General features: G+C 43.5%; 1 protein-coding gene across 3 annotated transcripts; it reads right to left on the bottom strand.

Annotated features, from left to right (window-relative positions):
* Window positions 1-7,159: 7,159 nt before the first annotated feature.
* On the bottom strand, window positions 7,160-36,749 carry LOC138758467 (surfeit locus protein 4-like). 3 transcript variants are annotated; one of them, XM_069927420.1, is made up of 7 exons: window positions 36,476-36,749; window positions 33,539-33,727; window positions 27,616-27,802; window positions 21,979-22,055; window positions 20,110-20,153; window positions 11,503-11,689; window positions 7,160-8,846 (listed from the first exon to the last, which is right to left on the bottom strand). In XM_069927420.1, exons 3-7 carry the CDS (start codon window positions 27,719-27,721, stop codon window positions 8,580-8,582), a joined length of 681 nt encoding a protein of 226 aa, XP_069783521.1. In that variant the 5' UTR covers window positions 27,722-27,802; window positions 33,539-33,727; window positions 36,476-36,749; the 3' UTR covers window positions 7,160-8,579. The 3 variants fall into 3 exon arrangements, with proteins under 3 accessions (XP_069783521.1, XP_069783522.1, XP_069783520.1); XM_069927421.1 differs by lacking the exon at window positions 33,539-33,727 and adding an exon at window positions 34,700-34,821 and having other exon boundaries at window positions 36,476-36,491; XM_069927419.1 differs by lacking the exon at window positions 33,539-33,727.
* Between the last annotated feature and the right edge of the window lie 27,032 nt (window positions 36,750-63,781).

Raw genomic sequence — 63,781 nt, 5'->3', positions numbered from 1 at the left:
CTTCAATCTGAGGCGCCTGCAAGCTCACACCAAGTCACAAGAGCAACTCGTCCGTGAATTACTCTTTTCAGACGATGCTGCTTTAGTTGCCCAATCAGAGCCAGCTCTTCAGCGCTTGACGTCCTGTTTTGCGGAAACTGCCAAAATGTTTGGCCTGGAAGTCAGCCTGAAGAAAACTGAGGTCCTCCATCAGCCAGCTCCCCACCATGATTACCAGCCCCTCCACATCTCCATCGGGCACACAAAACTCAAAACGGTCAACCAGTTTACCTATCTCGGCTGCACCATTTCATCAGATGCAAGGATCGACAATGAGATAGACAACAGACTCGCCAAGGCAAATAGCGCCTTTGGAAGACTACACAAAAGAGACTGGAAAAACAACCAACTGAAAAACCTCACAAAGATTAGCGTATACAGAGCCGTTGTCATACCCACACTCCTGTTCGGCTCAGAATCATGGGTCCTCTACTGGCATCACCTACGGCTCCTAGAACGCTTCCATCAGTGCCATCTCCGCTTCATCCTCAACATTCATTGGAATGACTTCATCCCTAACATCGAAGTACTCGAGCTGGCAGAGTCCGCAAGCATCGAATCCATGCTGCTGAAGACCCAACTGCGCTGGGTGGGTCACGTCTCCAGAATGGAGGACCATCGCCTTCCCAAGATCGTGTTCTATGGCGAGCTCTCCACTGGCCACTGAGACAGAGTGCACCAAAGAAGAGGTACAAGGACTACTTAAAGAAATCTCTTGGTGCCTGCCACATTGTCCATCGCCAATGGGCTGATCTTGCCTCCAACCGTGCATCTTGGCGCCTCACAGTTCGGCGGGCAGCAACCTCCTTTGAAGAAGATCGCAGAGCCCACCTCACTGACAAAAGACAAAGGAGGAAAAACCCAACCCCAACCAACCAATTTTCCCTTCCAACCGCTGCAACCGTGTCTGCCTGTCCCGCATCGGACTTGTCAGCCACAAATGAGCCTGCAGCTGACGTGGACATTACCTCTCCATAAATCTTCGTCCGCGAAACCAAGCCAAAGAAGAAGAATATGGTTAATGTCCTGGGCTATGCCCACTAATTCCTTTTGGCAGAATTACCACTATTTGGCAGTGCAAACAATAAACTGTACACAGTATAAACATGTAAACAAAGAACTGTAAACAGATAACAAATTTAAACAAACTGACTGTGCAATACAGAAAGAACAAAAATAAAATCAATAAAGTGCACAAGTCCCTGATTGAGTTTATTGTTGAGGAGTCTGGTGGTGGAGGGGTAGCAGCTGTTCCTGAACCTGATAGTGTGAGTCTTGTGGCACCTGGAGCTCTTTCCTGACAGCAGCAGTGAGAACAGAGTGTGTGCTGGGTGGTGTGGATCCTTGATGATTGCTGTCTGGTTGTGCATCTGCGTGTTTTGCACCGAGGACCAGAGGATGCTGTTACTTACGCTCCTTGTTTGTTGCCTTTGCATTCCCAGTTCTGATCCAGACCCAAAACAATCATTGCTTCTTTTCCCACAGATATTGTCTGCCCTGCTGAGCTTTTTCTGGCATTTTTGGCTTTTAGTTGAATTAAACAATGCCCTCACCCCTCAGTCAACATTAGTAGAATTGATTTTATGGTTATTATTTCAAGAGTATTTGTAATACTCAGCGGGATAAAAATGTGCCTATCCAGTATTGGATAGCGAAGAACATAAATTAACGAGAATTAAAACACAAAGGTCCACGGACACTGTGGTTGGAGTAAAAACATGATGCTGGAGAAACTCAGCTGGTCCAATGGTGTCCTTTATGTACTAAAGATCAAAGATAAAGTGCAAAATGTTGGTTTATCTGTGCTATATAAAGTACATATTATTTATGCTGCATTATGGTTGTAACCCACACCCCACCCACCCAAAAGATCCTGAAAAAAGTGTGTAAGAAGAGAAAAAGGGAGTGGAAAAATAAAAATAAAAGGTTCACTTCTCAACCTTTTTCTTCCCACTCACATCCCACTTTAAGTGTTCCCAATGCCATCGGTGCTCTGTGATTAGTGAGGGGTTGATGAAGATGCTATGTGGTGGGACTCGTTATGTGCACGTTTCAGAACTCCAAGGAAAATGGACCAATGACAATTTTTCTCAAGCAAAATAGTTCAATAACAATTGGGTCTCGAGCAGTGATTCTCAACCTTCCCTTCCCACCCACACACCACCTTAAGCAATCCCTTACTAATCACAGAGCACTCATGGCATAGGGATGACTTAAAGTGGTAAGTGAGTGGAAAGAAAAAGGTTGAGAACCACTGGTCTATAGGTTTCAATTCATTATTTAACTAATCTTCTTCTTTGGAGAAGGTTAATGTGGACTCGAGGACTGGCTAAAAATCCTCTCCTTGAAGCTCTCGGCCTCAAAACCGACATCGTAGTCCTGCAGAAGCACCTTCGTCACAGAGTTGGAGGGCACTTTCGGGGAGGGGGGGTAATAAATTACAACTTTCTCAGTAATCCACATACCAGTTTAAAACAACAATTAACCCAAAGCTTTTGATCATTGTACATGTGACTTAACTTCATTTTATAATTTGATGACATTGCACCACTGATATAAATAAAAATTCTTCAGCCAATGTATCACTTTACATTCACACATTGATTCCAAAGCAGAAAGCTACATGATAATGTAAACCTTTTTTGAAAGTTAAGTGCAAAATCAGTCAGGCAGAAATGCTGCTGGTTTGATTAATGTTCTTTATCAGGAAGTGTCTCGACCATTTCTTTCCCACCACAGGCACTGCCTGCAGTTCCTCCAGCAGTTTGCTTTTCTTTGCACAAGATGGCAGTGTTCTCCACCAATGTAAAATTTCGGCAACATCCACGTTCAACGCTGTGACCTGCTTATTTAGGACAAATTGGGAAACAGTTTGAGATTACCAGGAGGAAGCAGCTATGAATATGTAATTACAGACACAATGATAATAAAAAAGTTTATAACAAACATGAACATTAAATTGCAATGCAAAGAAGTGGACGAAACAAGGTATAAACCTAAGAGAAGCGGGGAAAAAGATTTAAACAAAGATAAAAAAATGAAAGATGGGATGAGCTATGTACAGGAACTATGAGGGATACAATAAATACTAGATTACGCATGATACAATATAATTGGTTACACAGGCTATGTATCACCCCTCAGAAATTAAAAGGGTGGGACCCAACAATATTGGAAAGATGCTCTCACTGTAAACAAGAAATTGGAACAACATTACACACAATTTGGGTATGCACAAAAGTGAAGACTTTCTGGGAAGAACTAAGTCAGATATTAAGCAAAATTACAAAGAACAACATACCAAAAAATTCAGAAACTTTTCTGTTAAATAATATAAGAGACAAAGAACTAGGTCTTAAATTAGATAGAGCCCAAAAAAGATTTATTATGATAGCCCTTGATGTAGCAAAAAAATGTAGAATGACAACCTGGAAAATGGAAGAGAACCTAAAACTACAACATGGAAATGAATAAGTGTATTACATCAGAAAAAAATACGTATAACCTAAAAGACAAACATATATTGTTCGAACAAATTTGGGATCCATTTATGAAATATAACAGAAAATTTCGGATCCATCTCCTAAGGTGACAAGAAAATAAACATGATTAGACTTAAATATGTAAAAGAGGACGACACGATCTTGCTTTGTTTTTTTCCATGTGGATTTTGTTTTCTTGTATTTTCTATGTTTAATATTTATTGGTTTTTGAGGGGAGTGGGAAAGGAGGGAAGGGGGGGGAGAAAAAAGAAAAAAATGTCACTGTGTAGATTTACTGAAGAATATTTGTATATATTGTTGTTGATATGGTTCATAGTGCAATAAAGTGACCTGGGCTTCTAGTGCCCTCTTGCATCCCGGTTCCGATGCCTGGTACCTTTCAGACACTATCGAGCCAGCAGTCTGCAGCCTGGTGTGAGTCCTTTGACTGCAGTCGCCAGCAGCCCTCATCCTAGGTGGGTACCTCGCCTCGATTCACCAACCACCTGTGTGTTCTTCAACCTCAGAGCCCCCTCACTGGTCTGCTGTCAAGGTCACCATCCCGTGCGCCATCTCCCCAGCTTTTTCTGCTTCTCAAACAGTGGGGTGATCTCCCCGTTTTCTCACGCTGTTGTGTTGCGAAAGGGTCAGTTTCGGTGGGTTCACTGAGAGACGAGTCTGGACACAAGGGTTTGCAATCAAACGTAACTTTTATTAACACACAATAAGTAGAAGAGTGTGGGAAAATCGTAGCAGGAATAAAACACACACATGCACAATTGCTAAAAGAGCGTGGGGAATCGTAACGGAAACAAACGGGAGAACGTTGAACAGTCACTAATTCACACAGACGATGCTGACATTCGCACACTATAAACAGGGAGTCCACATATCCTCCCATACCCCTGATCATTGGGAGGGGGCTCCAGGACACACATTTCTCGCAGGAGTAAACCCACGCTCCCAGACCCCTGATCTTTGGGAGGGGGCTCTAGTACACAACGTACCCTCAGGGGTAAACCCACGCTCCCGGACCCCTGATCTTTGGGAGGGGGCTCTAGTACACAACGTACCCTCAGGGGTAAACCCACGCTCCCGGATCCTTGATCTTTGGGAGGGGCTCTAGTACACAACGTACCCTCAGGGGTAAAAATACACACTCCCAGACCCCAGATCATTGGGAGGGGGCTCTAGGACACACATTTCTCGCAGAGGTAAACCCACGCTCCCCAACCCCTGATCTTTGGGAGGGGGCTCTAGTACACAACATGCCCTCAGGGGTAAACCCATGCTCCCGGACCCCTGATCTTTGAGAGGGGGCTCTAGTACACAACGTACCCTCAGGGGTAAAAATACACACTCCCAGACCCCAGATCATTGGGAGGGGGCTCTAGGACACACATTTCTCGCAGAGGTAAACCCACGCTCCCCAACCCCTGATCTTTGGGAGGGGGCTCTAGTACACAACATGCCCTCAGGGGTAAACCCATGCTCCCCGACCCCTGATCTTTGGGAGGGGGCTCTAGTACACAACGTACCCTCAGGTGTAAACCTACGTTCCCGGACCCCTGATCTTTGGGAGGCTCTAGTACACACGATCCCGGACCCCTGATCTTTGGGAGGCTCTAGTACACACGATCCCGGACCCCTGATCTTTGGGAGGGGCGGCTCTACTGCATGTATTGACCTATAGTCATTCTACGGCTCAGCATCAGTGCAGTGCGCACCTTAGCTGCGACCCTTCCAAGTGACATCCACAGTAGTGACCTGGCACGGAGCGGTGTCCGTGGCAGGGCTCTAGCCAATAAGGGCGCTAGGTAATTTGAATTCAGGTGTGCACGAACTAGTGCCAGAGCCCAATCTTAACTGTCACTTCACCTGCAAACCACAACTTTGTCGGCAACCTGTAACTTTGAATGAAACAAGAAGTCCACAACGTGCCGATGTGACTTCCTAATAAGTATCAGAGGTGGAAGCCACGTCTCCTCCACACACAGCAGGTGCCCTGTGCCAGTCCTCTGCTTCTGTAATGTCTTCAAACCCTTGTGGCCATTGACATATATAAGGGCCGCCCAGACCCCGCAGTTGCAGTATTTTAGAATACACCACTGTCGGCTCCTTTAGGGCCAACGACAGTTGGACAAGGCAGTTGGACCCCTCAGGGGGAAGCGCTGAGACTTCACTCCCCGCACCAGCAGCAGCACTGCCATTTTTGTTAATAGCGGGATCTCCCAATACATAGTGAATAATGCTGGGATAAAAATTAAAACAGGGTGGGCGGCTGTGTCTAGTGAGTGCCAGCGACTGGATCCTGGGCTTGAATCTGGCACCATCTGTATGTGCTCCCCTTGTCTGGTGGGTTTCCTCCGGGGGCTCCGGTATCCTCTCGGACTGGTGGGTTTCCTCCGGGGGCTCCGGTATCCTCCCAGTCTGGTGGGTTCCCTCCGGGGGCTCCGGTATCCTCCCGGTCTGGTGGGTTTCCTCCGGGGTATTCTCCCACTGTTCAAAAGGTGCTGGGGGTTGGAGGTTAATTAGGCGGCACGGGGCTTATGGGGTGAAAGGACCCATTACTGGGCTGTACGTCTAAATTAAAATTGACATGTAAATACCATCACAATCACTAGGGAACTGGTAATAGTCAAACTGATGGGGCTACATCGTCTTTCAAATGTCCAGGACCACCTTTTGCAGGATTTTACACTGGCTGAAATTCACTATTATATTAAACTTTTATTTCAAACTTTATCTATTCTTATTTATCTTTAAATTTATTTCTTTATGGCCTCGGTTTTTTTTGCTGATTGTGTCTTTTTTAACGTATGATGCAGTACAATATTCGTTACTCGAAGATCCATTGGAAGTTGCAGAATAAATTTACTGCAAATGGTTCCAGGGATGAGGGCTTTCAACTCCAGAAGTGATAGAGGGTGCAGATTAGATTTGCTAGGATTGGAGAGCATGTCTTACAAGTACAGGCTGAATGAACTTGGCCTTTCTTCTTCCCCCCCCTTTGGAGCAGTGAAGGATGTGGGGTGAATTTAGATCAATGCACGGTAGTACCCTCGGTAACCAATGTCAGGTAAGTATATTTGCCGGTTGTTTGAGACTGCGCGCGCCGCTTGATTGGCAAACTAACTGCTTGGTGGCGCCAATTTACAGTAGAGTTCCAAAAAGTCCAGATGCCAGAAATCTGGACCACCTGAGAATCTGGACTTTTTGGAACTCTCAAATTTTTTAAACTTAATGGGCTTTTGTGTGCATGCGTAAGCGTCACAGCGGCAACACGGCGACTTTATTTTCTTTATAACTGCCCATTTTGAACAATGAAGTGTGCTGTATTTGCTAATGAGCAAACTATTAAAATTCACCTGTTCATCTCTTCTTTACTCCTCATTAAATTTGAATTTTAAAAGCATGCCCAAGAATCTGGAAAATCCGGACCGACCCAATCCCCGAGCAGTCCGGCTTTTCAGAACTCTACCGTATATTCCGTGACTTTTTTTTTCTTTTTGGCCGGTTGCTCGAATTCCGGATAATGCACACTTTGCTGTAGAAAGGAAAATGAACTTGTAGGACCACAGAGAAAGAAGGGTGCGAGAAGTGGCGATGCACATTAAATTCCAGACAGAACAAGCCAGTTTTTCAATTCATTTAATGACATCCAGCAGAAATGGAAAATACAGCCACAGTATCATCATGAGTCAGCCATGTCCACATTTACTGCTGCACGCCTTTGTGCTAAATATTAAAAACTATTTATAAAACGATAATGCATCGGCACGAGAGGGTTTTGGCAAATTGTGTACCAGCAGTACCGCGGAGTTGTGAGGCTTCAAAGAGTGAAACCGCTGAATTTTTGCACGTGCATTTTGTACATGTGTAACCTGCAGCGTTCTCTTCCTCCCTCCAGGATCTTTCTTTCTGCAACTCCAGCCACGAAGCCAACGTCAACTGGGGCCAGTGGTCACCAGATTCTAATCATAACTTTACTGGCAACTCCCCACTGCTTCCCGCAGATTATCTGATTTTTACTTTGTTGTAACAGCAAAGGCCACTTCCGAACCAACGCAGGAGAGAAGAGGAGGAACGTTGCTTCTGCATCAGTTCATTGAGCCAGCCTGTTGCTACTTGCAAAACCACTAGACTTCTAAAGTTTGCCAATAAAAATAATTGGTGCTCCAACAAATTGGAAAGAGAGCTTGGCTACAGCTATAGAACTACTAAAGGACAAGCAAGGACATTGTCGATAATAAGCATTTTAAGTACAGTGTTAAAAGATTGTTTAAGAAGTCACACAGAGTTTGGCTCCAATTAATTACTGGATGAGTCACAGTGTACAGGTACTGATCCCAATCTTTGTTCGGCCATGGGGCGCTGGCTTGCCAAAGACATTTGATTAGAAACAATAAAAACAAAACATTTGGTCTTCCATCTGGTCAGGGAAAAAGACACAGATTATAGTCTCGAAGTTCCCTTCTGCACAAGAACCTAGTTGAAATTCAAAACAGCAACCTTATTGTGCAAGGCACTTCAATTTGTAACAAGGTAGTTGTATCGTGTTTTAAGGTTTGTAGCATCTGACTATTCATTTCAATTAAACTGGGATAAACTGGACCCAAGTATATAGTTATTTTATTTATGATAACAGTTGAAATGAATGGATGTGAGCTACCTGTTTAATACTCTATTTCAGACATGCTGCCTTCCAAGTCTACCTGAACTGTTAAGCCTGAGAAAATATTCCCAGTGACCATGGCGACATCGTCATATGGATTGTCTGAAACATCACAGGGGAAGGAATGCAGCCAATCAGGCCCCAGTGCTGACTGTACCAGGGAGATGAGAACTAACTCCCCGGCAAATTTTGGCACCAATTATAACACTACCTAATAACCAAATACTGGAAGGGAATGAAAAAAAATGGGTGTATGATTTTTAAGTTTCATATGAAAGAAACCTGAAAAAAATCCAACTTCATATAGAGAAATTTCACGGAGGTAAAAAATAAAAAAAAAAAAATCACACAAATATATATATATTTCTCTTTTCAAGATCCCATCACCATTTCTTTTTATGCTCGTCCATCGAGACTCCACCGGGCCCCAGTGCTACGACTAAGAGAAGGCCTCCGATCACAGACATGGTTTGGAAAAAGTCATACTTTAGGAAGTCATGCATGGGTCTGTGAACCGGAACCTGCCAGAATGGATTCTGGATCATGTTCAGCACGAAGAGCCAAACAACTAGTGTGAGAGCTGCCAACTTAGTCTTGAAACCAACGGCCACAAGGATGATCAGGGTAGTGCCAACAATATCTTGAAGAATCTAACAGAAAAAAGAAATGTTAATAGGTTCAGGGAATATTTATTTCACTTTTTTGAAATACTGTCTCAAAGGCCATTCTAACCACACTGATAGGAGCCCGACTTTCCTCTAAAACTGGGGCGATGCAGTTAGCGTAGCGGTGACTGAAACACCGTTAACAGCACTAGCGACTGGGGTTCGAATCTGGTGCTTTAAGGAGTTTGTATGTTCTCCTCTGGGTGCTCCAGTTTCCTCCATTCAAAATATACTGGGATCAAGTGGGCCTCGTGGGCCGGAAGGGCTGTACTTATAAATTTTTTTAAAATTAAGTGGCTTGCAAAGCCACTCGACTCAAGGCACATTAATTCTAAGCTGGCTAGTAAACGTCCACCTGCCACTTGGAGAAAAGCACCATAGACAAACCTTGCATGGTCTTTCAACACAACTGTGATTAATAGGAACAAAGGTGGCCATCAACACTGTTCCAACATTCAATTAGTTTACAGCTGCTAAGTAACTCAACCAATTTGCTCCTGTAACCATTAATACTCTTGCCAATAAAACAATCAATCTTGGTGTTTCCAGAATGTACCTGCTTCAAGAGCACATTTGGGGAGGAAGTTGACTGCGTGAGGAGATGCTTCCTGACCAGTCGAACCATAATTTTCTTATTCTGGATAAACCAAGGAAATACAGTATCCAGCACTTGCGGGGATTAGTAGATGCCGGATAAGTGAATTTGCCAGTTGCCTGAGATTGTGTGTTGCGCGATTGGAGAACTGACTGCTAGGGTTCGCCAATTTTAAACTTTTGTGTTCTTTACCTATTTATTTTGTGTGCTTTTTTTTTGCCAGATGCTTGAATTCTGGATAACGGGGATTTTTCTGTAGTTCTATCTACCATATCAAGCCTTTAAATCATTTTACATGACTTCAAGGATCTTTTCAGTTAAAATGTAACTTGTTAGTTTCAGGCAGCTTGAAAGGTCCTTCAAGAGTGGGCTGCCCTCCCCTCCAAATGCCAGTGTAAAACAAGACCATTTTACTATGGCTCACTGCCAAGTTGTATTCTAGTTTGATGCGAGAAACCACAGAGCCAAGGGGGAGAAAGAGAGAGAGAGGGGGGGTGCTTGGGTCCTCAGGAACTGATGACACGAATGCCAACTGAGTTCACAAAGGTCAAGAAGCCATTAGTGCATCAAAAGAGAAATGCAACAAAGTCATAAACATCAGGACCAGAAGGACACGGCCACCCAGTTGCATGTACTGACGTGGGGAATTAGTGCCCATGGTAGGCACACCTGCAAACAGTCTTCCCTTCCGATTGGGATTCGGCCAAAGACTCCTGAATAAAGCGTCAAAAGGGGTTCCTTGTCATTAAATGTAATGGCGAAAAGCTCCAGAGGGTTGAAGGGTTCAGGAAATTTCAGAACAAAGTAGGGTTGGGCCAATGAAAACCAAGGATAGGATTTTAAAAAGCAAGGCAATTATTTAAATCAGTGTGGCTAAATGAGCCCAATGGTGAATAGGAATTGGTGTAAGGAAATGGACACCAGATTTTCAGACGACCGCCAGCATAGTAAAACTTGAAAAGTGGGCAGGAGTTTGTTGGAACAGCCAAGCTGGGGAGGGAAAAAGGGAACACTCTCTAATTGGGGATCCTCAGGGATCTTTAGAATGTCAATGTTGTATCATTCACACACACATGAATTTAATCCATATGCATCCGAAGCTCTACATCTATTTTTGCGTCAAGAGTCTTGTGAAATATTGGGACGAAGTATTCCAAATATTCTCTGCACTTTTTAAAAGTTCATTTTAAACCAAATTCCTTAACTGCTTTATCTGGTATTGTTGGCGAGAGTGACATGACGTTAACGGCAGCTGAGTTGCATGTATTAGCTTTTATTTCTCTTATGGCGAGGCGGGCGGTGTTGCTCAGATGGAGGGATGTTACCTCACCTACTCACGCTCACTGGCTACGTAATATCATGTGTTTAAATTTAGAGAAGATTAGATGCTCCATTTCCGATTTGAATGTAAATACTAAGCTAAGAAGGATATAATAGACATAAAGGTTAACAGGCAAGGCCCACCAGAACAAAATCAACGTGGATAAACATGGAGATTCAAGCATGCAAACACAATCAAAATGTCTTCTCCATCAACAATAAACTAAAAATTAAATTGATGTGCTGCTGTTCTTAAATAGCAATAGGGATGTCTTAAGTTTGCTATGGTTTTATTTTTAAAATATCACTGTGCACTAATATCATCAAATATCACATTATTGAACGTTGTCATCAGTTTGGCAGCATCTTCGCAGGTGACATTATTTGCTTAACTAGCTGAGAATTTACAGGTCTCAAAACCAATGATGCATTTGGAACAAAACCTAGCCAAACAAGACTGTTTGTAAGATTGGAAAGGCGACAGATCATTACACAGTAGGAGAGTCAATTAGATGACCTTGTTCTTTATAACTGGGCTTAGAAGTTGAATTCAGTTTAGATCAAAGGCTGCAATTTACTCACCAGTAATATCCTACAGTTGTGCAGTGAGGCAGAATTTTCTTAGTCACAAAATGGAGGAGAACTTGCTTATCTAATTTATTGCAGTTCTTGTTCAAATCAATTAGTATTTGACATTAAAATAGACGTTCGTTTCAAATCACTCACCATTAGTGCTTCAAAAGAGAAATGCAACAAAGTCATAAACATCAGGACCAGAAGGACACGGCCACCCAGTTGCATGTACTGACGTGGGGAATTAGTGCCCATGGTAGGCACACCTGCAAACATAGTCTTCCCTTCCGATCGGGATTCGGCCAGCAGCAGTAACAGGCCACCTCCAAGTGCAAGACTCCTGAATAAAGCGTCAAAAGGGGTTCCTTGTCATTAAATGTAATGGCGAAAAGCTCCAAACAACATAATAGTTCTTCTTCCAAACACTCCTCATGAGGCGCAGAAAGCTCAGGATAAGAGGCACTTCAAAGTGGTGCAGATCGCCAGGTTCTGAGACTTCCCTGCAACTTGGTAAAGTGGCAATCTTCACGTGCAACCCGGAAAGTAACCATCAACAAGGCCAAGTCTCAGGGTGAGCGCTGTACCCGCACTGTCCTTGATCAAAATATGCTAAGCGCATTTCATTTTTAATTTTAATTACATTTATTGATTTAAGAGTTACAATCACTCCAAAGATGGCCAAAAAAAGGGTTCGTTGTCAAGTTAATATAAAGAACTAACGACAAAGTACAAAATAGAAATGAGAGAGATACGGACATGGCCAAAGCATATGATACCTTCCTCAGTTATGCATTTATCATATTTAGAGGAAATATTAGGTTAAATTTAACCAACTGAAACTTGGAAAAATGGACCATTTAAATGTATTAATGAATGTCTAGCACAAAGAGATGATGAGTGGACACACTTCAAAACGAATCCCATGTAGTTTTGGCTAAATGATTGCTGAAAGTCTTACTCCTGTATTTTCTTAATGCCACCGGGGAACTATCCCTAGATCTTAAAAGCAATTCGTAAAGGGCTGAAAGAGAAAAGGAATTTCAGAAAGATGCTACAGAAGATCAGAAAATAGAATTATCTAGGTTGAAATTGAAAGATAATACTTTGCAATCTTATCAATTTGAATGTGTGATTAATAGGACTAAACAACAGTATTATGAATGGGGAGAGAAAAAAAAAGGGCTGAAAGCAATGAAACGTCAATGTTATGGAAAAGAAAGAAATTACCCGAAAGTTATCAAAAGCAGGGAAGCTGATCAATATCTCAGTGATTTGGGCTGAAGGCCATGGAGAAGTGCAGCGTAGACTAGACATGCATCCCCTGGAATTTTAAGGGGAGAACAGATTTCATTAAAACACACAACATTCTTAAAAGAGCTTGATAGGCCATGCAGGGAAGATGATCCCCATGACTCTAGGACCAGGAGCAGCTTTTGAATAAATGGTAGGCTATGAAAAGAAATTTCTTCTTCACGTAGGAGCGGTGAACCTGAGGAGTCACGTGATGGAGTAGTGGCCGGACGGTGAACTCCAGCCCTCTCCAGAAAAGTCGGGAAAAACAAGAGAAAATACAAAGGCACAGAAATAAAAGTTAAAGAAAAGTGAGTATAAAGGTGGAAAGAAGATGGCGACAAAAAAAGAAAAATCAAAATCAACGGTAAGAAGAGAGGAAGAGAAGACAACGGAGGAAGAAGGAGAAGGCCTTACCTGTCCGAAGAGGCCCGCTGTGGAGAGAGAAGCCCGCTTCCTCAGGTCGGTAGAAATAGGACTACAAAAATGGCTCGCAGAGCCGAGTAAAAGTGCGCAACCGTGCATGCGCGAGGAGTTGCGCATGCGCGATGCGCATGAAAAAAAAACACACCGACGGGAGGGGGGACCAGCTGGGGAGTCGATCTCCACAGCCGGCAACGACAGCTGCAGAACACCTGCAGCAAGAAGAAACCACAGAAGACAATGAAAACAAGAAAGAAGAGAAGAAAAGGGCAACAAATAAACAACAGATGGCCAACCCAGAGGAAGAAGAAGAGGAAGAGTACAGTGAAATAGAAGAAGGGAAAGGCAAGGTAAAGGATATACTTTCTCTTGTTAGAGGATACATGGAGTCATTTAAAGAATGGCAAACACAGGAATTTAATGATTTAAGAAGAAGAATAAACAACACAGAAGAGAAAGTGAATAAAATAGATATGACCTTAACAGAAATGGGAAAGAAAATGGACAAGATGGAAGAGCGGGCAGTAGCAGCAGAAATGGAGGTAGAAGACTTAAAAAAGAAATTGGAGGAATCTAATAAAAAAAACTAAAGAGACACAAGAACTACTAGCTCAAAAAATAGATATAATGGAAAATTATAACAGAAGAAATAACATAAAGATAGTGGGCCTTAAGGAAGATGAAGAAGGCAAGAATATGAGGGAGTTTATAAAAGATTGGATCCCTAAGACCCTAGGATGTCCAGAACTACAGCAAGAAATGGAAATAGAAAGGGCACATAGAGCATTGGCCTCTAAACCACAACCACAACAAAAACCAAGATCTATTTTAGTAAAATTCCTAAGATATACTACAAGAGAAAAGGTACTGGAGAAGACAATGGAAAAAGTAAGAGAGGGCAACAAACCACTGGAGTATAAAGGGCAAAAAATCTTCATTTATCCAGATATAAGTTTTGAACTCCTAAAGAAGAGAAAAGAGTTCAATACAGCAAAGGCGATTTTATGGAAGAAAGGGTATAAATTTATACTAAAGCATCCAGCGGTATTGAAAATATTTATTCCAGGACAACAAAACAGACTATTCTCGGATCCAGAAGAAGCACGAAATTTTGCAGAACAATTACAAAAATAGACTGAGGGATGAAGACGGGTAATGAGAGTAAAAATGATCACGATTGATATGTATGTGGGTAAAGACAAAAATAGACTGAGGGATGAAGACGGGTAATGAGAGTAAAAATGATCACGATTGATATGTATGCGGGTAAAGAGGTATAAGAGTGAATAGAGACAATGTGCATACGTGAATGTATCTGTACTTAGAGGAAAATATAGATAGTATAGACAAGAATTAATAAGGGAAGGTAATGGAATAGAGAGAATAAGGAGGGAATTAAAAGAGTGACCTTTGTGACATATGAAAAGTGAAATCTTTTCTGGGGGGGCTGGGTGGGGGGAAATAGCGGTCACTGCAAAATCAGTTGACGCTTACGAGTGGATTCGCAAACCCAAATGGAGAGGGGAGATGTGGTTGTCCGACAAGGGATAAAGGACAACTCAGGAAGGGAAGGGGAGATTGGGGATAAAGAAGATATAAATAGGAGAATAAGGAAAATGTTGGATGTTGTAGGAATGTTGTCTTATAAAGAGTTGAAAATAAGAAAACAGAAATGGAAAAGGAGGAAAGGTAATGATGGAAAAACGGAAAGAGAAGATAAACAAAATATAAAATGGCTACGCTGAACTATATGACTTTAAATATTAATGGAATACATAACTAAATTAAAAGGAAGAAACTACTAAATTTACTGAAAAAGGAAAAAATTGATATAGCATTTGTCCAAGAAACACACTTAACTGAATTGGAGCACAAGAAATTAAAGAGAGATTGGGTAGGACATGTAACAGCAGCATCGTATAATTCAAAAGCAAGAGGAGTGGCTATATTAATTAGTAAAAATGTGCCATTTAAAATAGAAGAGGAAATAATAGATCCAGCAGGGAGATATGTTATGATAAAATGTCAGATATATTCGGAGTTTTGGAATCTACTTAATGTATATTCACCTAACGAAGAAGATCAAAAGTTTATGCAAGATATCTTTTTGAAGGTAGCTAATACGCAAGGGAACATACTAATAGGAGGGGATTTCAACCTGAATTTGGATCCAAATATGGATAAAACGGGGAAAAAAATTAACAGGAAGAACAAAGTAACCAAATTTATAATTAAATCAATGCAAGAAATGAAACTTTTGGATATATGGAGGAAACAAAACCCAAAAGAAAAGGAATACTCATACTACTCGGCTAGACATAAAACATACTCAAGAATAGACCTATTTTTGTTATCAGCTAGTATGCAGGATAGAGTAAGAAAAACAGAATATAAAGCGAGAATGCTATCGGACCATTCACCCTTAATATTGACAGTAAAGCTAGAGGACATCCCTCCAAGAATGTATAGATGGAGATTAAACCCCATGCTACTTAAAAGACAGGATTTTAGAGAATTTATTGAAAAACAATTAAAAATGTATTTTGAAGTAAATACGGAATCAGTGGAAGATAAGTTTATACTATGGGACGCAATGAAAGCATTCATTAGAGGGCAAATAATAAGTTATGTAACCAAGATGAAGAAGGACTATAATCAGGAAGCAGAGCAGTTGGAAAGGGAAATAGTAAACATAGAAAAAAAATTAGCAATGAAGGAAGATAAAACTAAAAGAAGAGAATTGGCGGATAAAAAAATAAAATATGAAACATTACAAACATATAAGGTAGAGAAGAATATAATGAAGACAAAACAGAAATATTATGAACTAGGTGAAAAAACGCACAAAATCCTAGCATGGCAGCTTAAGACAGAGCAAGCTAAGAAAATGGTATTGGCATCAAGGAAAAAAGACAAACAAATTACATATAATCCAAAAGAAATTAAGGAAAACTTTAGAGAATTCTATGAACAATTATACCGAACTGAAAACAAAGGGAAAGAAGGGAAAATAGATGAATTTTTGACTAAAATTGAACTACCAAAACTACAAATAGAGGAACAAAATAAATTAACAGAACCATTTGGAACAGTAGAAATACAAGAGATAATAAAAAAATTACCAAATAATAAGACACCAGGAGAGGATGGATTTCCAATAGAATTCTACAAAACATTTAAAGACTTATTAATACCGCCCCTCCTGGATGTAATCAACCAGATTGATGAGACACAAAACTTACCAGATTCATGTAAAACAGCAATAATTACAGTAATACTAAAACAAGGGAAAGATCCACTCTCACCAGCGTCATATAGACCAATATCTTTGCTAAACACAGATTATAAGATAATAGCTAAACTATTAGCAAACAGATTAGCAGAACAGGTACCGAAAATGGTAAATTTAGACCAAACTGGATTTATCAAAAAAAGACGCACAACAGACAATATTTGTAAATTTATTAACTTAATTCATGCAGTAGAAGGAAATAAAGCACCTACAGTAGCAGTTGCTTTAGACGCAGAGAAGGCCTTCTTCGACAGAGTAGAATGGAATTATTTGTTCAAAGTATTGCAAAAATTCAGTTTACCGGAGAAGTATATTAATTGGATTAAAGCATTATATAAGGGACCGTTAGCGAAAGTGACTGTAAATGGACATGTATCAAAGCAATTTAACTTAAGCAGGTCAACGCGGCAGGGATGCCCACTATCACCTTTATTGTTTGCGCTAGCTATAGAACCATTAGCAGAACTGATAAGAATAGATAATAATATAAAAGGAATAAAAATAAAAGACAGGGAATATAAAATCAGTTTATTTGCGGATGATGTTATAGTGTACTTAACAGAACCAGAACTATCAATAAAAGAATTATATAAGAAATTGAAGGAATATGGAGAAGTGTCGGGTTACAAGATCAACGTAAATAAAAGTGAAGCAATGCCTATGAATAATGCGGATTTCTCAAAATTTAAGAAGGAATCTCCATTCAGATGGCAAATGCAGGCAATAAGATACCTAGGTGTACAAATAAACAAAAATCTAGGCCAATTATATAAACTCAATTACAATCCACTAATGAAAAAATTACAGGACGATTTAGAGCATTGGAAAGATGTACCACTAACACTGATAGGAAGGATAAACTGTATTAAAATGAACATTTTTCCAAGGATATTATACTTATTTCAGGCATTGCCAATATAACTGACAGAAAAATTCTTCAAAGAGTTAAAGAAAATAATAAGGAAATTTTTATGGAGAGGGGGGAAACCGAGGATAGCACTAGATAAATTAACAGAATGGTATAAACAAGGAGGCTTACAATTGCCAAACTTCAAAAATTATTATAGAGCCGCACAATTAAGATACCTATCAGATTTTTATCAAACAAGGGAAAAACCAGACTGGACGAGATTAGAATTAGATAAAATAGGGGAAAAGATACCTGAACACATATTATATAAATGGGACGAAAAATTGGTACAACATAGAACTTCTCCAGTATTACATCATCTCCTCAATATTTGGAAGAAGATTCATGTAGAAAGAAATAAAACAAATTATCAACTACCAAAACTAATATTGACGCAAAATAAGCTACTCCCTTTTACAATAGATAACCTTTCCTTTAGAGAATGGGAGAAAAAAGGGATTAAAAGAATAGAAAATTGTTTTTCAGGAAATAGATTATTATCCTTGAACAAATGAAAGATAAATACAATATAACTCAAGATACAGCACTGGCATATTTCCAATTGAGATCCTACTTGAAGGATAAATTAGGAAACAATTTGAGTTTACCAGAGGGAAGTAACCTTGAATATGTGATTACAGATACAATGTTAATCAAAAGATTTATAACAAATATGTATATTAAACTGCAAGAAAAGGAGAATGAGGAAACAAATGGTAAAACTAAACAAAAATGGGAACAAGATTTAAATATAAAGATAAAAAAGGAAACATGGGAGAAATTATGTTCTGGAACGATGAGAAATACAATAAATACGAGGCTACGTATGATACAATATAATTGGTTACACAGACTATACATTACACCGCAAAAGTTAAATCAATGGGACCCAACAGTATCTGATAGATGTTTTCAATGTAAAAAAGAAATGGGAACAACAATTCATGCAATCAGGACATGTGAGAGAGTAGAAAAATTTTGGGATGATCTCAATCAGATATTAAATAAAATAACAGAAAACAATATACCAAAGAATCCAGAGATCTTTCTCCTAAGTAACATAAAAAACAAAGAATTTGGAATTGATTTGGAGGATGCACAAAAAAGATTTGTTAAGACAGCCCTAGCCGTAGCAAAAAAATGTATTATGTCAACCTGGAAATTGGAAGATAATTTGAAAATACAACAATGGTATATAGAAATGAATAAATGTATTCCATTAGAAAAAATAACATATAGTTTAAGAAATAATATTGAAATATTCGAACAAGTATGGGAGCCTTACATTAAATACAATAGCGAAAACCTACCGGGGACAAACATTACCTAAGTTGATGGAAGGAGAAGGAAAGAAAAGAATGGACTCAGTAGAATTTCTGGTGTATTTTTGTTGAATGACAACATTGTCTGACGGGTTTAATGCAACCTAGATTGTATACCTAAAATGGATGAGGGGGGGGGGGTGGGGGGGTGGCTTGGGAGGAGGGGGGGGGGGAGAAAAAGTCACTGTATATGTGTGAAAAAGAAAAAGTGTACATCATGGCTAATGTGATTTATGGTGTGAAAAAAAAAACAAAAAACATAGGAGCGGTGAACCTTTGGAATTCTCTATCCAATAAGGACTGTTGGTTGCTATTTCATTCAAGACATTGATCTATTTCTAAATTTAAATGTTTTAAAATTTAGACATACAGCATGGTAACAGGCCATTTCGGCCCACGAGTCTGTGCCGCCCACTTTACATCCCCCCCCGGTACATTTTGAATGGTGGGAGGCTGGAACCACAGGAAAAATCCCACAGACATGGGGAGAATGTACAAACTCCTTACAGACGGTGCAGGATTTGACCCCCGGTTAAGGCATTGCGCAACTGCTATGCCAAACGTGCTACCCCTCGATTAATAAGGGAACCAAAGGTGATGAGAAAATTGCTGGAGAATGGCACTGACGTAGAAGATCAACTATAATTTCACAGAATAGTGATAATGTTGGTGAAACTCAGCAGGTCTCACAGCGTTCATAGGAGGAAAAGATTCATTACTGACATTCTGGGCCTGAGCCCTTCTTCAAGGTAATGAATAGGGAAGCAGTCTTGAAGAGCCAGGTGGACAACTTCTATTATTTTTTCTGCTCCGAGAAGTTTGTGTGTGTGCGTGCGCGGGTGGGTGGTGTGCGTGCGCGGGTGGGTGGTGTGCGTGCGCGGGTGGGTGGTGTGCGTGCGCGGGTGGGTGGTGTGCGTGCGCGGGTGGGTGGTGTGCGTGCGCGGGTGTGGTGGTGTGCGTGCGCGGGTGGGTGGTGTGCGTGCGCGGGTGGGTGGTGTGCGTGCGCGGGTGGGTGGTGTGCGTGCGCGGGTGGGTGGTGTGCGTGCGCGGGTGGGTGGTGTGCGTGCGCGGGTGGGTGGTGTGCGTGCGCGGGTGGGTGGTGTGCGTGCGCGGGTGGGTGGTGTGCGTGCGCGGGTGGGTGGTGTGCGTGCGGGTGGTGTGCGTGCGCGGGTGGGTGGTGTGCGTGCGCGGGTGGGTGGTGTGCGTGCGCGGGTGGGTGGTGTGCGTGCGCGGGTGGGTGGTGTGCGTGCGCGGGTGGGTGGTGTGCGTGCGCGGGTGGGTGGTGTGCGTGCGTGGGTGGGTGGTGTGCGTGGGTGTGTGTGTGTGTGTGTGTGTGTGTCTTTTTTTCCCCAAAGGACCTCAATATTTCTTCATCACGTAAAGGTGTGATAATTCAATTAGATGGATTAGAAAACTTTTTAAACTGGATTTTCACCTTCAGCAACACACTAGGACTCTCATTTCATTACTTAAAGGCAAATCTTTATTAGCTGCTGAGCTTGTAATATTGCCCACCAACTTACCTCATAAGGAATTTGAGGTCCCAGAGAATACTGTAGGCAATAGTCTGGAAAAAAATGTAAGTTACATTATTGCCTTGAAACCCTAACAATCAGACACCACCTCACTTTATTTCTGAAATGTAATATAGAGCAATATTTGCCGTAAAACAACTAATTTTGTGACATGTTCATGATGATAAATTCTGATAAGAATATTTGCCTTGAAGATTATTGAATGTTGTAGGACATGAGGTCCTATCAGACAAGTATCAACTTGCTAATCTTTCCTCATTCCATTTTATTAAAGTATATACATCTACATTATAAATTTTGCTCCTGTGTTTTAAGTTTAAAAACAAAACCTCAAGCATCCCTTTCCTTTTATTGCCTCCAAAACTGATTGCTACTCTGTTGCAATGCTGATCTTAGTATCCTGCTAACAAAAGGTTTGCACTTTCAAAGCATTTTTCAAGACCTTCTCAGGATCTCCGATTTAAAGTCAATGAAAATTTTTGGAACATAACAAAAAGTAGGAGCCAATTTATGCCCAGCAAGCTCTCATAAACATTAATGTCTTCCGTATATACGTATGCACTAGTTGATACCATGTAAAAGTCAGCCCCCGCCCCGCTATTTCTTGGTCAAGATCACCCGCATGTCGGAGCTCCCGACGCCATGAACTTACTGTGGTCAAATGTAGAAAACTTGTAATAGTTGATGCCCCAAATTGGTCCACAAAATCCAACTATTATATATATATATATATATATAAACTGGTTTAATTGGGTAAATATGGTCCAAAGCACCAAGAATAACTATGCTGCTTTTTAAAAAAAAAAATCTTGGACCTTTATTTACTTCCACCTGAGAGTAACAGCTCAATGCTTCATCCGAGCAACAGCATCCTGAAGCGCATCATTTCGCTCCAAAATGGAGCGGGACTTGAAACTAAGGCCAACTGACACTGCAATGGGCAACAAATTAGACCTTACTCTCTTTCACTTCCTTTACGTTAGCTTAATGGCTTCAAAGCTGTAATTTACTGGATGGAGATTTATCCTCTTTACACATCTTAATGTAAAACCCCTGGTATCAGGCACCTATGGGGAATTAGTGGATGCCGGATAAGTGAATTTTCCAGTTGCTTGAGATTGTGTGATTGATGAACTAATAGCAAGGAGAGCCAATTTTAAACTTCCGTATTTTTATTTATTTTCACATTTTTTTTTGCCGGTTGCTCGAGGCTGTTGGTGGCTTGAATTCCTGCTTTACTGTGTATGGAAACTATCTTTTATATTTTCCAGGTTTGTGAAAGGCTGTTTGGGAAGAGACAAGATGCCTCAATGCAAATGATAATTGCTGCTGCTGCCTTCCCCCTTGTTGCTTATTAAATACCATTACTGGCAACACTGAGAAATAGGGTAAGTGCACATTAGGGCATGTGGGAAATACTATTCTTTGAGATATTGGTCAACCGTAACAAAGGCCGGATAGGGTAATAATGCTATTAAAATCAAAGAAGCTACAGTTTGGCAGCCAGTTTAACAACAGAGAAAGTGAATTATTTCCACATGGCACAAAGATGGGTTAATTTATTTGGTAAAGTATTGCATCCTCCTGAGGGATCGTCAGATGGATAAGAAAGCATATGCTCACTGGGAATATTAAATTGGGATTACAACCTTTTTCTCCAAAATAAACGAGACAACACATCTCTTGGAGGCAGTAATTCAGCACCACAGACGCCTTATTTATAAGGTGGACTGCTTTAACTCAGCAGTACCACTTCCTGCAGGCCACTGCAGTGTGAAAAGGACAAGACTACATTTTATGATGACGTGCTTCTTGAATTCAGGGGCGAAAGAATAGAGTTTTTTCCCTGGAACTTACCTGCATGACAATGAGCGTAAATAAGCCGCAGCAAGCATAAGGCACAAACCTCCGAGTCAGCACCAGGATGCAACCACCTGTTTTTTTTTGAAAAAAAAAGGTGATGTCAAAACATACTTCACAGCAACAAAAGTACCTGCAAGAGTTTATCCAAAACACTTACCTACTTTTGTCAGAAACTGGCAGTGGACTATGAAAAAAATCCCTTCTCTTATTTCTATAAAGTCAACATGAGGATTATATATCCGAATACAACACAAAATATGTATAATTAATTTGCTATGGCTGCAATTACAGATGATCCATTATGTTGAGTGAAACAAGGAAGTCTGCAGATGCTGTGATTAAAGAACTCAGCAGGTCATGATGCGTCCATTAAGAGGCAAAGATGCATCACCAATGTTTCAGGCCTGAGCCCCCTTCATTAAGGTAGGAGCAAAAAGCAGGCAGGCAGCTGAATGAGCTTTTCTCATACCTTGATGAAGGGCTCAGGCCCAAAACATCGCTGATATCGTTGCCTCCAATGGACAATACAGGTCCTCCAGTGCTTTTAAAAAATTTTTTAGACATACAGCATAGCCCTTCCGGCCCATGAGTCTGTGCCGCTCAATTATACCCAAATGACCTACAACCCCCGGTATATTTTGAAGGGTGGGAGGAAATTGGAGCACCTGGAGGAAACCCACAAAGATATGGGGAGAATATACAAACTTCTTACAGACAGCACAGTGTTACGAGCCCAGAGGACCCCAAAACCCAGCAGCAATAGATATTCACCAAGACAAATGGTTTCTTAAACAAAAGTTGCTTTTAATTATCTTTAAACATGAAAATAGAATCAAACTTTAACTTATTACTATTAACTTAACCAACCTAACTTAACCCCCTTCTAATTCGAAGCTCACATGTGTGTAATGTGTGTGTAAGTTTAGAAAAGTTCTTTAATTCACATTCCAAAGTAAATGTTCTCCGAAGTAACACATAAACCTTTGGTGAAGATGGGAGCAAATATTCAGCCAGCAGAGGGCCTTGGTCGGGCTTTGCTTGTAGCAGCTGTTAGGATAAAAAGTGAAACAGCAATGGCATCGCCCAAGATGAAGAGCTGGTTGATGCTGCTCGCTGTTGGGGTGACTCTAATAAAGTGTCTCCTTATCCTTGCTTAGTAAGAGTTACCCTGCTAAGGGACTTTAACTGTAAACTTGGGGAGTGGGGGAAGAGAAGAGGGGGTTTAATTATCTATTATGTGTTTGTTCGTCTTTCGGGCGGCTCCGTGGAGGGGGAGGAACCTGCAGGTCCAGTAATAGTTAAATCTTTTCAAAGAATGTGACTGAAAATAGTAAAATGTTTTAACATTAATATATTCATGCAAGTGAAGTTCGTTCAGTACAAGTACATATAGTTTTTTTTGCCTTTTGTCTTCAAAACTGCTTGTTCTTAATGTAGATGTATTAGTTTGGCATTGTAAGAGTAAGTCTCAAGCAACCAGAAAATACATTTATTCGGTATGTACCAATTCCCATAGGTGTCAGATACAAGGGGGTTTTATTGCAAGTCCAAGGAGGCTACAAAAAGATATGGGAAGATAAGTGAACAAAGATCTGTCAAATGAAGTACAAAAGTGAAATTATCCATATTGGTAGGAAAAATAAAGAAGCCTACAAGTTTATTTGTCACTACAAACCTAGTACAATGAGAAGGGTCCTTCTGCAAACAAACTGATAAGTTAGCTCTAACATTACACACAGCACAATTTATGGAGTATAGAATTAGAATGAAAGAGATTAGTATCAAAAGAGAACAGTATGATATCACTGTTATAGGGTTCATTAAGGAGTCTGATGGCTGCAGGGAAGAAACTATTGTTGCCTGCTGGTACATGCTTTCACTCTCAAGCCTTCTCCCCAGTGTCTGGGTTGTGATAGGTCTTTGAGCATGTTGGCTGCCTTTCCTAGGCAGTAGGGGATGTAGGAGTCCATGGAGGGAAGTTACGTGTTATATTCGGAGCTGCATTCCCTACTTTCTCCATCTTCTTCCAGTCTTGATCAGACCAACTCCTGTACCACGCTGTGATGCATCCAGCAAGTATACTTTTGATGGTGCATGTTGAAGTTGTTGAGAGATGCAAGGGGGGGGTGGGGTGGGTGGGTGGTGGGTGCATGCTGAACTTCTGAGAAAGTAGAGACACTGGTGGACTTCTTTGACTGCTGCGTCAATGAGATTGTCCCAGGTCGGATCATTGGAGATATTTAATCCAAAGCCATCTTCAGAGCCAAAAGACAGATGGAATTTAGCTGCTCGTTCCACACTCCCTGTGTGAAGAAATTCCTTTTAATGTTCCCCCTAAACTCCCCTTTCACCCTTAATCCACGTCCTCGAATTGTTTCTCACCTAACTTCAGTGGACAATGCCTACTATCTATACCCATTACAATTTTGATACCTCCATCAAATCTCCCTTCATTTTTTTTTATACTCCAGGGAATAAAGTCCTAATCTGTTTAACCTTTGCCTGTAACTCAGTTCCTGAAGACTGGGCAACATCCTAGTAAATCTTTTCTGCATTCTTTCTATCTTATTGATATCTTGTAGTTAGGTGACCAAAACTCCAAATTTGGCCTCGACATTGGCAAAAGGAAAGATAAAATTGACAACAGTAAAGTGAAGGTTAAAAAATTCCTCCCACCATATATGATAGCAGACGTCACTGCACAACCTCTTTCCTGTAGAGAAAGTGTTGAAACTTGTATTTTCTCGTACCAGGGCCTCGTACTAAAGTTTCCTAAAGAAGTACTCTTTCAAAGCCATGAAAATACAGTAGAGGTCCAAAAATCCGGGCTGCTCAGGGATTGGGTTGGTCCGGATTTTCGGGGAATACTTATAGAATTCAAATTTAAGGAGGAGTAAAGAGACAAACAGGTAAATTTTGATAGTTTATTCATTAATTTATCAAGGTGAGCAGTTTTAAAGAAAAATAAAAATGCTGCTGTGCATCTATGGCACTCTCACACACTAAATTTCGAAAAGTCCAGATTCTCGGGTGGTCCAGATTTCTGGACTTCTGCTGTAACTAGCACCAAGAACTAGAGTACAAAACTCAACATGGAGCTGGTAAGTAGTTTGCCAAATCACCTGCAAGAATGTGCTGCAATAGATGGCCATGCTTCTCAGCCTGCAGATATCATTCTATTTCAGGATCGGAGTAGGTTATTTTTAAACTCCATAAATATTTTAAACACTTTTATAGGATGTTGCTTGCCCAAATTATATGAAAGAAAAATTCCCATGATTTGGTTACAAACTTAAGGAGAAAGAAATTTCCACGCCTATTGAGTCTGAAGTGGGAAACTATTCTAAAATTAAAAAAGAAGATACAGTAAAACTCCGATTATCCAAAATAGTCGGGACCAGGCCAATTGCAGATAAATGATATTTTCAGAGAACTGGTAATTTTTTTGGAAAAAAAAACAGCCCAGTAGCAGCAGCAAATCACCTGTAACAGTGTTTAAACAACACAAACAACAAGCAAAGGCTTTTTAAGCATGAAACAATGTTTAATTCTCACTATAAAAAATCAACCTGAACAAAATAAGATAAATCCAACTCAAAATTCTACTCAGAGGTTTTTCCAAAATTTTGTTTAAACCTGCGACGCCAGTTCGGTTCTGAAAATTTCTACTTGTTTCAAATATTCTCATTTATCCAAAAATTTTTGGAGGCGAAATGATGTCATTTTGGCTTCAAAATTTTTCAGATAAATGAGGATTTCTTAGAATACATGTCCAAAGTTCAGATTTATTGTCAGAGTACATACATGACATTACATATAGCCCTGAGATTCCCGTTTCCTGTGAGCGAGGCAGAATTTCTACTTGTGAGTACACAAAAAAAACCTTCAAGAAAAAATATGTATACAGAAGGGAGAAATGTAAGCAAACAGCAAAACAGAAATTCAAAAATAAATAATGTGCAAAATAATGTCTTAAAAATTTATCCAATTGAGTTTGTGGCTTGAGACTGACTGAGATGGGGTAGTAAACCCATACAACTTCCCTACAGTGCGTGAGCTGGGTGGTGTAACTTCAATGAATATTGTGGTTGGGAGGGTGGAGAAAAGCCAATGGAAGAGTGTTACAAGTAATCCAGTATAAATTTAAATTTTTAATTTTAGATTTAAAATTAAACATACCGCATGGTAACAGGCCCTTTCAGCCCATGAACCTGTGCTGGCCAAGTACACACAATTGACCTACACCTGTGATTGGTTTTTGAAGGATGGGAGGAAATCCATGCAAATACAGGGAGAACGTACAAACTCCTTACAGACAGCATGAGTCGCTGTCACGTAGCACTAACCACTCCACTAACTGTGCCTCCCCCTATGCTAACCATGCCACTAACTAATATGGTTAAGAGTTGCAGGCAGGGAAGTGATGAGCTGAGGAAAAATGGACCAAATCCTTTCCACAAATTCAATGGAGACGGAAGGAAAGCTGTACCCATACCGGTGACGATGAACCCAAAGGACCCAAGATCAAAGCCCACCACAGTGGTTGGGGAATTAAAATTGTCGATCAAATGAAAAATCTGGAGTTAACAGACCAAGATCAGTAACAGTGGCCTTAAAACAGCCAAACTGTCCTAACGTACGCTCTTTTGGGAAGGAAATTTGCCAAACTTATCTAGCCATTACGCAAGTCCAGATTCCAACCCATGTGGTGGCCCCTCAGCTGCTCCGTGAACTTTGCCCAGCATAATGTACCAAAATTACTGCACATGATTAGGAGCACCTTCAATACATGCACTATAGTGTGTATAAGGCAGTGGGTCACTGCAATCAACTGTGAATGGGCAATAAATCCACAACCTCTGAAATAAACAACCAGGAGTAAGGATGGAGAAACTGAGCTGGTCAAATAGTGTCCTTTATATAGCAAAGATAAAGAAACATAACCAATACTTTGGGCTTGAGCCCCTCAACAAGGTATGAAAATATGTAGGCAGGCGCCCTAACAGAATGGTGGGGGAGGAAAGGGGCAGGGGGAGGAGCATGGCCCCAAAGGCAGGAGGTGCTAAGTAGATAAGGGAGGGAGGGCACACCAGTAAGTGGAGGGGGGGGGGGGGGGAGGACGGAAGTCTCAGGGAATGGAGTTGGTTAGCAGAAATTGGAGAAGTCGATGTTAAGTTGGAGAGTGTCCAGACTGAAAATCAAGTGTTGCTCCTCCAGTATTGGTGGGAGTCATGGAGACATGTGAGCACGGGAGTGGGGCACGGAATTGAAATGAGAGATCCCTGTCATTGATGCGGTCAAAGCGAAGGTGCTCAGCAAAGCGATCTCCCAGACTGCACCCAGTCTCTCTGAGGCCTAAAAGGAGCACCAGATGCAGAAACAAAACATTATGTATCTTTATCTTTGCGATATAAACTACACTGATTCACCAGTTGAGTTTCTCCAGTATTGTGTTTTAATTTCAACCACAGTGTCTGCAAACTTTTGTGTTTTACTTCAGGAGTGGCTTGGAAGTCTTTTTGGACCCTGAATTTGTGTTCCAATTTATAGCCAAGTGTCAAGTTTCACAACCATCATCTGACAAGACCAAATTATCTACAGAACTTCTTCAGTATGATCCCAACGACTCACCTAGCTGCCCGATCATGTTAATCAGGACAAAGAGAGTGCCAAAGAAGGCCCCGCAGTGCCAGCTTGTGCTGATGTACTCCCGTTGATCACTCCATTGAAACCACATGCGAATCCCATCTTCTAGGAACGTGCTGATCAGACACAAATGCGCAACATGAGGCAGGAAACGCTTTGTCACACGCAGAAACTGGAAAATGAACAGAGATGGAGCATTCAAAATCAAAAATACAAACTTAGTTCAATACAAAATAAGCACGAATGAATATTTTGCACTTGCCCTGGACAATCTAATTTCTGTTGCACCAGGCGGATGATTAGTTCATTCCAGAAATTAAAAAAAAAAATTGGACAGGCAGCAACTGGAATGCACGGAATTCCAATGAAGTGACTCAGTTGAGATTTCCTGAATTAACACCCCTCACAAAATTCAAAATAAAAAAAACTTAAATGATTCTATTAAAATGTAGTTGTTGAGGCCCCAGGAATCAATTTACGGGAATCCAAGGTGCCCCAAGTTAAAATTTGGTCAACATTATTCTAAAGCACAAAAAAGTCATGTAGAAAAGAAATATTGTTTAAAGAAATGTACAATAGAAGTTTGAAAGCCATAAATCGGGACCACCTGAGAATCCGGACTTTTCAAAAACTTTCAAAATTTTTAAACTTTAGTGGGCTTTTGTGTGCATATGGGTGTAAGCACCACAGCTGCACAATGGCACCAAGTGACCAAACTTATTGACTTTATTTTTCTTTAAAACTATGCGTTTTTCATCAATGAAGAGGGCTGTATCTGCTAATGAATGAACTGTCAACATTTACCTGTTCATCTTTTCTTTATTCCTCATTAAATTTGAATTTTAAAAGTATTGCCCGAAAATCTAGACCAACCCAATCCCTGAGTGGTCTGGATGATAGGGCTTCTACTGTAATTGCTTTAAACAAAAATTGTGAGCTGTAAAATAAGATTACATCTCAAAGAGTTTTGTCTTTCAAATATTCCGCTGGATACTTGAAAATTCAGATTTTGGAGGTCACACTGAAAATTTTAAGATATCATATAAAAATCCTAGTATCATTTTATATAAAAAGTGAAGATGCTTTCTTGACTAAAAATATACCTATCAAACTAAATGGGGTTCTGGGTGAGCATGCATATGTGAAGCAATACTATCACAATAAATAGTTTCCATACAGGAATTTCAAGCCATATCCAAATCCTGGAAACAAATTTTTTTTTCTCTCTTTTGTAACCCTGTGAATACAATCCAACCTGTGGTTCAAGATTCAGTATCTTACCATTTAATTCATTCACCCCCTAAAAGTCTGGAAGGAACACTCAACTTCTGACCAAATAATGAACCCAATAGTTTTTTAAAAACGTCAGCATTGGCGAGCTGCTGCAGATTTGCAGTGCTCCTTCACCCAGTTCAGCTACCGACCGCTCTGTACAGGCTTTAAACAACTTGTTAAAGGAGCTGATGGTAGCTTACTTTAAAACCTGCATCCTGTGTTCGGCAGCTGCTTCAAGGGGTTACAGACTCCAGGGAAACAGAGGAGTGGCGCAGGGCAACAGAAAACAGGGAGGCCTACCACTGTTTGAGAAGGAGACGACCCTATGGGACGGTAACCACAGCGCCGGATCAGTGAGGGGCTCTACGGTTGAAGGACACATAGGTAACAGGCTATTGGTGACTCGAGGCGAGGAACACACAGAATTTGAGTGCTCCTGGTGACTGTGGTCAAAGGAAATTCCCCAGGAGTTTGCAGAGGTTTAGAATGACATCAGACATCCTGTCAAATTTCTACAGATGTGTGGTGGAAAGCTGACCGGTTGCATATTGGTCTGGAATGGGGACGCTGATATTCCTGAGTGTAAAGCCCTTCAGGAACGCATGACATCACTTACAACCCTGAGATACTTTTTGCTGCGGGTGAGGCAGAATTACTACTTATTGGTAGTGCAAAAATAAAACTGACTCAACTTATACATGTGGACAAAAAAAAATGTAAACAAACAGTAGTAAAGAGAGTGGGGGGGGGAAAAATCAATGAAGTGCAAAAGTAAGAGTCCTTAAATGAGCCCCTGATTGAGTTTATCATTGAGGAGTCTGATGGTGGTGGGGGGGGGGGGGGGGCGGCACCTGTTCCTGAACCTGGTGGTGCGAGCCTTGATGGTTGCTGCTGCCCTCCAATGGAATTGTTCCCTGTAGATGTTCTCGATTGTGGGGAGGGTTTTACCCGTGATGTCCTCATACCAGACCATGATGCAGTCGGTCAGCACACGTTCCACCACACATCTATAGAAAATTGCCAGAGTTTTCATATAATATACCAAACCTCCGCAAACTCCTGAGGAAGTAGAGTCGCTGACGTGCTTTCTTCACGATGACATTAGTGTGCTGGGTCCAGGAAAGAACCTCCGAGATAGTGACTCCCAAGAACTTAAAATTTGCTTACCTTCTCCACCTCTGATTTTGTGCAACTTGCTAGTGTTTGACAAGTTAAAGTTGATGAGTGATAGAAATGAGTGGATCTGGTTCAAGTAGAATTTCAAACGACACATAATAGTTTATCAATGTAACTGAAACGAATGGAATAAAAAAAAGGGCAATTGCACATGAGTAGAAGATTTTCTTCAGGAAACAGGTCGTGCCAGTGAAAGGTTGTTTTTAGATTGGATCGAAATGAACAGTGCACTATTTTAAAAAAAAATTGTCTACTAAAGACACAGACTTGGGTCACAATTTCCAAATCAGCCATGACGCAAAACCTGGAGGCTCAGGAAAGTGAGGGCAAGAATGGACTTGTGTGAGATGCAGACAGGCCAGTGGAGTGGGCAGATGTGTGCCCAATGAGAGTTAAAGCTGAGAAATGCATCCAGATTCTGTGCAGGATGAAGCGACAATAGAAATGAAAAGGCACAATTCTAAATGGGGTACAAAAAGATCTGGATTGCATGCTTTATTAATTTTCAAAAGAAGCTTAGATAAGGAGTGTGGTTGAAGTATGTTTATGGAACATGGAGTTTTATAAACAGTACTAAAGTGCAAGAGAAAGGAGGTCACAATGAACTTTAAAAAAAAATAGTTCAGCCATAACTGGAATACTGTGTCCAATTCTGGGTACCTCATTTTAGGAAAGATTTGCAGGCTTTAAAGAAGAGACTTTTACTGTAACGATTCCATTGATGAAAGATTTCTGATATGTGGAAAGTTCTCCTTCGAACCAGAGTTTTTGAGGAAATCTGACTGGTGGCTATAGACAGAGGGAAAAAAAAAGCTCCACCAATTGGCAGGGAATGAGGGCGATCAGCTGTACCGCCTCAAGTGAAACAAGGAAAAGCATTGGAATGCAGTGAGTGGTTAGAGTGTGGTATGCACCGCCAGAGGCAGGTCAACCCTCGTGTTCAAAAAGGACCTCAAATTAATCTCTGTAAAGGGGAGAGGTTGTGGGCTGTGGGGAGAGAGGATTTCAGATTGATTGTCAGAGTACATACATGACATCTCTGAGATTCTGGCAAGTGAGACTTGTTGGATTACTCCAGTATAGATTCAATGGGCTCAATAGTTTCCTTGTAATCACTCTCTGATTTCTGAAAAGCAGTCACATTATGTACTCAATAGTACACAAGTTTCCCAAGTTGGGCAAGCCTTGGTCAAACGATGTATCACATTCAACACTGACCCTTCCACACTAATGTTACAGGAAAGGACATTTACTTCAGCGATGGTTAACCTCAAAATTTTAAAATTAAATTTAGACATTCAGCATGTTCACAGGCCGTCTTGTACCTGTACTTCCCAATTACGCCCAATTTCCCGACAATCCCTAAATATTTTGAAGAATGGGAGGAGACCAGAGCACCTGCAGGAAACCCATGCAGACATGGGGAGAACGTGCACTCCTTATAGACAGCGCTGGATTCTAACACAGGTCGCTGGCGCTGTAATAGAGTTGCGCTAACCGTGCCGGCCCAAAACGGAAAATCAAACTTTAAAGTTGATGACCCACAATTCTCGGCAGAGATTTATGGTATACATGGATTTATGGTATACATGGATTTTATGTGGCCACACAACCAAATACACCCAAAATGACAATGGCTGCTTTCAAGTACATTTCTTGCTCAATTTGACCCCATTCTGTCAAAAGTGCTGATAACTAAACTTCCTATCCTGGCTCTCAGTACTTCTGTTACTGTTTGCAGTTCTTCCCTCAAAGACCAATCGCTGACACCTTCAAATCTACATTCTATTAAAAATAAAACAATCCTCAACTACATGGTCCTTGAAAACGACCACCCCAGTTCCAACTGTATCCCTTCAAAATCATGAGGCTCTTTTAAACTGCAGCACCTGGGTGGCCCTCCTGGAACCGAGGTGCAATTACTGGGCCAAAGGTGCTGGAAGCACCTTTTAAATTGCAGGGAGAACCCGGCGATTTAAGGGGAAATCCCACCTCTGCGATGACGTGGTAAATGATGCACTATGCACTCACAGGAACTATCCCCCCACCCCCACATTAGTCACCACCTACTGCCAATCATAACCCCCCCAAGTCAGTCACCCTCACCCTGTCAATCGCCACCCATCCCATCAATCCCCACCCATCCCGCCAATCGCGACCTCCTTCCCCAACAACATCCTGCTGCTGCAAACATTGAGCCGTCACTGCGAACCGGAGTGGCGTTCATAGCATTGGCAGTTCGCGCCCCCCCCCCCCCCCCCCACTCTCCCCGTGTAGCAGCAACCTCTCTCCCCATGGCAGTGACCTTACACCTCCCCGATTGTGGCCCTCCCTCTTCCCCACAATGTGACAGCAACTTTTTCTCATCCCCCCCCCCACCCCGACTGAATGGCAGCGACCCCTCTCTCTCCCCCTAATTGCGGCAGGCACTTCAGCCTGTGATGCCAGCGCAGAAACACTGACGTCACTGGAGTACGACCAAGCACAATTTCTATATTAAAAAAAATATATACAGTATTTTTTTCAGTCATATGTATAAACGTAAGGTGCATAAGTAGGAGAGAGGCTTGTATTTGTCTTTTCAACAGGCCTTTGATCAGATAGCATACAAGTCACTATAGAAAACTGAAGCAGTAACACATTGGTTAACAGATAAACAAACACAGATGTGGAAACACAGAGGAAATTTTCAGGTAGGATTTCTAGTAGGTTGCCTCAGAAATCAGTGTTAGGATCTACAGATTTTTGGATATTAAGGGAACCAAGGGATTCAAGTGAGCAAAGAGGCAAGATCAGCCACATCAGGCACACTCCTGCTTCGAATTCTTAATTATTATTAAAACTAAACGAGAATGTCACAACTTTGCTGTCTTGGATTAATATTTAAACCTCAGATCAAGGCCATCAAAGTTTCCACTTTTCCATCCCAGTCATGCCTCCTGAAACCACTACACCTTGGAAAAAACACAATGCTGGAGAAATTCAGCCAGTCAAACAGAGCACTTTAATAGCAAAATAAGAATACAAAACCAACACAGCCCAGGACATCAGATCACAGGCAAATCCCTCCCCACCATCAAGAACGTCTGCAGGGAACGCCGCCGTCGGAGAGCAGCAGCAGCGATCATCAAAGATCTACACCACCCAGCACAGGCTCGGTTCTTGCTTGTTACCATCAGGAAAAGAGGTCTAGGTTCAGGAACAGCTGTTACCCTCCCGCATCAGACTCCTCAACAATCATCCAATCAGGGACTCAGTTACTTACTTTTGCACTTTATTGACTTTTTTCCTCTCTGTATTACACAGTTTGCTTACATTATTTGACTACATGTGTACGTTGTGTAGTTGTTTTTTGCACCATCACTAAGTGGTAATTCAGTCTGGTTTGCAGGAAAAAGAACCTCAGGATTGTATGCAATGTCACGCAAGTACTCTGACATAAATCTGAAATCTGTACCTTAATTCCTTCTGGCCATTATCTCTGCATCTCGAGCTTTGGCTTGGTAAGCAAAATTTCCAGGAGATATAATTTCCACGAGCCATAATTTCAGTGGCTACATCTTCAACTCTTAATCCCAGCTGCCATTATATCCCCTTCCAAGGCTCAGGATCAATTCTTGTTTGAAAATACAGCAGGCAGCTGTTGCTATACAAAGATGATATGTCAATAGGTCTAAACACACACAGATATATATGTGCAAACTTTGAAATGCAAATAGAAGTTTATATATCTTTAACAAGCCATGTGCAAACTTCTGGGGGAGGTTAATCTCCAAACAGAAACATTTATTTAAAAACACAATGCTGGAGAAACTTAGCAGGTCAAACAGTGTCCTTTATGTAGCAAAGATGAAGATTACAGGTAGACCCTGACTTACGGTGGGGTTCGGTTCTGGGACTCGTATTATAAGTCAAAATGATCCTATGTAAGAGTTTACCTATACAGGTAGTATTCTGCCTTGTCCCTCCCGGCAACCCGACATCCCTGCTCCGGTTGTCAGCCTGGCTCCGGGAGTTGGTATGTGTGGGCGGCCAGGATGTCACAAGTGCAAATAAACATCAGAACTTGAAATCACAAGTACGGATTCTGCCCATCGTAACTTCAAAATATTGTAAGTCGTTACATACAAGTCAGGGTCTATCTGAACATAACCAACGTTTCAGAATTGAGCAATTCTTCAAGGGACAATCACAGCGCCTGCAGACTTTGGTAGTTCAAGACACAATGCTGGAGAAACTAAGCAGTTCAATATAGCAAAGATGAGGCCTTCGTCAAGCCTGAAACATTGGCCTTTCCTACATAACGTACACTGTTTGACCAGCCAAGTTTCTCCAGCATTATGTTTTCATTTTACCTCAAACTTCAGCTTTGTTTTCCATATACAGGCGCCTGAATAAAATACCAATGCCGGTAATTTTTGCTCATACCTTGATGAAGGGCTCAAGCCCATAATGTTAATTATACATCTTAATCTTTGTTATATAAAGTAGACACCCCTGCCTGACACCCATGTTCAGGGGTGTCAGGGAGGGGTAGCACCACTGGTAGGGGAACAAGTCGCGTCCTTTTCAGGACGGTACGTCCACCTTTGGTCCCTACCTGGCACTCAGATCTCACCTGAGGCTTCCCTTAGCTGTTTACACGCGACAATGGCCAAAGCCCGGGCAACAGCTTCGACAAGCTGGCTAAACCAGGTGAGGGTAGCCGATGGGTCCCAAACCCTTGATGAGAATGCACGTCTGGGGAAGACATCGAGCACATGGTCAGGAGATCCAGCAGGTGCCAGGAAGCACAACCCAAAGCACCTCAAGCAGAAGCAAATCCCTGGAAATGGTCATCACAACTGTGGCATCGTGTCCACATAGACTTTGCAGGACCATTTATGAGAATTTCCTGATAATAGTTGACACACACTGCAAAAGGCCAACTGTAACACGCATGAAAAAAATGAATACGGGTTGTACCATTGAAAAACTAAAAGAAGTCTTCACATTTCATGGATTACCCATAGAACTAGTTTCTGACAACGTCCCACAATTTGTATCAGCAGAATTTAAGAGAGTTTTTAGAATGTAGTAAAGTATCAACAGCCTGCATGACTTTTCTTATTAGGAAGCGTACTAAACACAGCAATAGGGACTTGTCTACTTCAATGTGAGAAGTCAGAATCCGGCAGAGTGAGCGAATGAGACCAATGGAAGGTCAAGTGGACTCTGCAAGTATCATGGAATGCAAAGAGCACAAGACGACACAGAAGATATCCTGGTATGTCCACTGTGCCTAGTCCCATCTCCAGCCGTCTCGACTTGTGGCACTGGATCCAGATGGGAATTGGGAAGAGAGTGTGAGGTGGTTGGTGAACAACTCTCCCTCACTTTAATCCAAATCATGGGCTAATATCATTAAGGGCACTGTGAAAACACACACACAAATGCTGGAGAAACTCAGATGGTAAAACAGTGCCTTTATGTAGCAATGGTAAAGGTACATCACCAACGTTTCAGGTTCATCATGTTTCTCCCACACCTGGATGAAGGACATCTCTCATGGTCCCCCCCCCCCCCACAACTGGATGAAGGACATCTCTCATGGTCTCCCCACACCTGGATGAAGGACCTCTCTCATGGTCCCCCCCCCACACCTGGATGAAGGACATCTCTCATGGTCCCCCTCCCCACACCTGGATGAAGGACCTTTCATGGTCCCCCTCCCCACACCTGGATGAAGGTCATCTCTCATGGTCCCCCCACACCTGGATGAAGGACATCTCTCATGGTCCCCCCACACCTGGATGAAGGACATCTCTCATGGTCCCCCCACACCTGGATGAAGGACATCTCTCATGGTTCCCCCCTCCATACCTGGATGAAGTACATCTCTCATGGTCCCACTCCCCACACCTGGATGAAGGACCATCTCTCATGGTCCCCCCCACACCTGGATGAAGGGCTCAAGTCTGAAACGTTGATGTATCTTTCTGCAACAATGCACTGTTGGAGCTGCCAAGTTTCTCCAGCGTTGTGTTTTTATTCAGCTACAGTGCCTGCAGACCTTCATGTTTGACCAGAGACATTTATGCAATGATTTAAACACGGATTGAGAGGAAGCTGCCGGGATTGGACCAGGAGTCAGTACTTTGCTTCCTGGACACCTGGACCGTTATTTCCAACTGGAAGCAGTGTGGCCCCGACCCTCAATCACCGCCCGGGTGTGGGGGTCGAGGCCAGGCCTGGGTGAAGGAAACGGGGCCTGGGGCTGGCTGCCCCTGACCAGGCCGGGGGTGGGGGTGGGGGTGTGAGATGGGCGAAGCCAGTCCGCAGCGGCGGGACCCTCCCCCCCCCCGCCTCGGCGAAGGAGGTGCGGGGGGGTGCCCGAGCCAAACTCCTCGTGTACCTGGTCGGCCAGATCCTCCGCGGTGCCCATTACGTCTCTCGGAGCCGCCATGTCGCTGCCTCTCGCTCCGCGCGCCCGTGACGGGGGGCAGGCACGACTGCCACGTCAGTAGCCGGCCGCGCGTTCACGTGGGCGGGCGGACGTGAAAGGAAGAGCGGGGTGGGGGGGGGGGGGGGGGAAGGGAACCCCGCGAGAGCGAGGGTCAGGCGGACCTGGGTGAGATACGGCGGCGGTAGGGCGCGAGACCCTCGCGTGGCGGGGAAGGGTTGGTCCAGGACTCGGCGAGGGGCGGGGCCTGTCCTCCTGCGGGACCCACTGGGAGAGCCACACGTGGGAAAGGGGAGGGGAGAAGGCTGGTGAAAGGCTGGCCCTTCTGCCCATCTCGTATAGCCTGCACCGCGGTCGTCAGGTCAAGTTCACTGCTTGGACAAGTACAAACTCTGGTCCTCGGTGCAAACCACGCAGACACACAGCCAGACATAACTCACAGGCAAACAATACAGATGCAGGGCAAGTATACACATAAATAAATATTGTTTCGTAGATATTAGGTCAGTAGTTCTCAACCTTTCTCTTTCCACTCACATCCCACTTTAAGTAATCCCTCTGCCATCGGTGCTCTGTGATTAGTAAGGGATTGCTTAAAGTGGGATGTGGGTGAAAGAAAAAGTTGGAAAACCACTGTTATGATCGTCCCTAATGGACTCGTTATGTACACGGCTTCATAACTCCAAGGAAATGGGCCAATGACAATTTTTTCTCAAGCAAAATATTTCAGTAATAATTGAGTCTAGAGGAGTGGTTTCCAACCTTCCCTTCCCACTCACCTACCATGTTACGAACAACAACCCATTTTCCCTGGCGCTGACGCCGGCAGTGTGGTTCCAGCTGCTTGCGGGATTATGGGTAACTAAGACAGTCATTGCTCTTGCATTGTGCTGGGACGGCCTGGTCGGATGCCGGAGTGGCGCTGCGTTGCCCTCCCCCATCTATCTCACGACGTGGCAGCACTGCACCAATGGGGAGGGCAACAGATGGCCAGGACAAGGGGCAAGGCAGTTGGGTGAAGCGAGAACAGTGGTGTTTCCCCCCACCCCCCTTAAATGGCATGTTACATCTTTGATGAAAGTTTGTAATAATTTAGCCAGTAATTCTAAAACCCCCAAGTAATTTCCATTATGAGGAGAGCCAACAGTTTTATCACTACCATGAAATGAAAGCCCTCTTTCTGCTAAAAATTTTACAACTTCAATTATTCACTCTAGAAGTGTCCCCCAATATTTTGGTTCGGTCTCCATTTCTTTCACAAGATGGGAATAAACAAGTTATAATATAAATAATTTGGGTTATGGAACAGTGGGCTTTGTGGTTGAATTAGCAGATGATTTCAAAATAGGTGGTAGGCTGGGTGATGCTGAGGATACCGAAAGGGCTGCAGAGAGATTTGGATGGATTAGGAGAATGGGTAAAGAGGTGGCCAGATGAAATACAATGTTGGAAAGTGTATGGTCGTGCACTTTCGTAGAAGCAATGGAGAGAAAATTAAAAATTCCGAGGTGTAAAAGGACTTTTGGGTCCTCATGAAGGATACAATAAAGATTAACCTCCAGGTTGAGTCGGTGGTGAAGAAGGTGAATGTGATGTTGGCATTCAGTTCTCGAGGGATAGCATATAAGAGCATGGATGTGATGTTGAGACTCTATAAAGCACTGGTGATACCTCACTTGGAGCAGTTTTTGGTACCTTATTTGAGAAAAGACGTGCTGGCATTGGAGAAGATTCAGTGAAGATGTACTGTGATACCAGGAACAAAAGGGTTTGCTTATGAGGAACAATTTCAACTTCTTGGACTGTACTCGTTGGAGTATGGTACTTGTTGGAGTACGGTACTCGTTGGAGGACAGAAGGATGAGGGGGAACCTCGTCGAGGCATTTTGAATGCTGGAAAGGCCTGGACAGGGTAGATGTGACAAGGATGTTTCCCCATGGTTGGGGAGTCTAGGACAAGAGGGCACATCTTTTGTCAGAGGGTCGTGAGCCCATGGAACTTGTTGCCGCAGGCGGCTGTGGAAGTGAAGCCGTTGTGTGTATTTAAGGCAGGGATTGATTAGTTAGGCCATTAAGGATTTATGGAGAGAAAAGCCAGGCTGAGTGTGGGTGATGGATCATGTGTCGGATCATTGGTGAAAAGCGCCGGTTTCCATTGTACCACAAACTGTCACGCAGCAACGGCATCTGCCTCTAGAACTGCACTGAAACATTAGAATGGCGGAGCAAACTCAATGGATGTGCTCTTAGATCTTGTGGACTGATTGTACAGGAATGCCTTGAGTGAAACCGTGGCAATTCTCCTCATCTCCATCTGGCACCTGATTGGCAAACGTAACAGGACCAGAAGAGCAATGCATTGTGACAAGCTCCTCTTTTCCATATTTAGTTGCTTTCGACACTTCAGATGTCTTCATGCTCCATCTGTATTTTGCATAATAGAAATAATTATTGGCTGTGCCACTCATATTCTCTGCTTGTGAATTTCCACTAGCTTTTGGAATAACCTGATGCGTTGTTTATCTTTAATGGCATGATAAAATAAAATTGGAATTTTTGAACAGAATAAACAAATCCATTTTTGTTTTAGCTTTGGCATAAAATCCAAACCCTAGCAGAGCACTACAATGCATAGTGATGTTCCACAATAGTCAAGATTCCTTTATTCTTATGCAATAATCATCTCCTTCCTCATGGCCCATCCCTTCGCGAGCGAAGATGAACACGGTGCCTTGCAGCTCTTCTGCCCTGACAGAACTTTTTTGTAGTCGTTGGCACATTGTGATGTGCTGCTGCGAATCGTGGAATGCCATGCAGTGCAATTTGTTTTTGCAAGGCCCTCCCAGTCAGTATGGTTGACATGGAATGACTGGAGATCGCACTTGATTACGTCGTTGTAGCAAAGACGTGGGCGGCCAACAGGGTGGGGAGCATCTGGTAGCCCACCGTAGAGGACATCTTTGGGCAATTCTCCATACGGACAAGGAGGCCAGCGCCCCGCAGGTGGTGAGCGTGGATGATTGAGTAGAGGTCCGTACTTCCAGGCAGCGCGATATTAGGCAGAATTTGTTTACATCTGCCGTAAGGCAGATTCTCCATCGGCAGAAATTGCCTGAAGCGCCTCTTACCGTCAGAGAGAGAGAGAAGCCAAAGAGTCGGAGTCACCGAGTGCCCGTGGATTCGTCCCTGTCACTCCCACAGCCAGTCCCATCCGTCAGCCGCCCAATCCAGACGATCAGTGCTCCTGACACTCCCTCGCACCCCGGATCCAATCCCTTCAGCCAGTCTTGAGCCAGTCTCCAACAGCACACAGCCCTTGACCGCGGTCACCAGCAGCCTGCATGGGTTCCTTGCCTCGCGTTGGCAATAGTCCGCCACCTATGTATCCAGTGTGATCAGTATGGTCCTAGGTCGTCCAGTCTCCAACACATAGAGCCCTGTGCTTCATGAACACAGAGCCATTCAGGTTCTCCCACCCCGTCTAGCTCCACCTGGCAGAACGCAACCTTGCACTCAACAACATCTCCCACTTCCTGGAGATCCAGGGTGTGGCCACAGGGCCCCTGCTATGCCTGGGTACATGATACGCTCCCTATTTCAATCCTGCTCAGGTCCCGCTCCCAACTCTGCCTCATCGATGAATACATTGGTGCGCCCTCCTGTATCCTTGTCAAACATGACAAGTCCACTGCCGGCCTCAAATAATTGATAGGAAGGGATGAGTGGACGAGGGAGTCATGGAGGGAGCGATGCCTACTCCCCATTCTCCATCCCTCTGTCTTCTTTCCTCCAGCTCTCCACCCCAGCCTTGCCCACAGGGAAAATAAAAGAATCTCAGGGTTGTATTTGAAGGAATCCCGAAGGGGCTCGGACACTGAAGGCTTCCTGATCATGGCAGAGGTTTGGACCTGGGGCTCGGGTTGCCGATGGTTTGAACAGGAGGGCAGGCATTTGCAGAGGCTGAGGCGAATTCACGGACACTCAGTATCCCTGAAAGGACTCTGTAGGTATTCTGACAATAAATCTGAAAATTTAGACATGCCTTTATCTTTCCCCCCCCGCCCCCCCACCCCACCCCCAACCTTCATCCAGGTGAACCAGATGCACATCATCCATTCTGATCGGCTGCATTCGGTGTTCCTGGTGTACGTCGGTGAGACCAGGCACTGATTGGGCGACTGCTTTGCTGTCAATGTGATGTGTCCATGCTAGAACTCCTGGCCGCCAATCATTTTAATTTCCCTCCCAAGCACGTCTGTCCTCATTTTCTGTCCCTCCTGGACCCTCCTCTCCTCCCCCTCAACTTGATATACTTCAACAGTTCAGAGGTTTCTTTTTATTTGTCAAGTCATAATAAATTTCAGATTTACTGTTATAGTCCATGCACAACATCACCTACAACCCTGAGATTCTTTTTCCTGTGGGTGAGACAGAATTACCACAAAAAAAACAACTGTACACATGTAAACAAATAAAGAGATGTAAACAAACTGACTGTGCAATACAGAGAGGATTTTTTAAAATGTGCACAAGTAGGAGTCCTTAAATGAGTCCCTGATTGAATTTGTCGTTGAGGAGTCTGATGTGGGTGCGAGTCTTGTGGCACCGATACCTCTTTCCTGATGGCAGTAGCGAGAACAGAGCATGCGCTGGGTAGTGCTGATTGTTGATGATTCATGACGCACTTCAAGCTTTGCCCACTGTAAGGCAAACAAAGAGTCACCGTGAGCATTGCCTGGAGCCCCTAACAGAGCTCCCGCCGCCTCTGCAACCGCACACTCTCCTGCTCAAACCCTTGGCCACCCGAGCTCTGGGCCCAAACCTCCTGACATGATCAGGAAATCTTCAGTGCCCAAGGCCCTTCAGGAGCCCTTCTCGCACCCTCTTGAATCCTGGTTCCCGATACCTGGCTCCCATGAAGCTGGAGCTGGAGAGGATTCAGACAAGGTTTACTGGAATGATACTAGGGATGAAAGGGCTAGCGTGTGAGGAACAATTGTCGGCTCTCGGTCTGTACTCGTTGGAGTACAGAAGGACGAGGGAGAACCTCATAGAGGCATTTTGAGTGCTGAAGGCCTGGACAGAATAGATGTGGCAAGGATGTTTCCCATGGCAATAGACAATAGACAATAGACAATAGGAGCTGGAGTAGGCCCTTCGGCCCATCGAGCCAGCACCGCCATTTTACAAATCATGGCTGATCACTACCATCAGTACCCCTTTCCAAGGTACAAGGGATCCTTTTATTGTCACGTATTAATACATTAAAAATGTAATATGCGTGATACACTTCAACATTTGTCTGCTCTAAACCAAACAAAGTCTCTGTGAGCATTGCCCAGCGCCCCTAACGATAGGAGAAAGAGAAGCAAAAGAGAGTCCCTTCAGAGACACTGAGCGGCTGTAGATTCGCCTCCAGCACTCCTGCAGCCCCTGCAGCCGAACACATTCCTGTTCCAAATCTCTGAATCGATCAGGAAGCCTTCAGTGCCCAAGGCCCTTCGGGAACCTTTCTTGCCCTCAGCACCCTCTCCAACTCCATTTTCGATACCCTGTTCCCATGAGCCGGTCTCCTGCAGCTTACGGCTTGATCGCCAGTAGCTAGTGTGGGCCCTTCAGCCGGTGAGGCCCTTGCGCAGTGGTGGATTACCCATTAGGCTAAGTAGGGTGAAGCCTTGGGGCCTGGAAGGTAAGGAGACCTGTGATTTGATTTACCACCTGACAGGCCAATGAAGCGCTGGCATCCACATGGAGGGCATGACGCACAGCCAATGAAGTAAACAGTGGGTGGGGGGGGGGGGTGTGAGAGCAGTAACATCACGCAGCCGATGATGCGAATAAAGATCGTAACAACAGTTGCCTTGAGAATAAATGCCACAGTCACGTGGAGACTGTTACCCATCTATAGCTTGGGCCTGGAGCAAGGTGTACCACCACGCCATCAGAATTGGGCTGCAGCCACATCTTGGTGTGGGTGCCTCCGCTGGGGGCGGGGATGGTGGCGGTCTCCACGGCCCCTTGGGAGCCATATGCTGCCCCTCTCTATGTGTTTATCCTGACCGCTGTAAAATAGTGGGTGACTCTGGCCATGGCTCATCAGCCCAGTTGGAGGCCTGACTCACAGCCGCAATCTCTCTGTATTACCAGCTGCTGCTTGTGCCTGGAGGCTACGGATCGGAGTGCAGGGGTGGTGTGTAACAATGGGAAAGAGGGTGTGGGGAGCCGGCCTGCCCTGTGTTGCTGATATCAGAACCTCGGGGCCAACTACTTCTAGTGCAGAGAACCAAGTCGGCTCGGCAGCAGAGGGCAGGCGATGTTTTGGGCCAAGACCCTCAACAGGGCATCAGAATTCTCCTCCTCCTCCTCCACACTTTATTCTATTCAACAAAGGGTGGGGGCAGTGGGGCAGGGTGCAAGGTTGGGGGGGCCTAACTAAATCTCTGGGGCCCGGGTGGCAGTTATTCCACCACTACCCTTGTGGGTCCACTGCTGTGGTCACTGCCCTATAGGGTCACCCCTCTGCTTCTCCTTCTCAACAAGGGAGGTGTCCTCCCGCTTCTGGTGCCCTGCGCCGGTCCTTTGCTCCCTCAGAGTCTGCAACCCCTCATGGTAGCTGCCTAGCGCAGGACCCGCCATCTTGACACTGACCCTGTGGTTAAAAAATTTTTTTTAAAAGCGCACCACCGGCACCTTTAAAGCTTGGACGTAGCAGTCACCAGGCAGTAGGACCCTGCGGAGCCGCGCAGTGTCTCAGCTCCCTGCTCTCTCTTTGGTCCAGTGGCAACCCTGCTGTTGCAGCAGCTCCAGCAGGTCTGCCATTTTTTTTCTTGATATATTTAACATCCCAACCCCCCCTCCCCCCACTCAATGAACAGTCCCAACCCGAATCGTTGATTGACCACTTCTCTCCAGTGATGCTGATGTTGGCTCAAGATTTCAGCTGTTCTACTTGCTTCTGGCATCCACCAGAGGTCCTTGGTGCTCATCTGAGGACCAGACTGGGATAAAATACGTCTAACAAGCAAAGACGAGGGGGCAGTGAATTAGTCTGTGCAATTCAGTTTGATTCTCGTTATATTGTGTTTTCATTGCTCTGTCTTGTGTGGTATATCCTTACTGAAAGGATTCTAGCTTCTGTACCAATATATTATAGTGTGCATCTACCTATTTACCTGAGGAACCACACCTCATCCTCTGACTGGGCACCCTCCAACCGGATGGATGGGTTTAATATCAACTTCTCTGGCTTTCATTTAAACTCCCCCCTCACTTCTTCCCTCCCTGAGATCTCTCCCTTCTCCCTTCGCACTTGATAAATTCTCACCCCTCCCCTTATCATATCCAATTAACACCTTTCATTGGGTCTGGATTCCTCCCCCAGCCGGAACTGTCTGTGATTTCCTGCTTCTGGCTCATTCCTTGAGGAAGGGCTCAGGCCCGGAATGTTGGCGATATATCTTTACCTCCTGTGGACGCTGCGAGACCGGCTGAGTTCCTCCAGCTTTTCGGTGTTTTTTTTTAAACGACAATCTTTTCACAGCAGACTTTCGTGTTTCACTTATTTATGTGAAACCTTTGAATCTGATACTCAGTCAGGAACCGAAAATAATCAAACGTTAACTATCCACATCCATTATTCCTGTTATTCTCGCTATCTCCTCACCCTCCATTCTCATAACCTCTCCTCTCCATCACTCATCTTCACATCAGGGACAATTTCCAGTTAAGCGGACAAGCCCAAGGATGCTGAGATTGTAGTAAAAACACAGGAATGCTGGAGGAACTCTCGCAGTGACCACTGGAAGTAAAGATCTATTTCTAGTGTTTCGAGCCTAAGCAGTGGCTAGTTTTCCCAACCTGGCCTTTGGACTATGGGTGCAAAACCCACACAGTTGCACAGCTAACATGCAAACTCCACGCAGATAGCATCAAGAACTGAAGCCAGTTCTCTGACTCGGGGAGGCAAGCAGCTCTCCCACTAGCTCAGAGTCAAATTGGACCTGGAGCCCAGGCTGCCGAGGGATCGAACAGGAATCTGTGTAACTGCAGAGGCTGCAGAAATGCTGGAGGTGAATCTTGGTTTCTCTGAAGGGACTCTCTTTTGCTTATTATTGGAGACGCTGAGCAATGCTCACGGCAACTCTTTGTTTGCCTTTATGGCAGGCAAAAGCTAAAGCACATCATGTATATTACCCTTTTTGTACTACAGTAAAATCCCTTGTTATCTGGCATCTACGGGGAATTGGTAGATGCCAGTTAACTGTACTTTCCGGTTGCTTGAGATTTGCTCTTACAAAGAACAAAGCAAACATCTGCATTAAGAATAAATAGTTTAAAAGACAAAAATAATATATATATATATTTTTTAATTTTAAAGTAGACATACAGCACTGTAACAGGCCACTTCTGCCCTATGAGTCCACGCCGTCCAAATTACACCCCGTTAACCAACACCTCAGTACATTTTCAAAGGGGTGAGGAAACCAGAGCCCCCTCCCCTGAGAAAACCCATGCAGACATATGGAGAACGTACAAACTCCTTACAGACAGTGTAGGATTCGCACCCAGATCCGGTCCCGGTCGCTGGCACTGTAAAGGTGTTGCGCTAACCACTACGCCAACCATGACGCCCACTGTACTGTACTTACACTGAACAAAGCTTCACTTGCATAACTACATAAACCTTAAAGCATTTTACTTTATTTTCAGTCACGTTCTTTGAAAACATTTAACCGTCACTGCATCTGCAGATTCCTCCCCTTCCACGGAGCCGCCCGAAAGACGAACAATAACATTATAGATAATTAACCCCCCCTCCCACAAGTTTACAAATAAAGTTTTTGATTCTTATTGAGCAGAATAAGGAGACACTTTAGGAGAGTCACCCCAACGGCGAGCGGCATCAACCAGCTCTTCATCCCGGGTGACGCCTTTGCTGTTTCACACAACTTTAGCTGCTACGAGCAAAGCCCGACCAAGGCTCTCCGCTGGCAGAATATGTGTTTATGTGTTACTTCAGAGAACATTCACAATTTTAAAATTGCGTATTTTTAAAATCTATTATTTTGTTCTTATTTCTGTTTATCTATTTATTTATTTATTTTCCTTGGGGATTTATTTTGCTGGCTGCTTGAATTCCACATAACAAGGTTTTTTTTTAACATGACATAACATGAGCAGCACGGTTGGCATAGCGGTTAACACAACGCTTTTACAGCGCCAGTAACCGGGACAGGGGTTCGAATCCAGTGCTGTCTGTAAGGAGTTTGTACATTCTTCCCGTACCTGAGTGGGTCTTCCCGGGGTGGGGGGGGGGTGCTCCAGTTTTCTCTCCCCTTCAAGACATACCCAGGAGGTTGTAGGTTAATTGGGCGGCACGGGGTCATGGACTGAAAGGGCCTGTTACCTTGCAATGTGTCTTAATTTTTAATGAAGAATCCTTGGGGGTCTTTTTTCACCAATTTTTTCCCGAATTTACAATGTCTTCTCTACATTAAATAAACCTTCTTTTTACGTTGGTGAAACATGGCATCACCTTCTCTTTTTTTGCACGTCCATCTGCCGGACAGAGAGCCCAATTTGTGAGTCTGAAAGTGCTTGGTTCAGGTCTCATTCAGCTTTCGGGCTCACTCTGAGGAAGGGCTAAATTTCAGTCAACATTCCTGGTTACAGCATGACTTGTCATGCACGTCTAAATTGACAGGGACATTTTCCTGGTTATTTATGCTGATTCACAAACCTATCATCTCCTCCCCTGGAAGCTGTGACGAATTGTTTTACAGCTGCATTTAGCTCCCGCTCAAGTTTTGCGTAAAACAAGCTGTCCCTGTGTTCTTGTACCATTCAGAATTAAAATATCTCTCTCAGTTTTTACATTTCTCGTCCCATTTATTCATCACACTTGTTAGCCACACTTGCTCCCGCATCTCCTCCCCCACCACCCATTCAGGGCTCCCAAAATAAAACAACATTTCGCTTGTGTACCTGCAGGGGACGCCTACTGCATCCGGTGCTCCCACTGTGGTCTTCTCTCCATTGGAGAAACTGGGCGCAGACAGGGAGATCACTTTGTGGAGCAATTTGTCTCCGTCTGCTGAAATAACAGGCACTCCCGGCGGCCACCCATTTTAATCCACACGCTATTCCCACACCACACCGACATGGCATCATGGACTGCCAAACTGAGGCTATCTGCAAATTGGAGGAATGGCACCTAACATTCCGTCTGGGCAGTCTCCATCTGGAGCCTCCACTGAACCTCTCCCCCAAGTCTCTTTCCCATTCCCTCCACTCCCCACCCCCTTCCCTTTCCTCTCCAGTCAGAGAGCTACCCTCTCTCCCCATCTTCTGTCAGTTTTTTTCTCTTCTACCCTCTCACCCATCACCACCTACGACCTTTTCAGATTTCAGATTTATTGTCAGAGAACATACATGATATCACATATAACCCTGAGATTCTTTTTCCTGAATTACCACTTATTGGCAGTGCAAAAAAATGAACACATGCAAACAAATAAATGTAAACAAACTGACTGTGCAATACAGACAGAGAAAAATCAATAAAGTGTGCAAGTAAGAGTACTTAAATGAGTCTCAGATTGAGTTTGTTGTTGAGGAGTCTGATGGTAGAGAGGGAACAGCTGTTCCTGAACCTGGTGGTGCGAGTCTTGTGGCACCGATACCTCTTGCCCAATGGCAGCAGCGAGAGACAGAACGTGTGCTGGGTGGTGTGGACCCTCGACAATTGCTGCTGCTCTCCGACGGCAGATATAAATGTTCTCGATGGTATGGAGTTTTTACGGTGATGTCCTGGGCTGTGCCCACTACTTTTGCAGGGTTTTACACTTAGGGGTATTGGTGCCCCTGCACCAGACCTGGAGGCAGTCGGTCAACACCACAGGCATACTCAACACAGTTTCCACCATACCTCTGTCGAAATTTGCCAGGGTTTCCAGTGTCATACCAAACCTCCGCAAACTCTACTCCGAGGTGCTTAGGTAACTTTCACCTGTCAGCCTGTACTCCTCCCCTTGCCCACTTCCTCCCTCCTCTCTTCTCTTTCCCACCACCTTTTAATTTGGGTGCCTGCAAGAAGTTTCACTCATACCTTGACAAAGAAGAAGTTTTACTCATACCTTGACAAAGGGCTCAGGCCTGAAACGTTGGGTGCCCTTTACTTTCCTTCGATGATGCGTGACCTGCTGGGTTCCTCCAGCACCTTTGTGCATTGCTCCACAATCACAGCATCCACAGACTTTCCCATTTTAAGCTGTTAGTGGAGTTCATACTGCAGTGCCTTTACATTTTTTTTAAAGGTTGAATTTTTGGGCAAAGCCTGAGTTGAATTATTGGTTGATTCCCCCTTCATAACACTCAGCAACCACGTCGAGGTTAGTAATTGAGATAGGGCATCCTTTCTATTTCATTGGCCTTCATTCATTTTACTGGAGAAATTACATTGCTTTTATCAGGATAATTGCTGTACCTTCTGCTGTTTGAACAGACCCCAAGCAAATTGAAAAACTATTTGGTTACAGGGTCTTTGACCCGAAATGTCAACCCTGTTTCCTTTTACTACAGATACTGCAGTTTCCTGCCTTGTCTGGTTCTGTTTCTGAATAAATTGACTTTACTGGTTCAGTTGACAGCAAGTCATAAGTCACTCTCCTCAGTCCTATTGTTGTCAACTCATTCATCAGGCTTCACTGGCCACACTGATGTTATACTGGCTCATCTTAACCGGCTCTGCGCTGAGCTGGATCAGTTTGGAATGTGGTTTTAATGTCAGCCAGTCTCAAATTATGAATATACGCAACAATATTCCTTCCCTAAACCCAGATCCAAACATCTATTACTCAAGAAAATATTTTGATTTATATTTCATAATATATTTAATTAACCTAATTTAAATTTTTATTAGATGTGGTGTGATTTGAGCTCTTATTTCTAATGCATAGGCTATATTTTTATATATAATTTAGACATACAACACAGTGACAAGCCCTTTCTGCTCATGCTGTCCAATTGACCTACAACTCCCGGTATGCTTTGAAGGGTAGGATGAAACTGGAGCAGATGCAGTTTAATCAGGAAGGCAGGAGTCAAGCAGGGTTGGTGCCTGAACGAATATTGGGGGGGGCTGTTAAACTCACTCAACGTGAGGGGGGTGCTTTTGGATGCTGGGGCCTTCCTGCCGATGGACGTAAACACCATCCACCCCTCCAATGTAGGAGACGAGGGCGCTGGTTTTAATGTGTTGTCACTAGACACTACTGACACGTGATACACGCTAATGACATGGGAGGGGCTGGGGTGAGGGTCTGACATCGAGCTATGGCCACGACATTATGGGGGGGATCAGCCCTTCGCTTGGTGGGGCCATGCCTGCGGATGCCACCCCTTGGCACCGACTCTGGTGTCAAGTTAGGAAAAGGGGAAGTACAACGAGATCTAGGTGCATTTGTTCATCAATCACTGAAAGTAAGCATGCAGGTACAGCAGGCAGTGAAGAAAGCTCATGACATGTTGGCCTTCATAACAAGGGGAGTTGAGTTTAGGAGCAGAGAGGACCTTCTGCAGTTGTACAGGGCCCTGATGAGACCACACCTGGAGTATTGTGTGTAGGTTTGGTCTCCAAGTTTGAGGAAGGACCTTCTTGCTATTAAGGGAGTGCAGCATAGGTTCGCGGGGTTAATTCCCGAGATGGCGGGACTCTCATTTGTTGAAAGATTGGAGCAACTGAGCTTGTAGACACTGGAGTTTAGAAGGATGAGAGGGGATCTGATTGACACATATAAGATTATTAAGGGACTGGACACGCTAGAGCAGTGGTTCTCAACCTCTTTCTTTCAACTCACATCCCACTTTAAGTAATCCCTATACCATCGGTGATTAGTAAGGGATTGCTTAAGGTGGGATGTGGGTGGGAAGGGAAGGTTGAGAACCACTGCTCTAGACCCAATTGTTACTGAAATACTTTGCTTGAGAAAAATTGTAATTGGCCCATTTTCTTTGGAGTTCTGAAACAGTGCACATAATGAGTCAATTAGGGACGATTAAAACAGTGGTTTTCAAACTTTTTCTTCCCACCCACATCCCACCTTAAGCAATCCCTTACTAATCTCAGAGCACCAATGGCATAGGGATTACTTGAAGTGGAATATGAGGGGAAAGAAAAAGGTTGAGAACCACTGATCTAGAGGCAGGGAACATGTTCCCGATATTGGGGGAAGTTCACAACCAGAGGCCACAGTTTAAGAATAAGGGGTAGGCCCTTTAGAATGGAGTTGAGGACAAACCTTTTCACCCAGAGAGTTATGGATCTGTGGAATGTAGAAGGTAGTGGAGGCTAATTCTCTGGATGCTTTCAAGAAAGAGTTAGATCGAGCTCTTAAAGACAGCAGAGTCAAGGGATATGGGGAGAAGGCAGGAACGGGATTGTGGATGATCAGACATGATCACATCGCATGACGGTGCTGGTTTGAAGGGCTGAGCGGCCTACTCCTGCACCTATCGCCTATTGTCACCCGGGAAAATGCACGCAGGCATGGGGAGAACATACCCAATTCCGTAGAGATAGCGCAGGATTTGAACCCCGGTCCCGATTGCTGGCTCTGTAACAACGTTGCGCTGACGTTTATGCTGACCATGCCGCCCTAGTGCAGTCATTCTCAATGGGGACTACACAGCCCTCCCCCCACCTCCGCAGACCACAGCACATTTGGGGGGGGGCCATGGACTGAAATTGTAAAATGTTTTTTATGTAGTCGGTGTGGAAGAAACCAACTAAATTTGACAGCTTCACAGGGAAGGGGGGCATTGAGCAGAGACCTAAAGGGGGCATAGTCGGAAAAATAACAAAGGTTAAAAATGACTGAAGGGCCTCTCTTTTGCTTCTTTTTCTCTCGTACTGCAAGGGCAGGAAAAGTTAAAATATGTCATGTATGTCACGTTTTTAATATATCAGGACGTGACAATAAAATGAACCTTAAACCTTGAGAATGGCAGGGCCTAGTGTTTTGGAGGATGGTCTGGGTAATACTGCAGTATCACCAGACGACTGTGTTCTGTGGTTATCACAGAAGCTCATCTCCACGGATGGGGTGTTCAGCACAGTGCTGCAGGCTACACATCTGTTTCACTGCAACCTAGACTCGATTCTGACCGCAGCTTGTGATCGCACGCTCAGCTGGTCAGACAGCATCCATTGGATGTGAAGGGGAACCAATGATTTGGGCCTGGGCCCTTCGTCGGGCATTCCCCCAGCACGTTTGTGTATTGCACTCGACCTCAGCATTTGCATATTTTAGTGTTTAACTGGTCCCATGTTTCCCCCATATGCCTCCTCCCATGTCGCCAACAGGTAAGTTAATTGGCCGTTGTAATCCCCAGGGCATTTGGGTGAGAGGATCATTGGGTGGGGAGGCAATGGATGTGCACTTGACAGAGAATAGGGTCCTGGGAAAGAAGATGTCCTCCAAGATTGACGGAATGCTTTCGAAGGCCAGCATTGACTCGGTGGGATGGCTCCGTCAAAGAAAACAAGATATCTGACATTTCATGGAAGGCAATATGAGGGAAATGAAACGAGGGGGGGGGTGCGAGGGGGCACGGGAGGACGAAATTGGAGGGAGTCCTGGTTAGCGCCATGCATTTACAGCGCCAGCGCTGTCTGTAAAGAGTTTGTACGTTCTCCCCATGTCTGTGTGGATTTCCTCCGGGTGCTCCGGTTTCCTCCCACCTTAATTGGGCATCACGGGCCCATGGCACTGTTACCGCGTGGTAGTTCTAAATTTTTAAAATGTAAGAAAGGAATATGATCAGAAGAAAATGAAGGGATGAAATTTGAAGGTAATTTTTTATCGTTTGGCCCGTGTTGAATTATAATTTGAAGAAGGGCGGGTGGGGGCAAGGGTGGGGGGAGTTCACTTTTCCACCCTATTCCTCCCTACCCCACCTGAAATTGCAACCACTCGGATCCACGAGTCACTGACATCAGCTGTGCTTGAAAGATGCTTGAAAGGGGAGAAAAAAAAAGAACTGGGCTGGTGCTAACTGGAGCATAATCTGATGGAGTCACGTTGATTTCAACTCACTGTTCACATCAGCGAGATGACAGGCAGACGGAATGAGGCACTAAAACTAGCCATTCAGGAAAAAAAAGAGAGTCAACAGAGGTAATGTTTATCGAAATGACGGGGTGCGGATTCATCGCAAAAAGGGCAGCGCCAGCATCCTGTTGGTGATTTCCACATTGTGATGTTGCCATAGTTCCAGGATCGGGACGACTGACTCAGACACTCAGCTGCACAAAGCAAACACTGAGCCGGGCAGCCCGTCCTCTCAGTTAGCGACTGCGCCACCTGCTTAGGGTCCGTGCTTGGCTGTGCGGCCTTATTAGGTGCAGCGCTCCCACAGCGCCAGGCGCCCCGGGCTCGAATCCACCTCCGTCCCTGCTTGTGCTCCCCGTGGGTTTTCTCCGGGTGCTCCAGATTCCTCGCGCCCTTCAAAGCGTACTGGGGGGAGGGGGGGGGAAGGGATGTAGGCCAATTAGGTATATGAATGGGCTGAAATGGTGTGCGGGGTGAATGGGTTAATTGGTCGCACGGGTGTATTTGGGCAGCGTAGGCTTGTGGGCCGGAAGGGCTTGTTACCGTGCCCTATCCCTCAAGTAAAATTAAACAATAACATTTCCAGCCTATCCAATACTTCTGCATACATTGGTAATCACTGCCATGGATCGCACAACTCTCAGGTTGAAATCTTTAGTTCTCCATTTAGGCTACAATACTCATTAACTGCAGCAGATGAAAGGATATCAATCATGTTCTCTACTTATCAATGTCCCCGCTATTATTCAATAATCTACCTGTGTCTTAAGTACATTTAATGAGAAAGCATCTACTGCTTCCTTGGGCAGAGAATTCTACAGATTCACAACCCTCTAGGACAACCCTTTTCTTTCCACTCACATCCCACTTTAAGTAGTCCCTCTGCCATTGGTGCTCTGTGATTAGTAAGGGGTTGCTTAAGTGGGATGTGGATGGAAAGAAAAAGTTTAAAAACCTTTAATCGTACCTATGGGCTCGTTATGTGCACGGTTTCAGAACTCCAAAGGAAATGGGCCAATGACAATTTTTCACAAGCAAAATATTTCAGTAACAATTGGGTCTAGAGCAGTGATTCTCAACCTTCCCTTCCCACCCACACACCACCTTAAGCAACCCCTTACTAATCACAGAGCACCGATGGCATCGGGATTACTTAAGGTGGAATGTGAGTGGAAAGAAAAAGGTGGAGAACCATTGGTCTAGGAGAAGCAAGTCCTTCTCATCTCTGTCTTAAATCTACTCCCCCGAATCTTATGACTCTTCTAGTCTTACCTGCCAGTAGATTATTTTCTGAACAGGCAACAAGTTCAGAAATTGGAGATACTGAGGGTCTTGTGCAAGACTCCCAAAAGGTCAACTTGAATGTAGTGTTGGTGGTAAGAAGGGCAAATGGAATTCATTTTGAGAATTCAATTTGTCAGAAATAAAACTTCTCACACATGAGTCTCTTTAAAACTGATGACACGACAAGCTTTATTTACAAGTCTGCAGAGTTGGACTCAACTGGCTTCTCACCAGTTAAGCCCCGATACATACAGTGCATTGATTTTTATACCCTTATTGTTTGCCCTTCCCCTTCTTATTAATACTGTTTTAATTGGTTAGTATTGCAAAAGCATTCTAAGTATAACTGCATTTTTAATTATCACGTTCGTTACGTACGCTGCGAACTCTACATACACTAAATTCTGTTTCTCACCCTTCTTATCAATCTTTTGTCTCCTGCATGTCTCTCACTATGACCATGAAAAGATAGGTTTAAAAAAAACATATCCAGCTGAACCTTTTGTCCTTGGCTGCTAGTAAGCTCCCTGTCCGTTCTAGCTTCCCTTTTTATGATTAATCATCACATTTTAACTTAAGTCATTTTAACCTAAATTCTCTATATAATAGGTTAGAATATAAAAGCGGGGATGTGATGTTGAGGCTTTACAAGGCATTGGTCAGTCCACATTTGCAATGGTGTGAGCAGTTTTGGGCTCCATATCTAAGGAAGGAGAGGGTCCAGAGGAGGTTTACAAGGATTATCACCAGTCCGAAAGGGTTTTCATATGTTTGAATGCTCTGGGATTGTATTCACTGGAATTCAGAATAATGAGGGAGATAATCTTGTTAAGACCTATCGTATACTGAAAGGCTTGGATAGAATGTAGAAAAGTTGTTTCCTATGGAGGGAGAGTCTGGGACCAGAGGGCACAGCCTCAGAATTCAGAAACATCCTTGTGGAACAGAAATGAGAAGGAATTTCTTCCCTATAAGGTTGCAAATTTGTGGAATGCATTGCCGCAGACGGCAGTGGAGACAGTCATTAGGGGATATGTGGGGCGGGGGTCGATATGCTCTTCATCAGAAAAGGGTTGTGGGGAGAAGGCGGGAGAATGGGGTTGAAAAAAACTGCAAACCAGCCATGTTAGAATAGCGGGGTGGACTCGATGGGCAGAATGGCCTAATTCTGCTCCTATAATCTTGCGGACTTCTGGAAATGGCGTCCCGGTATTCTATTCTACGTTTATCTTTTCCTTTCGTATCTTTGCATGCTTTTACAAGGTCAACAAATTTCATGATAATCAACGTGATTCTGATTACCACAATACTCTCTCTGAGTTGAGATTTATTCCAGCACCTCCCCCTGCCCTTTCCTCCACTCCTTCTCCACTCCCCCCCCCCCCACCCCCATTCAGGCACCTGCCAGTTTTTTTTCTTATACATTACAAAGGGCCCCAAGCCCAAACCGATCGGTTACCCCCTTTCTAGATGCTGTGTGACCTGCTGAGCTTTGCTGGTACATTTGTGTATTGCAGTTTATTCTCTTCCCTGCCCCACCATTAAAAAAAATCATTTAATTCATTAATTTCAATACATTCTGTGGCAGATTTTGTTCAAAAGGCTCACCTTCACGTAGGCCCGAATGATGGATCAAACTCCGTTTCAACTCAATTCCTAGCATTAATTCCAGATTTCAAGTGTGATATCTGTGTTACAAAGGGGAATATAATGCGACCAGATGAGGTAATTATACCTTGTAACCAGTTTATGGAGGATAATATACATTGGGGAATAATTCAGGGCCATCAGAAGTAGACGTAGCAGAGCGGTGTTTGAAACAGATTAGATTTAGATTTTGTGTTTTTCCAAAGCAGTCATCTCAGGGACTTATTGAATTATGCAGCACAGAAAGAGGCCCGTTGTATCTTTAAAATAAGAATAAATTAACAGCGCGGTGGAATCCAATTTAAAACTCCTATCACCCAATTATGGTGCACCCGACTTATCCTGTACGGTTTGGGAGGAAGCCCGAGCACTCCTGGAGGAAACACACACAGGTCACGAGGAGAATGCACACACCCATTACAGGCAGCGCTGGGTCACCGGCAGTGTAATGGCGTATCTAGCACCCACGGCAAGCGCTGGAATAAAGTTGCCAATTGGACGATTTCCCCACACGATTGGGCTGCTTCAAATATTTGTTGCTCTGGCTGAAGCAACCACTAAACTTTTTTTTAATACAAAATTTACCTACTCTGCAGAGGAGCAGTGCTGTCAGAACAGCACTCCGACACCTCATTGGGCTGCTTCGGGTCCACTCCTGCACTTCATAGGCCTGCTCAGAGCGGCGGCGAGTCAATGGCTGTCTTCACTACCCATAATCCCTCACACAACTGGAACCACTCTACCGGGGGAAACGGGAATGCCTGTCACGCGCCCCCTCCTCCCCTCCCCTCCCTTCCTGAGCGCCGCCTCTCCACCTGGCTGCTCCCCGGGACAGTGGCAGTTGTGGCTCAGCTCCCATCTCGGCCGGCTGTGGTCATTCGGAGGGCCCCTGCGTGCAGCTGGAGGTGGCCAGGACTGGGAGAAGTGCTCAGTGACACCCCCCCTTCATCTGATTGTACCAGTACAATCTGACAAAATGGTGTTTTCCAGTCCTTGGTGCATAACAGACAAACAGTACATATGCATGACAAGTAGTTCATCTATACAAATAAATAAATAAATATTGTTTCAGGAATATAAGAGTCTCGGAGGTTTAGTGTGAACAGTTCCTTTGGTCGTTCAGCATTCTCATTGCCCTTGGGAAGAAGCTGCTCCTCAGCCTGGTGGTACTGGCTCTGATACTCCTGTATCTCTCCCCCGAGTCAAGGAGCTGAAAGATGCTGTGTGTGAGGATGAAGGGATCATATAACCATATTACAATTACAGCACAGAAACAGGCCAAGTTGGTCCTTCTAGTCTATGCCGAATGCCTTCTCCCACTTAGACCCATTGACCATATACAGCTCAGATCTTCAATGATTTTGCGCACTCTCTTCAGACAGCGACAGGTGGGGAGGTGGGGGGTGGGTGTGGGAGACTCCAGTGTTCCTCTCGGCCACTCTTATGGATTGACCTCTGATCCATTTCTCTGCAGCAACCGTGCCCCACTGGGATGCAGCTGGCCAGGATGCTCTCGATAGAATTCCTGTAGAAGTTTGACATGTTGGTGGCCGGTAGCCGCTCAGTAAGTGCAATCACTGTCAAGTGAGGAGAAGTGTTTCGGTCGGTCACTAATTAAATGAAGTCCAACTCACAAGGGAGGCCAAACAAAAGGTTGGGAATGGCTGCTTTAGAACAACATGTAGTCATGTAAGTACAAGGCACCTTGGCTATGGTTCTGTGTCTCAATATAACCATTGTCAGTCAACTGGGCAGTTGGTTATATTGAAAAAGCGATAACCATTATCTGTTTGAATCAACTTCAATTTCAAACGTGCTTTACAATGTTTGCAGAGTTCTGTTTAGTTCTGACAGAGACAGCTGTGTTTATTTGCAAGCACACACATCATTGAGCCTTTCTCCTCATTAAATCCACCTCCTTAACCACTCCATTCATTTAGTTAGGATATTTTGGAGTACTGTGAACGTCATTCTCATCTTGGTCCCCAATTCACATTCCCACAGCGTTCTATTCTGCCATTCCTTGGTACTGAGAAAACAAGACATTGAGCTGCAAGACTCCACGGGAAGAGAGGTCATATAGCACAGTTACAGGCCCATCTAGCCCAGGAGCCCGTACCACCCAATTTACCTACAACCCTGTTGTTCGGGTTCGTGTGGGCCCCACAGGTTGAGAACCATACCAAAGTTGAGGTACAAAGCACAAGTTTATTTCAGGGATGGAAAGAGGACAACAGGGTCGATATGTTAGGCAAACCTACACACACACACACACACACACACACACACACACACACACACACACACACACACACACACACACACACACACACACACACAATACGCAGGGGGTAAATATACACTTCAGATAACGACAGACTGGAAGAAATTACATGAATACACATATTCAACAATCAAGATCAAGGTGGGGGGCGTGGCAAGATGGCGTAGAGTCTAGACGTGTAATCTCGACCTCTCTGGCCAGACATTTAAGTACCTGTTTTTTAACCCTTGTTTTCAAGTTTAAACTTTTAAAATTTTAGTTTAAAGTATTAAGGAACTATTATGGCCATTAATGGTAAAAAGATTAAACCTCAAATGCAGAAGAAGTTACATTTTCGAAGTGCTGAAGATCTGGGGCCTAGACGATTTGATACAGCTTCAGGTTTAATTTCTTCAGTGTCTAAACCTCAAAGACTTCTTGTGGGAGCTGAAAAAAAAATGTCTACTACTCAACAAGTGAAGGATGGCGCTGGAATGACCCATTCTCTGGAAGAAGGTGCGTGTTCCCAGGAAGTGGATCCCGATTTGGAAAGCCTTTCGATTTTAACGGAGGGAGGACGCAGGAAGAAGACTCCATTGTTGGAAATGCATCAGGAAGCATTTCAACCTGAAGTTATCGCTTTCCTTTGTGATTTTGTGAAAAAACATCGAGGTGCAGGGGGGAGACCAGCAGCAACCCCCTGAGGAAGTCAGGGTGCCGTCGCTGGGAGTCCAGACCCGCAGTAAAACTTCTAAAATGCCTTTTGTTGAGTTGCAGCAGGAGATGCAGTTACCTGGTTCTGCCACTACGTCAGAGAAAGCAGGGCTGAGCTTTTCTGATTTACAGTGTATGCAATTAAATGCAGTCATTCAACCTCTAATGAATGAGATGGTTCAAATGAATGCTAGTACAAGTTCAGAATTGAATACAGTTAAAGCACATGTGGATGCATCTTAATAAGAATTTTAAAAAATTCAGACTGCTTTTTTGGACTGTAAACAAGTGGCTTCTAACACTGAAAAAGTGTTGAAGTTGAAAAATCAGTCATAGAATTAGGAGAACATGAGAAGGAGTTAGAGGGGAAAATAGACTACTTGGAGAATCAAAGTAGAAGGAATAATGTGAAAATCGTTGGTTTGCCAGAAGGTATAGACCTCACCAAAGCCTTCGACACCGTGAGCAGGAAAGGGCATTGGCAAATACTAGAGCGCATCGGATGTCCCCCAAAGTTCCTCAACATGATTATCCAACTGCACGAAAACCAACAAGGTCGGGTCAGATACAGCAATGAGCTCTCTGAACCCTTCTCCATTAACAATGGCGTGAAGCAAGGCTGTGTTCTCGCACCAACCCTCTTTTCAATCTTCTTCAGCATGATGCTGAACCAAGCCATGAAAGTCCCCAACAATGAAGACGCTGTTTACATCCGGTACCGCACGGATGGCAGTCTCTTCAATCTGAGGCGCCTGCAAGCTCACACCAAGACACAAGAGAAACTTGTCCGTGAACTACTCTTTGCAGACGATGCCGCTTTAGTTGCCCATTCAGAGCCAGCTCTTCAGCGCTTGACGTCCTGCTTTGCGGAAACTGCCAAAATGTTTGGCCTGGAAGTCAGCCTGAAGAAAACTGAGGTCCTCTATCAGCCAGCTCCCCACCATGACTACCAGCCCCCCCACATCTCCATCGGGCACACAAAACTCAAAACGGTCAACCAGTTTACCTATCTCGGCTGCACCATTTCATCAGATGCAAGGATCGACAATGAGATAGACAACAGACTCGCCAAGGCAAATAGCGCCTTTGGAAGACTGCACAAAAGAGTCTGGAAAAACAACCAACTGAAAAACCTCACAAAGATAAGCGTATACAGAGCCGTTGTCATACCCACACTCCTGTTCGGCTCCGAATCATGGGTCCTCTACCGGCATCACCTACGGCTCCTAGAACGCTTCCATCAGCACTGTCTCCGTTCCATCCTTAACATTCATTGGAATGACTTCATCATCAACATCGAAGTACTCGAGCTGGCAGAGTCCGCAAGCATCGAATCCACGCTGCTGAAGACCCAACTGCACTGGGTGGGTCACATCTCCAGAATGGAGGACCATCGCCTTCCCAAGATCGTGTTCTATGGCGAGCTCTCCACTGGCCACCGTGACAGAGGTGCACCAAAGAAGAGGTACAAGGACTTCTTAAAGAAATCTCTTGGTGCCTGCCACATTGACCACCGCCAGTGGGCTGATATCGCCTCAAACCGTGCATCTTGGCGCCTCACAGTTTGGCGGGCAGCAACCTCCTTTGAAGAAGACCGCAGAGCCCACCTCACTGACAAAAGGCAAAGGAGGAAAAACCCAACACCCAACCCCAACCAACCAATTTTCCCCTGCAGCCACTGCAACCGTGTCTGCCTGTCCCGCATCGGACTTGTCAGCCACAAACGAGCCTGCAGCTGACGTGGACTTTTCCCCCCTCCATAAATCTTCGTCCGCGAAGCCAAGCCAAAGAAAGAAGAATAGAAAGATAAGATCTTCTTCGCTTTTTTAAAGACTGGATCCCACAAGTATTAGGGCAAGAATTTTTTTCTGGAGGCTTGGTACTGGAAAGAGCCCATAGAGCTTTAAGAAGAAGACCTTTAGCTGGTTAATCACCAAGACCAGTAACAATTCGATGTTTGAATTATTTGGACAGAGAAGCAATACTTCGACTAGCAGTGCAAAATGCGAGACAATGACAAACTTCGTTATTGATTCAGAATAGCAGAGTTTTTTAAAATCCTGATTTGAGTCAAGAGGTCATTCAATGTCGACGTCGATTTAATCCAGTTAAAGAAATTTTGTGGCGTAAAGATTATAAGTCTACTTTCCGCTACCCGGCAGTGTTGAAGGTGTTTTATGGAGACTATCAATTTCGGTTTTTTGAGAATGATCGTGAAGCAATGATTTTTGCTGATTCATTGCCAGATATAAGAGGACAAAGACGTAGTCCACCATTGTCTCCTAAAGAAAAATCTGGTTGTTCTGGAAACGGAAGAAATGGCAGAAATGGGAAAAACGGGAATGGAAAGAGTCCAACTTCTTCTGAAATGGGATCTTCGAGATTGGAATCTCTTGGATGAAAAGAAGAATTTTCTTTTTTTACTCTTTTTTTTGTTATTATGATATTTTGATGTTATTCATTGTTTGGCTGGGGAGGGAGAGATTTGCTCTAAGTTCTTTACTAGTCATCGAGAGTCGCTTTGAATAAATGAACTTGGAAATATGAGTTAGGGGGATTACGTTTACCACATTTTCAAAATTATTATGAAGCAGCCCAACTTAAATTTATTAGTTCATTGATGGATTTGGTACGGCCTCCTAGTTGGGCCAAAATTGAGATGGCAAATATTTCTGAATTTTAAATACATCAATTTTTGTTTAGATAGAATATAAATTTGTTACAGCAGTATAATGTGCCTATACTAAAACATTTAATGAAGTTATGGATAAAGAAAAATAAAATGATAGGCTCTAGGGGTGAATTATCAGCTTTGACTCCGTTGTATAATAGTCAACTTATTTCTTTTTCAATACATAATCGGTTTATTGCATTGGAGATTTAAAGGTGTGAAAAATTTGGGAGATTGTTTTAAAGAGGGTAAATTTTTATCTTTTAATCAGATGAGGGACAGTTTTGGGATTGATAAGAACTCTGTTTCTCTATTATAAAATTCGATCTTTGGTAAAATGTATGTTTGGTAGAGATATGATTTTACCTGAAATGACTAAATTTGAGACTTTTCTTATGAAGGTACCAGAGAAGGGTTATATTTCATCTATGTATCAAATGTTACAGGATGGTATGGATAAAAAGGGTTGGGATAGATCTAGAATTAAATGGGAAGTGGATATTGGTTTTATTTTTTCCGAGGATGATTGATTAGATATCTGTTATGATAGTGTGACGAGATTGATAAATGCACGTTATGCAATGATTAACTATAATTTTTTACATCAATTATACTTAACACCTGAAAAATTAAAAAAGTATGGTTTTCATGAATCAGATTTGTGTTTTAGATGTGGTAATTCAGTTGGAACTTTTTTTCATGCTGTTTGGTCATGTATACATATACAATCTTTTTGGAAGAAAATTCAATTGTTTTTAGAATAGCTGTATAAGATTAAAATACTTTTAGATCCGACAGTATTTTTATTGGGTAGTTTGAAACCTCTGAAAGGCTTGGGATTAAATAAGTTTCAGCTTGCTTTTGTATATTTAGCTTTATCTGTAGTGAAAAAATGTATTGCTAGTACGTGGAAAGATACGAATATGATTGATATTAATAGATGGCATGATGAGATGAAATATTGTTTAGTAATGGAAAAAATTGTGTATGTTTCACGTGATAATTATAGTTTTTTTATTAATAAGTGGTTGTTATACTCAGAATATTTACATTTCAATTTACATTGATTAGATCTTAATATGTTTATTTAATTTTTCTTTAATTTTTTTTCCTTTTTCTTTCTTTATGGCTCTCCTTAGGAGAGTTGGCTGAGGGGGGGGGGTTCTTTTCTTTTTTTTTCTTTTTTTCTATATATAAAAAAAAGTTCATGTTTATGGTTAATTGTTGTATATCTTATGTACTATTTGTTTTTTGAACGAATAAATAAAGTTTAAAAAAAAATCAGATCAAGGTGATACTACATGACCCCACCACTTGACCGGTACAGACACTTCTCTTGCTACCTAACCTCGGGACTCACCCCAACCCAGTGCAAAAGGTGCTACTTACGTACCACGAGGAGTCCAAAGAGGCAGAACAAAGGGGCACATGGTCCTTTATAGTTCTGCAGGCAGTACTGGGGCGGCCAATCACTCGGGGCAGGCTGAGCGCCATTGGCTGCTGTTGCCATTGGCTCGAAGCCAAGTGCAGGGGCTCAGCAGGGGTCAGCTGAGGTGATTCACCTGGACCAATTGGGTGAAGGTGAGGGCTGAGTCTGGGTGGGCTGCCTGGTGATTTAGTTGGGCCAATTGCAAGGGTCACCACGATGGCTTGGGGTGAGTCTTTGACCTTGATTGGCAGGCAATGTGCCCTCTGGACAGGAGCACAGCAGCGCTATCCAGTGGTGGATGCTGCCTCTCCATTACAAACCCTCGGTACATTTTGAAGGGTGGGAGGAAACCAGTGTGCCCGGAGGAAACCCACACAAACACAGGGAGAATGGACGAACTTCTTACAGACAGCGCTGGATTTGAACCCAGGTCGCTGGTGCTGTAACAGTGTCGTGCTTGTTCCTACGCTAACTGAGCCACCCCAATGCTCCTCCTATTCTCCCTTGCACCTTTTGTCCAAAAGTTTAAATATTTGTCGTGTAGCTTTTACTTCACTGACGGCCAGACAAACAATTTTGATGAGATGGACAGACAGCAGAACCCCAGCTCAAACGCAACGATTATAGGATGTTATGTCTTTCTTGAGAAAATTAGATCTAATGTTAAAGAGCTCAAGGTTGAAATTGATAAGACATAGGGACTGTTCATGGACTATGGTCATCATTTGATGACTTAGGCAGAGGTGCTCTGGGAGTTTTCTACCTTATGTCCGATACTCGATTCTTTCCAATTTATTTGCTGGTGACCGTTAGATTAGTATGGGCTTTTCCTTCTTTTTCTTTTGTTCTTTTTTTTCTATAACTGGAAGAGATCAGTGTATTTAGATCAGTGGTTCTCACATACCACTTTAAGTATTCCCTATGGCTTCGGTGCTCTGTGATGAGTAAGGGATTACTTAAGGTGGTATGTGAATGGGAAAAAAAAGTTTGAAAATCACTGGTATAATCGTACTTCATTGACTCGTTATGTGCACGGTTTCAGAACTCCAAAGGAAATGGGCCAATGACAATTTTTCTCCAACAAAAATATTTCAGTAACAATTGGGTCTGGAGCAGTGATTCGCAACCTTCTCTTCCCGCTCACATTCCACCTTAAGCAATCGCTTACTAATCACAGAGCACCGATGGCATCAGGAATACTTAGAGTGGGATGTGAGTAGAAAGAAAAAGGTTGAGGACCACTGGTCTAGATAATCACAGTGTATATTTCAATATTTAGAATAGGAGGTAAATTCTCATCAGGATATTACACTTTTTTCAAGAATTATATAAGATCATGCATAATTTATATATTCTGTTGCATTATATAAAAGCTGTATAATTAATTAATATCTAAACAATATAATATTTAAATATTTATCTCTATCAAATTAATAAAAATGTTTCAAAAAGAAAAGGAAATATTTGTCTGCTGGACTTCAAATCATGGTTCATGGGATCACTGCAGCCCTACTTACCTCCATCAAGAACTTGTCCTCCTCCATCTCATTTTCTCCCAACCTTCTTTATTCCCAAAAGAACAACCCAAGGGTCTCTGGTCGAACATCGTAACTAAAATTCCTTGGCACTGGAACCATTCGAGGAATCTTTCTCTACACCCTCTCTTGGATCTTCATATCCTCCTTAAACTTTGGCATCAAGTCAAGTTGAGTCCAGTTTATTGTCATCCGATTGCACAAGTACAACCCGATGAAACAGCGTTCTCCGATCCTTGGCACAAAACACGCAACCAGATAGAACACACTCACAGACCTACAACTATTCATCTGTACAAATAAATAAATATTGCTTCGTGAATATGAGAGTCTCGGAGGGTGAGTGTGAGCAGTTCCTTTGGTCATTCAGCGTTCTCACTGCCCGTGGGAAGAAGCTGTTCCTCAGCCTGGTGGAACTGGCTCTATTCCTCCCGTATCTCTTCCCTGACGGGAGCAGCTTAAAGATGCTGTTTGTGGGGTGGAAGGGGTTCTCAATGATTTTGCGCACTCTCTTTGGTAGATCACGACAATTTGAGGGGGGGGAACTCCAGTGATCCACTCTTATGGATCTTATGTTTGAGCTTGCAATCCGTTTCTGTGGAAGA

This window comes from Narcine bancroftii, chromosome 3, assembly GCF_036971445.1.
Source record: "Narcine bancroftii isolate sNarBan1 chromosome 3, sNarBan1.hap1, whole genome shotgun sequence".
NCBI classification, from domain to species: domain Eukaryota; kingdom Metazoa; phylum Chordata; class Chondrichthyes; order Torpediniformes; family Narcinidae; genus Narcine; species Narcine bancroftii.
Note: the sequence above shows the minus strand (reverse complement) of the source record. Positions and strands in the feature narration are given on the sequence as shown.

Bases quoted from the DNA above. Each gene is read 5' to 3' on its own strand.
- LOC138758467 (XM_069927419.1), bottom strand. From the start codon at position 36,526: ATGGCGGCTCCGAGAGACGTAATGGGCACCGCGGAGGATCTGGCCGAC. The intron at 27,803-36,475 runs GTACACGAGGAG...TTCATTTTCCAG, and splicing joins CGGAGGATCTGGCCGACCAG to TTTCTGCGTGTGACAAAGCG. The intron at 11,690-20,109 runs GTAAGTTGGTGG...CGCTTTATTCAG, and splicing joins GACCTCAAATTCCTTATGAG to GAGTCTTGCACTTGGAGGTG.